A 72,089-nucleotide genomic window follows, 5' to 3' on the forward strand; every position below is an offset into this window, starting at 1 on the left:
GTCATGTGTGGTATGCAAAGGAAGATTGGTATGGTGTTGTTGGGTTTATTACAGGTTATACTTGGATAGAGTTCATTGCAAAGGAGTATTTTCAGCACCAAACACTTGTTCCAGCCAGGTGTTGGAAAAGAAGAAAGAAGGAAATATATTGGCATCAGATACTTGTTCCAGCTATGTGTTGGAGGAAGAGAAAAAAAAAAAAAAGTCAACAGTGCCTACTTCATTTTGTGACTTCATACTCACAAAATTTTTCCTACCATGGGAGTCGGATGCAGGAGCATCATGCATCAGCAAAAAAAAAAGAAAAAAAAATGTGGAAGATTTGCATGTTGGTTTTCTTGTCCCTATTGAGGTGGAAGCTTGTGGTGAAGATGAAGATGGTTCTATATCTCTCTTTTGACATCAAAGTGTGGGACACACTTTTCTATCTACCAAGGGAGTCTGATGCAGGAGCATCTTACATGGGAAAATTAAATTATTAGAAAAAAAAAAAAAAAAAAGAGAAAGAAAGAAAAAAAAAAAAAAAATTGTTGAGGAGAGAGAAAGTGACGAAAATTAGAGGAGAAATAATAAAAAATAAAAAGGAGAAAAGAAAGGAAAAGGAGATTTCTATTTTCGAGGCGCATGGGTGGCATAAATAAAAAATAATAAAAATAGTTGTCATTCCATTAATCGAGCTGTGTAGGTGGCATCTTAGAAGTTTGTGGAAAGTTCCTTAAATCATGCATTTAATATTTGTTGGGTGCTTAATTGTATTTGGGTGGGAATTTAATATTTATTTAAAGGTAGTTGTATTTACCTTTTATCCCACATTGCTTGTGTTTGTAATGTCTTGGGTTAGAAGTGCTTATTTAAGCAAGGCTTATAATCGTTTTTAATCAAGTTCTTGAATTGTAAGGTCTTCTAATGGATTTCAAGTATTAATGGATGCTTTTATGAAGCAATTTTGTCATCTCTCTTGTCTCCATATTATTGCATTTTTTTTGTGAGTTGGTACGGGTGGTGTGGCCCGTCATCAAAATCCATTAAAATATTCTCCAAATGAAAGGACTCCAAATTCTTACAATATAAGAGAGATTCCTCCCTAAGAACTTCCAACTAGAAGAGCTTCACTACAAGAGCTTACACTTGAAGAGCTTCTATTTCTCCAACTCACAAAAAAAATGCAATAATATGGAGACAAGAGAGATGACAAAATTGCTTCATAAAAGCATCCATTAATACTTGAAATCCATTAGAAGAGCTTACAATTCAAGAACTTGATTACAAACGATTATAAGCCTTGCATAAATAAGCACTTCTAACCCAAGACATTACAAACACAAGCAATGTGGGATAAAAGGTAAATACAACTACCTTTAAATAAATATTAAATTCCCACCCAAATACAATTAAGCACCCAACAAATATTAAATGCATGATTTAAGGAACTTTCCACAAACTTCTAAGATGCCACCTACACACCTCGATTAATGGAATGACAACTATTTTTATTATTTTTTATTTATGCCACCCATGCGCCTCGAAAATAGAAATCTCCTTTTCCTTTCTTTTCTCCTTTTTATTTTTTATTATTTCTCCTCTAATTTTCGTCACTTTCTCTCTCCTCAACAATTTTTTTTTTTTCTTTCTTTCTCTTTTTTTTTTTTTTTTTTTTCTAATAATTTAATTTTCCCATGTAAGATGCTCCTGCATCAGAAGTCCACCTAAACTTGGTCTTCATCCCACCCTTAATAGTGTATAGTAATGGTGCACAGATACCACTAAAGTTCCTGATGAATTTCCTATAAAATTGAGCTAACACATGGAATTTCCTTACCTCTATTGCTATGGTAGGTGGTGGTTAGTTTAGGATGGCTACAACTATGTCTTGGTCCATCTTTAAAGATCCCATGGATAACACAAATCCTAGGTATACAAGCTCTTCCTTCATGAATTTACATTTCTCCAAATTGATTGCCAACTTCTCTTCATGCAACTTCCTTAGCACCATCTCCACATGCTCAAGGTGTTCTTCTCTTTTCTTACTAAAGATGAGTATATCATCAATATATACTACAAAAAATATCCCTATATAATCTTTCAACACTTAATTCATGAGTCTCATGAATGTGCTAGGAGCATTTGAGAGCACAAATGGCATCACTAGCCACTCGTGCAATCTATATGTGGTCTTAAAAGTTGTCTTACAATTATCACCTTCATGTATCCTTATTTGATAGTAACCACTTTTGAGATCCAAATTTGTGAAATATTGAGCTCCTCCAAGACAATCCATCAAGTCTCCAATTCTAGGAATGGGAAACCTATATCTTATAGTGATCCTATTTATGCCCCTTGACTCTATAGAAAGCCTCTATATTCCTCTTTTCTTAGATGCTGAAACTACTAGCACTATAAAAGGGGTTATGCTCTTCTTTATTAGATCTAATCTAGTAGCTCTTGCACTTGCCTAGCTGCCTCTCTATTCAGCTCTAAGTTAAGCTTATAAACTAGTTTATTTGGCAATGAAGCACTAGGTACAAAGCTAATTTGATGACTTATCACTCTCCTAGGAGGTAAAGTAATAGGTATCCCATTACTGATAATATCCTTATAATTCACAAGCATCTCTTGGATTTTAGTGTGTAAGGGCTCCTCATTAGATTTCTCTTCTTTCTTAAGCTTAAAAAGGATAGCATAACCTTCACTATCTTCATGCTTAAGGGAATTGATGAACTCATTCCCACTACTCAACAATACATCAAGAGTCTTGGACTATGATTTGTCTTCCTCCAATAAGGACTAAATTTTGAAAGTTCTCACATATTTCTTGAAGGAAATAGAATTTTCCTTCCCATCATAGACAAAACCTCTTTCATATTTTCAAGGTCCTCCAAATAGAATATGAAATGCATCCATAGAAAATATATCACAAATTAATTTTTCTTTATAGCCTACATCTGAAAACTCAACCCAAGTTTTCTCACTCACCAACACACTCTGTCCTTTGTTTAACCATGTCACCTTTTATGGGTTAACATGAGGTAGCTTTATAAACTTGAGCTTGTCCATTGCTTCCTCTAATATGATGTTATCTATGGAGCCTGAATCCACAATAACTTTACACACCTTGCCCAAAATCTTGCACCTAATTTTGAACAAGGCCCTTTTGTTGTTGTGTTGATCTTTGGTTGGTTGTCTAATAAATAATCTCTTGACCATCAAGTTCTCTCCCCTCTCTGACTCAATATGATCTACCTTAGATACCTTAGAACTCATTGTGTCCTCATGTACATATGCAATTCTCTTATTACTATTGGAAGAAGTAGGCTTGTCAGGATATCTATAGGTATGGTGACCCAACTAACCACAAGTATACCACTTCATACTTACAAAGTATGAGGTACTCCTATCTGTACCTCTCACTCTATTGGATCCTCCTTGAGTACCTCTTCCTCTTGTATAACCTCCCTTGAAGTAGTTTCACTATCCTATGATGGGCCTTCAAAAGGACATTGTTCTAAGTTATTTTTATCTTACTTTCAAATAGTTATCTTGCAAACAGTTATAATTTTTTGATTTCAAGCACATGAACTTATGGTTTTTTATGTATATTTATACATAATTGTGAAGACATGAAGTAGGGATATGGATAGTTTAAAGATTTTATATTTTTTAAATTCATGGACATAAATGGTATAATGGTATTACATGTTGACAAATGTTTCCCCATCTATGCTATGTTTTGGGTAGTTTTCCTCTTGTATCCATAGAATTTGCAAGAGTGGTAATTAGAAATTTATACCTTTTCTCTAAAATTGATAGTGAAAATAAATGTGTATGGAGGTCATGTGCACATTGTTTATTTTGTAGATATTTTCTACAAGTATTCAAGAATCAACATTTCAACACAAAAGAAGTCAAAGCAAACTGTGGGTGCTAGACCTCTATAAGAGGAGAAAATCATTTCTTTCTTTCTATTATCGTGGTGCACAAATGTAGCATCCCCAAATTTCTATATTCCTAATGATTTATTCATGGTTAATGTTGTTTCTATTTCAAGCTTTATGAGTCTATAATTGATCCTCATTAATGGAGTGATGTTAGATTTAGGAAGTAGTAGTTTCCATTAAAATAATGACTATTGTATCTTTGAGCAAAGTCAAGAGAAGAATAAGAGTGAGTTGATTTTTATAGTAGCAAAGGGTGATACTATTTTTCAATCAAGTGTAATCTTTCATTATGAATGAACATAGTTCATAGCTCAAGTTTATATTTCTTATCTTCATTGTGTTTTTTGTTCACTCATCCAAGGAGACCCACTTGGTGAGTGAACTATTCCGTTAGAATATATTTTATTTCCTTGTTTGTTTCCTTGAAATGTAGAATTATGTTGCTCCTATAGCCATTGATAACAAAATCAATGAACTGTTCATGTAGCCTAGGTGCATAGATATACTTTCCATTTGTAGCATTATCTTAAGCTTTAAGTTAAGTTGTCATTTCAATTTCTAGCATGGGTTTCCTTCAACATTGCTTTTGATTTATTTGTAATGACTTAAAGAAGAATTAGAGAATATACTTAGTCACCATTTCAAGTTTATGCTTCTAGATTGATAAATCAAATGAAGTCAGTGTACTATTTTAGGTAAAACACGTGGTGTTGTCTAACAATAGAATCATTGTAAAAGGATGTTGAATAGTTTATTACTAAGATATTAAATTGACTAGAAATTTTTGGTACTATTTTTGGGGATGGTGTCAATCTAGTTTGACCCTAAAGTTGTTATGTTAGTTTAAATTCTACATTATTTTGCATGCATAGAAGAAGAGACCTCCTTGGGAAATTTCTTCCTCATAATAAGCAGAAATCTATTTCAAATCCTAAGCTTGAAAAACCTCATAGTGAGAACAAAGAAGAAGAACCTTTTGAAAATCCATTTCCTACAACTCAAGAACAAATACCCTCATCCTATAAAGAATCCTTGTATCTAAACGATATTTTTGATGAACCTAAATACCAAGATAATCCACTTGCCCTTATTATCTATCAATCATCACCACCACATCCTCCTCCAAGAATGGTTCAATCACAACCTACATTTCCTTTTCTTATCCCTTCTCAGCAAGGTAATCAAAAATTTAAGAACATACCTTCTGATGGCACTCAAAATTGCATTTCCATTTTGAGTGCCTATTCCAAATTCTGAGTTGCTTTGAGCCCCTATGAATGCATTTTCCTTGCTTATGGACCTAGCTGAGGAATTAATGCATAGAAGGTGTTTTATGTTTCTAAAACCCTTCATTCAGCATGTCTATAAGTTCTATAATGGTAAATTGGCATTCTGAACCATTCAGTGAAGTCCTAGTTTGAGTGGTTTTCAATCTTGCAATTCTGCCCAAGTGTCAAATAGTGATCAGAGGACATGTTTTCCTTTGAATATCTTTTACCCAGTTATGATATATGACCCGCCACTTTGAGGATGTTTAATATGTATATCAAGGAACCTACTTTTAAAGTTTCAAGTCATTTTGAATCTATTTGTCTAAGTATTGAACCCCTCAAAGTTGGTCAGTTACCTTTGCTGCAAATCTGCATTTTGTTCATAATTTTGGGTAGCCCTGTTTGACAAGTTGTAACTTTTTCCCATTGACCCAAATAAGAAAATTACTTTTGCATCATATTTTAGAGGTTATAAAATTTCTATGCTCCAGTTTTGAGCTTATGATGAATCTATTTGATCAGTTTTCAAATGTGATTTCATTTGCAATTTATCAAGTTTTACTGGTAATCAAAAGTGCAGATTGTTCAAGTGCCATGTTCGTGATGTCATATCTTTTGATCCGTGATTTCCTGGATTGAATGGTTTGTTCCATTGTATTCTACTCTGAAAATATTTCAAGTGTGCTAGTTTATAAACTTGACGAATCTATCTGCACACTTTACTAGGACCATTCCATTCACAAAAATTGTTGTTTTACTGATGTTCATTATCCTGCAATTTTGAGAAGCCTACTTCAGACCTTCACCAAATGCATCTAGTGATTCATCATGAGCCCAAATTATATAAGTACACTCTCCTCATGATAATGTACCAATGTCCCAATTTTCAAAACTTCAAGTGCCCATTTGTCCAGTTTTTAGAGCTCAAACCAAACACAATTTCTAGCTTTTTAACATGTTTATCTGTAGGTGATTTTAATTTGGCATGTTCGGAGGTCAATATCTTTTGACTTTGATGTTGTCATGTGACAAGATTTTGTAGGCATGTTGAACATGTCAGAGAGATGATATATCTAGAGTTTTGAGGTTTGATCAGGGGTTTATATCAGTTTTTAAAGCTAGGCAACAGGCCTCCTGGCAAAAATTTCATAGTGGTGCAAAAATGATTTAAAATGAGTTTCAGTAATCAATTAGTGATCAAATTTGATTCTATTCAGTTCGAGGTGATTATTGGATCACTTTTCCAGATTAGTTGTTTGGAAATGAAATTTTTTTTTAGCTGGACCCACTTTGGGGTCTAACTGACTTCGTCAAGCGGATGAAAATGTGTGCAAGTTGAAAATGAAGCAGAACACCCCATCACAAAAAATAAAAGGGGCATGTTAATGAAGTTACCCACATGCACAAAGAGTACAAGAAAATGAGATAAAATTAGAGAATGAATTAATGGGGCCAACTAGTTTGGGACACAAATGATATTAGAATAAATTCATAAACATAAAGAAAGTAGGTTGCATTCTAGTATCTCTTGTGGTGTTTCCAGTAAAGACTCTTAAAACTACTTTGGAGAATAAATAATATATGCCCATTTTCTACTTTCTATGGATTCTTGGCTTGAGAAGCATCATTACAATAATTTGTGTGTGATGTTTTATTCTTGCAAAGATAAATGATAAAGGCTTTTCCTTTATTACCAATCCCCCATGGCAGCATGATTTCCAAGTGCATGAAAAAAAAAAGCCTGTAGGCAAAGAAAAGAGCACATCCTTTAGCCTAAAGTTGTAGTCAAAGGGAAGCAAGGTCCAAGGTAGAAGCAATCTACTTGAGGACTAGCAAAATAGAGATGCAAATTTGAACAAGAAAAGATGCAGGGGAGAGTTTTATACAAAGGGGAGTTGTCATGGCAAGGGAAGACACAGCTGAACACCCCATCAAAAGGATAGATTATAGCATAAAGGGAGAGTGCATCCAAATTTTTAAAGGGGGCAGCTTCATTGTAAATGCCCACTATTTGAGAGTGTGCAGATCCATAGCAGGTGAGTAGCCCACATTTAATCTAGAGCCCATGATCATTGCTTTGAAGAGGAACACCATAAATAATAAACAAATAGCATCCCACATCTGGAAAATGCAAGTCAAAGCTGACCATGCATCTACATTGACCAATAAGAAGAGCATCCCACCTTTGATAAGTCGCAAGTTAAAATTATAGGCAGCCCATGCCAAATGAAGAGGAGAAGAAACAAGGCACAACATGAATTAAGACATCCACATCCTGCAAAATATCCCATGCCAAAAGGGGAGAAGTAAGTTTGGAGCTCCATAATAGGAAAGGTAGCTTTGAACAGCCATGCACAAGAAGTTACAAACAAAGAAGCATCACACTGTGGCAACAAAATAGAGCAGTCGGTAGAGATGTAGTCCATGCCAAAAGAAGAATAAGTACCCACATTTAAAAGGAACTAGACATGGGAATCTGCAAGAGATGAAATACAGATGGCCATGGTAGGGGTCTTCATTTCCAAGTTTTGGACCATGTTTTTGTAGTAGTTTTGGAGGCTTACATTAATGACAGAAGAAATGGAGACAACATCAAATGCTCATTCTATGCTAAGCAGGCACGAAGGGTAAGGATCTCATATAAAATGCTAAATGAAGCAAGGCATATCTTCTGTGCAAGGTGAAAGTATGGTCTAACATGGATATCCCACATTGATTGGGATTTTAGTTTTATCATATTTTAAATACATTGGCAGCCGAATTGAAGGTGTCTTCAAGACGCTCACCCTTTATGAAGTCATCCATGTGTGGACAAGCCCACCCTCGGGTCAACGTAGTTAGACTTTACCGTGTGATCATGGGGACTAGCATTGACATTGTGCGATGGTTCGACAATATCGTAGAATTGTAAGAGGGAAAAAAAGGCCCTCGATGCTATGATTGACGTAGGGTTAGGGTATAAATTTTGAAGCCCTCCAATGCCATGATGGTGTCATATGATCAAGATGGTTGGGACATTGTGAGGCTCAAGTACATGGTGCACAATGTTACGCTAGGATGGAGGAGATCATAGAGCAATTTTCCAAGTTTTTCAATGCTACAATCAATCATAAGGTCGCAAGGTGAATTTGAGGGTCCCACGATGTTGTGAAAATAGAGATTTTCATATGTCTAAAGATGCTACAAGATCAATGAATAAATGATGGACATGTGGAATTGGAGCTATAAGGAGAAGTAAAATAATTTAAAATTCCAAAATCTAAAATGACTTGAATCGCTCAATTTTTTAACTTGAAACATTTGATTTATTTTTAAGTTTTATATAGTTGAATATATATGAACTTTTAAATTTTTCAATTTAATTGTTTTGTTTAGCCATGGAGGTTTGATTTTCAGAATGCTCTCAGAGAGGCTATTTTTTTCCAAAGTATGAAGTGTAATATACCATTGGAACTGGGAGAGAGTGAACTCTTCATTTTTACAATCAAATTTTGAGCAGGTATTAACAATAAGCAGCTACAGGAGGTTTTTTTTTATTTTAAAGGCTTCATAGTGAAAAGTGGAAATTTAATGTTGCAAATGAAATTACAGTAAGATATAACCATGATTTCATCATTTTTGACTTCATTAGCAATTTTTAGGTTGATCTGATGGTTTTAATGTAGTAGGTTGCAAATGTTGAATTTCACAGCAAAGCAGAGGTGACAAGCAAAATCAGATTTTTGGAGCCTTAGTACAGTTTGATGATTCTGATATTTTCTCCATGAGATATTTGCATATTTTAAGCGGAATTATATAAGATATTTTGGCATCATTTATGGTTTTCAAAGTGCAAGTAGATGAGGAAGTTCAGTTTTAGCAACTCCATTTTTGAAGACATTTTCAGTGGGACACATGTCAAATTTAGATTACAGACCCAGAAAGATTTTCTTTCCTATATATCTTCCTCTTCTTCTTATTGTAAAGGTTCTAATTTTTATGACCTGTGAGACCACAAGGTTGGCTCTAGTCTTAAGTTGTGATATCATGTTTCCCGGTGTTCCTCTAATATGAACATCATTATTGTATTTATTTTGAAGCACTTTCATATTACATAGTCATTCTTTGTGTATTTTCTAAATTTTGATATACAAATGATGTATTATTTTCAATGAAATTAATGCAAAGAGTTTAATCTTCTTAGTTTCATTCTGATTCCCATCTCCTTCTTCTATTATCTGTGATCTTTTGTGTTTGAGCACGAAGAGCTTGGACTTAGTTGCAACCCTTTAAGGTTGTATGTCAGGATAAATTTGCTGTTAAAACAAAGAATCCAAGTAAATGCTTGTTTACATTGATAGGGTTACAGGTTACACAAGAAGGATTTCATCATAAGTACAAGATTTGTTATGAAGATTGATATTTGTTTGCAAGTCAAATAGATATATCATATGCCTAAATATATGAGTATATTTCAAGTATCCATCTGCATGTTAAGGTTTAACTGATGCCCAATGGATAAGGGACTGGTTAGCTTGAAGGATGAATGTTCTTTGTTGTTGCATACTCAGGTTATGTTGAGAAATCAAGCTTAAATGAATATCAATTTCCCTTTTATGTATTAAAGAACTAGAAGTGTAGGTCATGGCTTATTTTCTATTGCTTTCCTTAGTTGTAATTAGCTACTACAATCAAGAAGTTTGTCAGCAAATTATAGAAGAATATTGACCATTTCTACTATAGAGGGTAGTCTTGCAGAGAAAAGTAACAAATTATAAGACAAATCCCTTAGGTTTTCCTGTCTTGGCTTAGCAGAGCCTAAAGTGAAGTGAGTCCTGATATGACTCTATTAATTGGTCCAAAACTGAGATTTAGCCTTACTGAACAAAGGATTTAGCTCATCCTTAGGCTTGTCCTTGATCTTTGTTTCTTGGTATTAGGTTTAAATCTACCTGGTATGTTCTTTACCAGAAAGAACTCCAACACCTTCTGCTACACTTCCCAAGTTCTATGGCCTAATTACTAAAGACCCTGAAATGTTAAACTTTGAGTTTGACATCCTTTGTAGAAGTTATGACTATACAACTTATGCCCATAATATGACATTGTTTCCATCCACCCTAAAGGAAGTTGCTTTGAGATGGTTCATGGGGGTGGGTGTCAATTTTGTAGCAGATTGATTTGTAATGATAAACTTGTTTCTTACAAAGTATAAAGAATACTAGAGGGATTGAGATTTAAAAGGGGATGACATTTTCAAAATGTCCTAGAAGGAGGATGAAACCTTGGAAGATTATGTCTCATGATTCATGTTCAACCTGTAGTGTAACACACAACACCAGTTGAACGAGGAATCAAAGAAACATTTTTTTGTGAGAGGTGTAAATGATGGAAGTATTTAGGATCTAGATCTTATGGAAGGATGAAATATCACTCAGAAAAAAGTGGATTGATATGAAGAGTATATGTCAAAATTATTCCAAGGCCACTATGAAGAAAATTAGGGGACTTAGAGACCTACCACATAAGTTTAATGAAAATTCAAGAGTATCAAAGATAAAGCTATTCAATTTGTCATCAGATCTCAAACAAGACATAATTAATGATGTAGACACTTAGCTAGATACCATGTAGGTGAGAAGGAAGAAAGATGAAGCCAATGCAATGTTACCTGAATACTATCCACATTATAGGGAGAAGAAAAGGAACTATAGATACAAGTCTATTGCAAGCTTGGATTCACAACCAATGCCTACTAAATTTAAAGCCATTGATGACAATGAAGAAGTGCTCTATGTTTCTAAAAAAAGTTTATGGGCTTAAAGACAAGGTATGCCACAAGATCCTCAAAATTATAATAGTAACAATCAATGGAAAAATTCTCAAAATACTAGTTTCAGTAGATATAATAATTGGCAACAACCTCAACAAGGTTGGAAACAACCCCAACAAGGTTGGCACCAACCTTAGCAAGGTTGGAAACAACCTTAGTAGGGTTTGTAAAAACCTCAATAGGATTGATAGAAACCTCAACAAGATTGATAGTAACTTCAGTATAATTGGCAACAACCTTAGTGAGGTTGGCAACAACCCTAGCAAGGTTGGGAGCAACCCCAAAAATTGAATACCCAACCTAGTCCACAAGCCTTAATGCCACCACCTCAGTAGAAGTCTCTAATGCCTCCTCCTATAGTCACTAATACTTCTCCTAAGAAAACTTGGATATTAGTTAAACCTAATCCTAATCCCAACAATACCAATTAACCAACACAAACAAAAAAGTTATGCTACATCTTTGAATGATATCCACCTATGGTTAGGAACTATTCTTTCTTCACAATAAAACCTATAATAACTAAAGTTGAAGATTCCCTAGTTGAACAAGTGGATGATTGAGTTTAATAGAACTCTCCTATAACCAAATAGCCTCTGTTTCCTCATAGGTTGATAGAATAAGGCCAACCTATAGAGAACCAGGTAGTAATTGATTTACTTAATCAACTGAAGCAGATGACAGTAAAGATACCATTACTTGATGCTATCAAGGAAGTTCTTGCCTATACTAAAGACATCAAGGAAGCATGTATCAAATAACAAGGAAGGAAAAAGAAGGATCCAAAAACTATTCATGTCTTGTTACAATTTTCTGATTTAATCTTGGAGAAATTAACTCTACCTAAATACTCTAACCCTAGGAGCCATGTGGTTACTATCACCATTCATGGGATACGAGTTGAAAATACTTTAGTTGACCAAGGAGTATCTATAAATGTCATGAAAAAGGAGGTATTATCTCAATTTCATATCATTGGTCTTAGAGAAATGCCAACCATACTTCATCTTGCTAATAGTTCTACTATCAAGCCAAATGGGATGATAGAAGATGTCATAGTCACCTTAAACTCTTCGGAGTATCCAATAGAATTTTTTGTACTTTCTTGAAATGATAACATGAGTTTTAGGGTGACCATGGTTAGCTAATGTAGATGTCTATATAGCTTTCCAGTATGGGAAGATGATAATATGTGATGGTATCTATACTAAGAACCTAAATTTATAATCCCCTACTCAGCCACTATTGCTAGATGACCAAGTAATTTGGCCAAATGTTGGTGATGATGATATCAAGGTCAATTCCATCCATCATCTAATGATGATAGGTTGAGAGTCATTTTTAGCCTTTCTAGAAGAAGATAAGATAATTTCATCCATTATCATGAATGAGTATGGAGTAGAGTCTCAAGTGTGTCCTCAAGTTGACTGCATCTTAAAAATCATATTACCATCTTTGAACACACCTCAATATTCTGAAACCCCACAATTTATTCACACATTATTACCTCATGATGTAGATTCTTCTCCATTTGCTTAGTTATTCATGGAAGATAAGGTTATTAAGATGGAAGTTGGTCTAGGAAGAGAGTTAAATGTAAACAATTCCTTATCATCTTCCCATCAAAACATTATGTTGCAATTACTATAGGAAAATCAAAAGGAATTTTCTTGGGATTACATGGACATGAAAGATTTAGATCCTATGCTCTGTGCTCACAAGATCTACATCAGTCTTGACTTCAAACCTATTTTACGACCTCAAATGAGATTCAACCCCTATTTTAAGGGATATAGTTAAACATGAGCTCTAGAAACTATTAAGTTTTGGTTTTATCTACCCCATCTCTTATAGCCATGTGTTTTACCCTTGGTTATAGTACCAAAGAAGGGAGGAAAAAGGAGAGTTTGTGTAGATTATAGGGATCTTGATTTAGCCACTAAGAAAGACCACTTCCTCTTGCCATATATAGATCAAGTTCTTGATAATCTAGCTAGTAATAAATACTTTTTTCTTTCTAGATGGTTTTGATGGTTACAATTAGATACAAATAGCTCTAGAGAATTAAGAAAAAAAAAACCTTCACTTGACCATAGGGAACATTTGCCTACTTAGTTTTACCTTTTGGATTGTGCAATTCCCCAACCTCATTCTGATGAGCTATTTCTAACATATCTGCTGACTATATGGAGATCTACATGGGTGATTTGACTGTTTATGAGACTACTATTGATGAATCAAAAGAAAATTTAGAAATGGACTCAATATATGTCAAGACTCTAACCTTTCCCTAAACAATGAAAAATATTTTATGATGATGGAAGAAGGAGTAGTACTAGATCATTTAATTTATTCACAAGGCACTCAAGTAGATCCAACCAAGATTGAGGTCATTAATACCTTACCCATACTAGAAAAGAAGAAGAATATAAAAAGTTTCCTTGGCCATGTTGGGTACTACATAAGATTCATCAAGAATTTTAGTCAACTTGCAACACGCCTTTATAACTTGTTAAAAATAGATTCTAAATTTTCTTAGGACTCTGAGTGTACTACATCTTTCCTATAGCTTGAAGAAGTTCTTACCACAACACCAATTTTGAGAGGGCTCAGTTGGGAATTTCCTTTTAAATTTCATATAGATGCCTCAAACTATTTTATAGGTGTTGTGCTAGGCCAAAAGGTAGGCTCAATTCAACATGCTATTTATTTCATTTGTAAAATTTTGCAAGGTGTAGAGTTTAACTACATAGTCACTAAAAAGGATTTACTTGCAGTTATCTATCCACTAAATAAATTTAGGCACTATATTACTAGATATGAATATTTATTCATATTGATCATTTTCTATCAAGTATCTAATGAATAAGCCTACAATATTAGAAATATTGGCTCACTAGTTGATACTTATGTACGAATTTGACCTGACAATGCCAATGTGGTAACTGACTTTCTCTCATAGTTCTATGTCCCTGATGATCCTATAGCCATAGATGCTAGTTTTCCAAATGAATATCTCTTTCTATTGTCAGCACAAAATCCATAGTATATAGATATTGTGAATTACCTAACCACATGAAAGATGCTAGTTCACTTCTCTTCTAAAGAAAGGATATTATAGTTGAAAAGAGCTTTAACTATGCTTGGATTTTTGGATTTATCTTTTATACTGATCCTAATCAAGTAATGTGTTGGTGCATAAGGTAAGATGAAACATATTGACAACTAGGTACTATTGGCCAAATTTATACAAGGATGTAGCTAGATACACAAAGAAATGTGATAAGTATCAATACATGGGGAGACCCACTAAATCAAATGAAATACCCCTACAACCTCAAATAGTCATTGCACCCTTTGATAAATGTGGGATTGACTTTGTAGGTCCTATTGAACCCTCTTCACAAGGTAAATCCTATATTTTAGTTTGCATTGATTATGTATCTAAGTGGCTAGAGGCCAAACCCATGAAACATTCAAGGGATAAAAAAAATTTCAAGTTCTTGTATGGATCCATCTTTACATAGTTTGGAGTCCCTAGGGAGTTGACATCTGATCAAGGAGCTCAATTTATATCTAATCTAATTGTTGCTCTTATGGAGGAATATATGATTTGGCATGGTAAATCATCACCTTACCATCTACAAGCTAATGGCCAAGTAGAAGTTATCAACAAGGAGAGTGAAGCCATTCTCACCAAAATAGTAGCACTCCATATGAAAGATTGGGCCACAGACATTCATGAAGCTCTTTGGGCTTATAGAACCACCTAGAAATCTATAAAATGTTTCACTAATTTTGAGCTTGTATATGGTAGGTCAGTTGCATTGCCTATAATGTTTGAATATAAGAAATGAAGGAGTAATCTAGAGCTTGGTATGGAGCTTACTATAGAACAACAAGACCAAATTCTAAGTTTAAATGACCTTAATGAATGGTGAACATCTGCATTAAATAACATAGAATTAATCCAACATCAATGGACATGCTGGCATGATAAATTTATTAAGGATAAAATTTTTGTTGTCATATATTGAGCACTTCTTTATGATTCCAAGTATCAACAAAATCTAGGAAAGTTTTAAATTCATTGGTTAGGACCATATGAAATTATTATTATATTTCCAAATGGAGTGGTCTAGTTATTTACTATTGATCCTATTCAATTCAAGTTACTTGTCAATGGGCATCGCCTCAAGCTCTACACCAAAATAGTTAGTCACAAGGGGTTCCTACTGTAGTTCTAGCATAGTGAATACATATTCATTCTTGCAACTAAAGAGTGTGGGACTTCTACCCTAACTTCTATTAATTCTTGATTCCATTCAAGATTTTCATAATAAGCATTATCCTCTTAAAAAATAATTCTCTACCGTTCACTCCACCTCATCCTCTCTCTTCACTCTCTTTCCATCACATCCCATCACTCCATCAATTCAGGCGATCTTTCTCAGAACATTTTTCCTGTAATACTCACGAGGTTCATGCCACATAACCTTGTACACATTTTATTTTAATCATTATTTATTAGGAATTCATGTTTTTTAAAGCATCTACTCTTGTGTATCCTATCTTGGTGGGACCCATGCCCTTATTTAGTAGGAGAGTGAATAATCTTTTTTCAAATTATCAAATCACATGTAAACTTTAAAAGATTTTTCCTTATGATATGACTATCATCACATGTTTGATGACCTATCCTTCCATGATTGGATCATTAAGGAAATTAAGGACATTAAAGTTGAAGCTTAACTTTTAATGATATATTAGCAACATGTTCATAGTGGTAGGACTGTACGTAAGAAAAATATTATGAGAATTGGTGCAAGAAAAGATATCATGAGATTTCATGCATTATAAATCTTTAATTCCAAGAGGCACATAGTAATTGTATGTTGTTTTTTCAATCTCTAACATCAGGTGTCATAACACTATGAATTTTGTTAATTCACTATTTTTGAGTTCTAAGAACACCATGATTTTGTTGTTCGTAACAATGGGTGGAGGTCTTCAAATATGAGTTGATTGATTGATGTAGGAGTGTCCAAGGGTAGTTTGCTATCTTGCATGATTAAGGGATTCTAGTGGAGTTTAGTGGACCTATTTGTGTCTTGGGTAATTAATTTTGATTTATTTAATAACTATTACAAGCCTTTAAAGTCATTTGGTATTTAATATCTATTGGGGGCTAACATGTGGCTCTTCAAGTAGTTGATGTAGAGGATATTTAATTTGTAGCTTATTGGGCCAACTTGTGGCTTAGTTGGGTATAAGTAGAGGTTGTCATAAAGTCTTTAGTCACTATTCATCCATCTTGGAGAAGAGGAGGTGGTAGACAAGAAAATTTTGAGAAATGCTAGTAGCTAAGGCTTGGGAAACAAGGAGATTGCTTGGTGGCCTTGTGAGTACCAGTTGGATCTTCCTTGGAGTTTCCTACAAGAGTGTAGATCTGAACAAGCTAGTGTTTGGATTGGATCTTCAAGGATCATGTATAAGTATTACTTTCTTTATATTTGGCCATAACTGGGAAGCCCTTATAGTCAAACACATTGCATGCAATTAGTTATATTTATGAATAAATTATTGTGACTTGGTTTTAAATATTGCATTGTTGTTTATCTTTTTGTGTGTGGTTATTTGCTAGGGGTTAGGACATCTTCTTTGGGGATTCTCCTACCTTGCACTACATCAAATGGTATTAGATCCAAGGTTGATTTTGAGTGTGTAGATTGAGCATGAAAGTTGAGGCAGTTTGCACCAGGGTCTTGTGAAGTGGATTTATTTAGGGTTTGCAAAAAATCTTAGAAGATACCTTTGAGAAGATTGGACCCTAGGGTGATTGATGATCTTAGTGATGCTATGGAAGAAAGGATCTTAGAGAAGATTAAAGAAAATTATATCTAAAATAGATGAGGTTAAAGCCAGTTTTAGATCTAATATGTCATTAACGAAGAGTGATATGATCACTAAGATCATAACTACTATAGGTGGTGTACCTTGGCATATGGGTATTGAAGATGGTTATGAGGAAGTAGCTGAAGAATTTGAAATTTCTAGATCAAGAGTTGAAGCTAGAACTGATCATATGGAGAGTCCTATGGGAAATAGGGTTGGTCATTTTGCCAAACCTAGATCTTAGTTGAAATTGAAGCATAAGATGGAGGTTTCTAATTTATTTAATACTTTAAATTCTAAAGACCTGATTGGTTGGATTGGTGAATTGGAAGACTACTTTGAGCTTGAGGATATTGAGAATCCACTTAGAGTAAGATTAGCACAAACTAAGTTGAAGATACATGCTACTCTTTGGTGGAAGGAATTGCAAAGAGATGGAGAAGAAGAAGGTGAAATGAAGATCTCTAGATGGAGATTGATGGTAGCTAAATTGAAGGCTAAGTTCATCCCTATTGATTATCATCTTGAGTTGTTTAAGAAGTTGCATAATCTAAAGTAGGACATTATTATGGAAGATTACATAAAGGACATCTATAAGTTGACTATTCGGTCTAGGCATAGAGAATTGTCAAAGGAAAAGGTATCTCAATATATTAGTGGTGAGAGATTTAATATTCAAGATGAGCATGGTATAATGAATACTTATTTGGTTGAGGATTCTTATTAGTATGCTTTGAGAGAAGAAGAAAAGTCAAAGAGGAAGAATCAAGGTAGTTCTCGAGAGAAGGAGAATCAAGACTACTCAGTAGAGACTAAACTGAGTGCAAACAATGAACCAAAACCTATTGATCAGAAGAGAAGGATAGGTAGAGGTGAGTATAAGGATACTTATTTTAGATGTCATGAAGAAGGACATAGATCTTATGAGTGTCCACAAAAAGTTGGTGACATTTAATAACTATTATTATGAATGAAGTTTAAGACCATGAACCTAATCAAGGGGAGAGTTTATTGGCTTAGTGAGTATAGATTGGTCAAAGGACTTTGGAATTTTGTTAGAGGAGTAATTTTTTCAATACTTGTTGCAAGTCTAGTGTTAAAGTTTGTAATGTGATTCTGGATGGTGGCAGTGTTGATAACCTTAATTTGAGGAGATGATTTAGAAACTTGGTTTTAATAGAGTGAGACATAATTATCCTTATAGGATTGGTTGATTATGAGGTGATAATGTGATTCAAAGGGCTTATGGGATTCAATAAAACTCTCTATAGCACCAAAAAGATCATCCAATGATCTAAATATAGTTTTCAATCTATTGGACCTCCTAGGCCTAACCCCAAGTCTTGCCTCCTAGGTATAGCCTTACTTCCCTTGAAATTACATAACCCTTGATATTGGATCACCACCCTAAATTCCATGAATTTTCACTCCTAGAATTCCTCTTCATTTTATTTAATGATCTATGCTTTCTGTACAACTTTCTTGAGTCTTGCTGAAATTTCAAACAAGCTCTTTTATGCCTCTGGATAGACTTGTACACAGATAGATGTGACTTTTGAAAAAGGAATAAAATCCTCAATATTGAAATTAATAATGAGAAACATTAGGTTTTAACCAACATATTAAATTTTTAGAAAGATCCAAGAGTTGGTTAAAAAGATACTGGCTCTACACTAAGCTACATTTTAAGAATTTCTAGGCTTCCATGACAAATTTTAAGTTTATGCTTCAAATGTTTCACTAGTTAGCATATAATTATAAACCCCATACACCATTGGAAAGAGGACTCAAATAAATTTCCATAACATATACCTAATGGTGTCTTTCTTTACACCAAAACTCTAAACCAAACAGATTTTCCCTCTTCGTAGGCTCATCCAAACACAGGGATCAGCCTAGGGCATCACCATAACTTTTTTTTGAAAGCTCTGTAGAAAAAAAATAAAGAATATAGTATGATCTAGAAACTCCATTACCACTTCCCACAAGATATGAGGCATTTTCAATCATGGAAAGTGGCAATAGAGTCCTCTATTTGCATGGAAATGCTGAAAATCAAGATTCTAGACTAGTTGACAGTATTTTGCTTATAACTTTTCAACTAGATTGATTAAAATCATGAGACCAAGTGAAAATGAAAGGAAATTCAAAGAAATAATTAAATATAACAAAAAAAAATTGAAAAACCTCTATACACTATCTGTACAGTGCATCAAAACTCATAAACAAAAACTTAGAAAACAAGTTGTGACAACATTTTTTGTACTTTCAATGATGGATTTCTTCATTAATGCTAACCAACCCATAAAAAAAGCATTTCTTGACTTATATAAGTCTTAGCACATGTTTCTATGGTAACCAAATCCTCTTATCCTTTCAAAATGCTAAATATCCTTTCCAAATACTAAGTTGTTGACAACCTAGGGAATGTGGATCAGCACACTAGCATGTTTGTCACATTTTTAATACTAATGACTCTCAACATAAACTGGATAAAACCATTAATGAACTTAAGGTGGATTATATCAACCCCTTACACACACCAAAATAAAGTCCTAAGATCTTTTTTTACATACTATCTCAATTAGGCCTATAACAAACAAAATGGACCATGACAAGTCCTTTATTACAAACACATAAACTTATGAGATTAACTAACTCATCTCAACACAACCAATCATAATTAAAAATTAACACTCAATTAAAACTCACTAATTAGACTTAACTATTCATTTATCCTCCAAGGTGTCTTCATAGTGAGGGTGCTCTACACCAACATGCGTTGGAAGTGAGGGAGTAGTGCATTATTGATTTCCAGATTGGGCAGTATAAGGATCAAGTATTGTGTGATATTGTAAATATCAATAGTTGTCATGTGTTAGAAGACCTTGGTAGTATGATTGGAAGGTTGTGCATGATTGTGTCAAGAATGTGTTTACAATTGAGAAAGATGGCAGGAAGCATTCCCTAATTTCTTTTTAGAATGAAGAGGTTGGTAGAAGGAACCTGAGTATTGGTAGTTGAGTTAAGTTGGTAGATTCTAAAAGGGTTAGCAATTAGTGTGGGAAATAAAACCTATGGAACATCAAGGATGGAGTTGAAGAAGTAGAAGAAGAGCAAGGGAAAGAGTGTACAAATTGAAGGCTTGTAGGACATGTATGTGAAGAACCATTTTGGGATTTATGTGTTGAATCCTAGAAAATGTCCTTCAATCTATTGAGAACATGTTGTTGATACCTGAGGAGTTTGATGCAATAGCATCCTAGGGTAGTTGGCTATCCTGCATGATTAAGGGATTTTAGTGGAGTTTAGTGGACCTATTTGAGTTTTAGGTAATTAATTTTCATTTATTTAATAAGTATTTTAAGCCTTTAAAGGCATTTGGTATTTAATTTATGTTGGAGGCCAACCTTTGGCTCTTCAAGACGTGGATCTTTCTTGGAGGTTTCTACCAGAGTGTTGATTTGGACTAGAAAGGGTTTAGATTGGATCATGAGGGATGTTTCAGAATAATTACTTTCTTTGTATATGGCCATAACTAAGAGGGCCTTACAGCTTGGCACATTACATGTAATTAGTTATATCTATTAATAAATTATTGTGTCTTGGCCTCAAATATTGCACTATTTTTATCTTTTGTTGTGTGAATATTTTCTGGGATCTAGGAAATATCCTTTGGGTATCTCCTACCTTGAACTACATCATTGATCATAGATTTTTGTTGGGTGATGTGGCCAATTGTGAGTTGATCAGGAGAAGAGGATGATTAGACTACTACCTCAGTTTTAAGGGGTTCAATGAGGAGGTTTCTCTTCTATTTATGTGCACCTTAAAGGATGGATTTGAAATGGTCAAGGGACTAAAAATTTAATTTAGCAAAGATGTGTTGGATAAATTTACTACATTACCCTAGGAAGGAGAAAATTGGGGAAAGGATTTTGATTTATATGGCTAGGGCATAGTTCAGTTTGCATCCCAACCCACTGCTAGATATAGAGAAGAAGCAAGGTACCTCCAAATGAGCTTTAATGAGCTTTCCCCTTCAATTTTATTTAGCTCACTAAATTTATCATTTAGTACTTCACTTGTGAAGGTCGTTACAAGTATCTACATGCTCTATATTTCAAACTTTTGGCTCATCTATAGCATGACTATAGATAGGTAAGTCCTAATTTCCTATTAATATAGTCAAGAAAGGATCAATTTGCCTCCCATCATTGTTTGATGAAATTAATTGTGGAAAGGGAAGTAAAGAAATGATCATTTGGGACATAGGAAGAGGTTTTGCAATTAAATAAGGTAGAACCAAGATTGGTTGACCCTAGAGGCTATGGTATTAGATGAAGGGAAAGAACATCCACTAGTTTTTGAAAAGTTATTCCAAGGATAAAAAATGATCCTGATGCCTCTCCCTCTAGTTCTAGACCAACTAGGAAGAGGATTTACAAAGATGATGCCTTCATTTCTAGCAAAAAGAAAAACAAGAATAAAGAAACTACTAGTTCCCCCAAGCTCTCATTGTGTGTGAAGACTAGGTCTATCATTAAGGAAGGCAAGATTAAAGTTGTTGAAATGGAAGAGGAAAAATTAGAGCAATAGCTTGATAGTGAAATTATTATCAATGAAGCCCTACACTCACATGGGGATGAAGCTTCAGAAAAACCTCTTGAAGTAGCTACGGTAGAAGTGATTGGAAGAAAGAGGAAATGAAAGAATCCTCTATGCCTATCTACACCCCCTATGAGGTGAAGTGTGGGGATTTATGAAGGTAATAGGGTTACTAAAGAGTCTATTCCAATAGTTAACCTAGAGTCTTCTAAGTTTGTCAAGGAGTCCTCTTTGGAAGGAAAATTTCAGCAAAATATGACTAGTAACACTAAGCCCAATAACCAAAATCTACAACCACAAGTTGATCTTAATGTTAACTATATACTTGTTGATAGTGATAAGGATTCTAAAGAGCCTTAAGCATTTGAGAAGTTTGAAGAAAATCCTATTATGTAGGATAATTGTGTAGATTCAAAAGATCTTCCTTTTGAGGACTACCAAGAATTTAGGTAAGAAATTGTTGGAGAAGTGATGAAAAAGCTCAATCAGGATAGACTAGAAACATTGGCTAAAGTAGAAAGTGGGTCTAGTAAGGAAGAGAATGTGGTGATGACACTTGTTATATAGAATTGTGAATGCTCCACACAACAAAGTGCCACAAAATCTCCTCACTCGAGATCTAGATTGATAGACATTCTTAACCAAGAATCATTGCCACCATCGAATTTCTCTACACTCCTATCTATAGGGATCAACTTATTCCAATAATTATTATGGGAAAGAGCACAATGGAAGTTGGAAAAAGAATAATTGAAACATATTATTAATGAACAAAGCTATCAATTGAACAAAAGCTCATATCAAAATGAAGTTTTAAAGAGGAAGATTGAACAAGTTAGGGGATTGATTCTCAAACTTATAGAATGAAAATCACCATCACCAGTGTATGCATTATTTCTCAAAGAACAGCTTGTCAATTTCAAATTGACATGAATTGTAGAAGGGATTAATCCCTCCATTTCAACTCAGCATGAAATTTTTGATACATTCTAGCTTGTTCCAATGCCTTTGAAGAATTTATTGAGTGAATTATATCTGCATACTTGGCAATACCTAATGATACAGAGTGGAACTAACTACTTGATGGAGGATATGTGCAATTGAGAGTAGTAATGTCTTGGGTATGGAATGAGATAAGCAAGGAACACCAAGCTATTCCATATTGGCTTCCATTAATATTTCAACCACCCATTATCATGCAACCATTACTAGTAGTGAATGAGAATGCAGAGGATCATGATTTTTCTATAGAAGTTTGGCAATGGAGAAGGCTTGGGGAAAATTATGGATACTTTGATTATGTTAAGAATGAACCAGAGGAGAGGACAACAAGTGATTTGACAATTCGTGCTAGAATTAGAAATTTCATGGTTTTTGGGGACTAGAAATGGCTCAATTGGGGGGAATGATGGGCCTTCAAAAGGCCATCATTCTAAGTTATTTTTATCTTACATTCAAACAATTATCTTGCAAATAGTTATAACTTTATGATTTCAAGCATACAAACTTATGATTTTTTATGTATATTTTATACATATGTGTGAGGACATGAAGTAGGGATATGTATAGTTTAAAGATGATATATTTGCTTGAATTCATGGACAAAAATGGTATAATGAAGTAGTATTACATGTTGATAAATGTTTCCCCATCTATCCTATGTTTTGGGTAGTTTCCTACTATATTCGTAGGATTTGCAAGAGTGGAAATTAGAACTTTACACATTTTCTCTAATATTGATGATGAAAATAAAAATATGTGTATAGAGGTTGTGTATGTATTCATGGTTTTGCAGATGTTTTTAGTGGGTATCCAAGAATCAACATTTCAATGCTAAATAATTTAAAGCCAACTATGGGTGCTAGACCTCCATAAGTGGGGTGAATCATTTATTTATTGATGTTGCTGCAACAAATGAATGTAGCTTCCACAACTTGGTATATTCATGGATGATTTATTCATGGTTAATGTTGTTTCTGTTTCAAATTTTATGAGTTTGTAAATTAATAGAGTGATCTTAGATTTAGGAAGTGGTTATAGTTTCCTATAAAATAACAACTATTATATCTTTGAGGATAGTTGGGAGAAGATTAAGAGTGAGTTGATTTTCATAGTAGTAAAGGGTGATACTTTTTTTCAATCAAGTATAATATTTCACCATGAATGAATAGAATGCATAGTTCAAATTTATATTTATTATCTTGATTGTATTTTCTATTCACTCATCCAAGGGGTCCCACTTGGTGAGTGAACTATTCCATTAAAATAGATTTTATTTCCTTTTTTGTTTCCTTGCAATGTAGAATTGTGTTGCTCCTACAACCATTAATAACAAAATCATTGAACTATTCTTATAGCATAGGTGCATAAACAATTTTACCATTTGTAACATTATCTTAATCTTTAAGTTAATTTGTTCTTTCAATTTATAGCATAGCTTTCCTTCAACATTTCTTTTTCTTTAGTTGTCGTGACTTAAAGAATAATTAGAGCATATACTTTTCATTCACCATTTAAAGTTTATGCTCCTAGATTGATAAATCAAATGAAGTTAGTGTACTATTTTAGGTAAAACACATGATTTTTTCTAACCATGGAATCTTTGTGAAAGGATGTTTGATCATTTATTATAAGGTATTAAACTGACCAGTCACCCTACTTAGCAAGTTTAGACTCACCTTGATTTCTTTGATCATTACCTCTACCTTGGTATCGATCTCTATGCCCTCTTTAGTCTCTTCCTCCACCTCTACCTCTAAAATTAGAGTCTTCCTTCTTCCTATTCTTTTATTCCACCTTAAGAGCCAATTGATGGCACTTTTGAATAGTGGTAGGGGTCCATAGGCTTAATTATTCTTGGATGTTCCACTTTAGTCCACCCAAATATCTTGTCACTTTAACAAGTTCCTCTTCTTAAATCCTAGATCTTATCCATAGATTTTGAAATTATTTTCAAATAGAGGCTACATCTAAGTCTTTCATCTTTAGACCTTTCCTCTTTCTAACATAGTTGGCTTAATAGTTGTTTACAAATCCTCTAACAAGGTGGCAATTTGTTTGAATTGTTCTCAAGATCTCTAACCAGGCCACTCCTAATAGGGTGATTAAATCTTTTAATAGGATCACACCTAACAATATATTTTATAAACTTTAATAAGGTTGGCTCCTAACAGGGCTCACTTCATAAGATTGAAAATCAGTAACTAGTTGCTATTGGTGGTTTTTCCCAAATTGGGTTTCCACATTAAATCCTGGTGTCAAATGTGTTCATGCTATTTTATTTTATGTTTTTGAAAATAAGTTAAAGTAATTGTAATCATAGATAAAATCTAAAGTTTATATATTAAGCATTTATCAAGCTCATTTAGTTATTACCGAGCTCAAGTAGCATTCAATTTTCAAGTTGCATTTTTGTACTGACATCTAAGGGATCTAGGATTTATTTTAGTATTAATTGATTTAGCCCTCCCATTTTAGTTACTCCTCTTATATTTTCAAAAATTGGTATTAGAGATTTTAATTCTTATAGATAAGGTTTCAAGGACTTAAGGTAAAGATCATGATGTCTTACAAAAGAGAGATTCCCAAGTTGAACTGATACAATTTTGTAGCATGGCAAGGACTTATGAGATTACATTTGGCTACCATCAATGAGTCAAGTTGTAAGTATTTTGATGTTGAATATAAGACTCTCACTAGAAAATTATTAGTTGAAGATGTTTCTGAAAAGAAGAATCATGATATCACAATGATTGATATTGCATCTACTCTCAGTTATACTCAATTGATGAGGTAAAAGATTGCAAAACTACTTTTGCAATGTGGAACAAACTGAAAGATATCTATGGAGGAGATGGAAATGTAAGAAGAGCCAAAGAAAAAAGCCTTAGAGGAAAATTTGATCAAATGAAAATGAGAGAAGATGAAAACATTGAAAAATATGTGGAAAGAATCAAGGCCAGTGTAAGTGCAATCAAAGCATCTGGAGGAGACATCAAGGAGGAAACTATTGTAAGTAAAGTACTCAAAACCCTTCTAAAATGTCCCTTCCTCTGATTTTATATGAAATTTCAAGCCTCTAATCAGATCTTTAAGATGAAACAACCAATCTTTCAAAGATCCACCAATTTCTCAATAAACCCCAAATCGGGTATGCTGGAAATAGTGCCAAAAACTTCACAGATTCACATATTATTAGTAAATCTGAAAGTGGAAATTTTTATAGAAATTTCAGCAGTATAACAGCCTAGAAAATGAAATTTTCAGATCTTTACAACATTTACACAACAGCTTCCAAACGGAGGATAAAAACAATGCTTATCGGGCTCTCGAAAACAACATAGAATAGCCCGGAAACACCACAAAAACACTAATAATCTATCACAGAAGTATAATCATGAAAAAATACATATATTCAGCTCTATTTTAAGATCTAAAAGTCTGAAATGCAGCATCAACCCAAACTAATATGAAATACTCAACCGAAAACACCAAACTCTTACAAAAAACACACCCGAAAAACCACAAATCTGCACTGTTCAGCACAAACGAAAACTTTGCATGAGCATGCACATGGAATGGCTTCAAACTCCCATGCTTAGCCTTCCTAGAAACCTAAAAAATCTCATTCTTGGGTCTCCTTCTCCACAAGTTTGGCAGCCTCTGAAGAATAACAAAGAAATGAGCAAAAATCAAGTTTTGGAATGAGCCCAAAATGCCTCCAAACCCCTTAAAAGAGGGCATAACCCTAACTCACGTCCAAGAGGTGTTAATAAAACATATTTTAATATTTATTAGTCCATTAGCTTCCAAATATTATCCCCTTTTTTCAAAACTTCACCTTTTTGGGCCTTCCTGCCTTAGAAAAGATTATTATTTTTAATTATTTGAAAAGGGACATGACAAGTCCTCCCCTCCCAAATATTGCTTGTCCTCAAGCAATGGCTGAAAAATAGACCAATAAATCCACTTGGATCCCAAATTTAGTCATGAACTATACTATTGTCAATCAAAAGAGACTCCTGAAATATCCTCTGCAATATAACCAAGAGGAATCCATAATCAAACTGACAATTACTACTCAACCAAACTCCAAAGTCACAACTTCCATAGTCAGAAACCCACGAGACACAAACTCTTAGAACATAAAAACTCAAGTAAAGTGGAAAAATCAAATTGCCAACATAGTAAATACCATCAACACATCCTATTGGCCTATACAAAATGTACAATCCAACTCTGCAACAATGGTGAACACTCCCGAATGAAACTATACCAAGTATGGAGAATCCACACACTGTACAACTCCTGCAGTCAATAGAACTCTGCAGATCACCGACCACTGTCTCATAACCATAACTCCCATGCACCCCTGATGGTGAAAAGCTATCACAAGATAAATAGCAAGAAATGGAACCAAAACCAAGTTTGTCTACCATCAACTCCTCAGCACAAGGATCAAATGCTAACTAATGTACATACCTTGCAATATAATGTTGATAAAAAAAACCAACCTCAGTCAACAGCTCACCATGAACAAGTGATACAACCCACTATGACTGATCACCAGCTAAGTCAGGAGATGTCATAGCCAAAGGAGTAGAATCAATAACAACACCTACTGAAGCATCACTCCAAAACTCCTACTCTAAGTCATGTATTATCAAGCTGTCAACTGCAGGACCTATCACCATGTCGTGCCCATCACAACTCTCATCCCGAGGCATCAAACTATCCCATAACTAATGATAAGCATAGGAATCAAAGTACATCTATGTATCATCATCTCATCAACATGGTCATCAAAGGTGAATTGATGAGCATACTTCACAAAGTAATGTCAATAGAATGCGCCAATCTCAGTCAGTGGTTCAGACTGCAATCCAGATGTAACTAACTACAATTGATCACAAACCAAGTTGGAACTGACTACTACCTCTGAAGACATGATGAAGGGAGTAGTATTACTAGCAAGAACCATGCCAACTATCGGCTCACCAACATCACACATGGTCTTTGATACATCATCTCTAGTCTTCATGCCATTAGTACTAGAGATCACAACCATGTCAGGCATACCACAATAATCTGTTGCAGCACCCAACTCAACTGAACCTGACTCTAGTGGGAATGAATTTGATGTGCCAATGTTAGTATCAAGGATGGATCATCCCCATCTCCAATGTCTCTGAAAATCTTGACCATGGACATCCTCAGATCACTAGACACTACAGCTTGTGATTGTATAGAATTTGGTAAAGATTGTAGCCACTCCAACTCCATGGTCACCTTAGTCAAATGAAATTGACTCCTTGAAAGCTAACTGTGTACTCTTAAGAATCTCAGAAGTCACCTCGAGTTGCTGAGTAAGCTCACTCGCCTCATCTTCCTTGGCCAATAATGCATCATATGCTATACTCCCCCACTCTGTAAGATAATCTCTATCAGCTACCAACTGCATATAATTCTGTCTCAAAATCCGAATAGCCTCCCATAAAGAGTGGATCTCTGTCAAGGAAAGATAACTGCCTTCTTGCTCATCACTAGTAGGAGAACCCCATCCATAAACTGATAACAACTGACGAGAAGCATTGAAATGCTGGCAAGTGATAGCAATGTCTCAGTCACTAACTCTCAACTAATTAGACACATGATGGCACTGGCTTGACTATCTCCTACAAACCTCCTCTGATGCACTGTCTAAAGGAGTATCCTCAAAGTTACTAGTCTCTAGAGTATTACCATCCATATCTTGTGAATCAACTCTAAAGCTCATATCAACAAATGGAGTATCAAAAATTGTAGCATTGCTGTCCAAATCCTCTGTACCCAAGGAAACTAAGTCTTCAAAATTGCCCACTGCATCCTCCTAGATGTCATCAATGCCAATATGATCTTGGGACTCATCTGTACACACTACCAAATATGAAAGATCATCAACATATTCCAGCAAGTATGGTCAACTAGATATATGAACAAAGCCCAACACCAGTGTATAAAAACTAATACCAACATCAGATAAGCTCTTGGCACAAGAAAAGACAACACCGTGCAATCTGCTAATCAAATCCATCATAGCACCCAAACAATCACTACTACCAAAAGTGTTAAAGATTTCCAGTCAACTGAATCCCAAATGCCAATATAACAATCTTGAGTCCATATACATAAACTATAATCAGCTGGTAACTCAAGAAAACTCCTCACCTGAGTAATATGACCAATACCAACTAATTCCACATACCTGTCTGACATTGTCCTTATATCCCGGATGTGAATGCAAGATGAACTTGCAACATTACCAATGACCACATATGATCTACCATTCGCAGAAAGCTGAGTATCAGGAGTGCAAGATGAAACTAAACTCAATTCCATGCCATGCTTATCCCCATGTCTCTCCCAGTCTTGTAATGCCAATGGAGTATTCACCAAAGAAGCTCGAGTGTCCTCAAGCTCATGAGAAAGCCTGTCAACTTCCTCCTCCTTCCTCCTCAAGGCATCTAAATAGTCTCCAACAAGGCTAAGAAGATGGTCACAATCTGATAGAAGATGTAAATAACTCAACTTCATCATTCCCATTCCTTCCCTAATCGCTTGTAAATCAACACAAGAAGACTTTGATTGAACTCCCTTATGTCTACCCTGTAACTGAATCATTCAAATGTGATCCTCTATCATATCCCACATCCTATCATGATGAGATAATGAAGTCACGATACTATCTTTTTTCACCTTCAGCTGGCTGGACAAATCATGTGAAGTACTACTTGCCTCAACCTCATGTGACGAAGCATCTAACTGTGCCTGGTACTCTTTCTCAGCAAAGTCATGAATACTTAATGTCTACTCATCTCTACCAGGTATCTCACCATCATGCACAAAAACATCCTCATAATCATCATCTAGACCCACTACATCCTATGGTAGAGTAGAATCTGAGATCTCTACCTGGCTATAAGCTAGTTTCTCAAACTCCTCATGCAGGTTCTTGGTAATTGTGTCATCTGCCCTGTGAGAAAATCTGCAAAATAGAAATCTAGTCAACTTATCCACCTTAGCTAGGTCATTCATCATACGGTGGTGCTTAACTAGCTGTTCAGACATGTCATGGCTTATTTTCCTAAGTTTATCTCGAATGTCTAAATAACCATCCTTTCTACTGTTCTGACTCTGGATATCAATTGTCCAAGATCATGTCCTCTGAGACTTTGTACTATACCTATCCATTCTGGATAAAGTAAAGTGTAACCCCAATAGGTTATAACTTCTTCAAACACCAAGGACTAACATGCAATTGATTAGAAGTAGCATGCAACCATAGATTTTGACATGCAGCTGATTAGAAGCAACATGCAACCACCAAATTCACCAAGAACTAACATGCAAATGATTAGAAGTAGCATGCAACCATAGATTTTGACATGTAGCTGATTAGAAGAAACATGCAACCACCAAATTCACCAAGAACTAACATGTAAATGATTAGAAGTAGCATGCAACCATAAAATTTGACATGCAAGATTTGGGTAGTTGTCAAAACTGACATGCAAACTTCTAAAAACCCTCAAGCTGGCAAGATCATAGCTTTGATACCACTGAAATGTCCCTTCCTCTAATTTTATATAAAATTTCAATCCTCTAATCAGATCTTTAAGATCAAACGACCAATCTTTCAAAGATCCACCAATTTCTCAATAAACCCCAAATCGGGTATGCCAAAAATAGTGCCAAAAACTTCACAGCTTCACATATTATTAGTAAATCTGAAAGTGGAAATTTTTATAAAAATTTCAGCAGTATAACAGCCTAAAAAATGACATTTTCAGATCTGTATAACATTTACACAATAGCTTCCAAACGGAGGATAAAAACAATGCTCATCGGGCTCCGGAAAACAACATAGAATAGCTTGGAAACACCACAAAAACACTAATAATCTATCATAGAAGTATAATCATGACCAAATACATATATTTAGCTCTATTTTAACATCTAAAATTCTGAAATACAGCAGCAACCCAAACTGATATGAAATACTCAACCGAAAACATCAAACTCTTGCAAAAAACATACCCGAAAAACCACAAATCTACACTGTTCAGCATAAAGGCAAACCCTGCATGAGCATGCACATGGAACAGCTTCAAACTCCCATCTTTAGTCTTCCTAGAAATCTACAAAATCCTATTCTTGGGTCTCCTCCATAGATTTGGTAGCCTTTGAAGAATAACAAAGAAATGAGCAAAAATCAAGTTCTGGAATGAGCCCAAAATGCCTCCAAACCCCTTAAAAGAGGGAATAACCCTAACTCATGTCCAAGAGGGGTTAATAAAACATATTTTAATATTTATTAGTCCATTAGCTTCCAAATATTATCCCCTTTTTCTGAAACTTCACCTTTTTGGGCTTGCCTGCCTTAGAAAAGATTGTTTTTTAATTATTTGAAAAGGGACATGACACCTTCTTCCCATTTATGTAATTAGAGTATCTTCTATTCAAGAAATTAGATGTGATCCAAATAATAAGATAGGTTTGGATATTCTATTTGGAAGATTAATAGCTTTTGAGTTAGACAATTATGATAACTATGTTCTTGCTTCAAAGAATATTTAATCTGCATTTAAAGCTAAGATTTCACTCAAAGCGAAAGGTAAAAAGTCAAAATCCAATCAATTAGGAAGTGAAGGAGATGGATCATCAGAAGAAAGTTTAGATAGTGATCTTGAAGTTGTTGAAGCCCTGTTTGCAAGAAAGTATTTCAAAGGAAGAGGAATGTACAAAGGTAAAGTTCCTCTGATCTGCTTTTCTTGTGAAGAAATTGGTCACATTGCTGCTAGGTGTCCAAACAAGAAAATTAAGGATGAGCAAAAAAATAATAAGCATAAAGGAAAGGAGGACTCCAAGAACTACAAGAGCTTCAAGGAAAAAGGCAAGAAATCTTATTTCATAGCTAAATATTCTTATAATAGTAAAGATGAAATGGTATATAGTGCTATGAAAGATGAATCTGATGATGAAGGAGATAAGATGACACTTATCTTTCATGTTAGAAAAAATGTTATATGGATTATTGATAGTGGTTTCTCACATCATATGACTAGTGATAGAACAAAATTTGAGCATATAGAATATTATGATGGAGGTAGTGTAAGATTTGGAAACAATGAACCTTGTAAAATAAAAGGAAAAGAATGTATCTTGTTGACTAAAGAACTTGTGTGTGATAATGCTTATTGGGTTGAAGGACTAAAGCACAATCTACTAAGTGTGGCACAACTAAATAACATTGGATTCAAGGTAGAATTAATGAATGGAGAGACAAAACTACTGGATGAGAAAGGAAATTTAGTTAGTTAATCTAGCAAGAAAACAAAAAGTAATCTATTTTATCTTGATCTCAGTGATTGTTCATGTTTTATTTCTCAAGTAGAGGAAAGCTGGTTATGAAAAAAAAGGCTATGTCATGTGAACTTTGATAATCTAATTAAGATAAGAAAACATAAAAGAGTAAGAGGTTTCCTATTTTGAAAAAGCTTGACATGAGTCTATGCAAGAATTTCCAAATTGGTAAGACGGGAAAGACATGCTTCAGAAGCAAAGACTATCTGTCAAAAGAAGTCTTAAAAATTGTTCATATAGAATTATGTGGTCCTATTGGAATAGAGACTTATAATGGAGAAAATTTTTTCATTATCTTTGTGGGTGACTACTCTAGAATGATGACAATAATGTACCTAAAAGAAAAATTAGAAGCCTTTCAAAAATTCAAGTGGGATCTGGAAAGAGTAGAACAAGAAACTAGAAAGAAGTTGAAATTCATAAGATCAAACCGAGGTGGTGAATTCAATTCCCATAAATTCAAAAAAATTTTCATTGAAAGAGGAATCAAAAGACAAGTATCTACCCCTGGTACATCACAACACAATGGTATAGCAGAAAGAAGGAACATATCTATCATGGACTATGCAAGAACCCTAATGATTGAAAAGAATGTTGCTCTCAAATACTAGAAGGAAGCTATTAGCACTATAGTTCACAGCTTGAAGAGAGTTTAGTTGAAGAAAGATTCAAACAAGACACCTTATTAGCTATTGTATGGCTACAAACCTAATGTAAGTTACTTGAAAGTATTTGGCAGAAAATGTTACATATTGAAAGAATCTATAAAAGAAAAATTTGATGTAAAAGGTGATGAAGGCATATTTCTATGATACTCCTACAGAAGTAAAGCATATAGATGTTTGAATTTTTTCACTCACAAAATTATAAAGAGTGCACATGTTAGAATTGATGAATTTGTAGAAAAGAGTGAAGAAGAAAGTAACAAAGAACCTAAAGATTATAGAAGATTTTTTTATTATGAACATGATACCCTTCCAAATCTTTTTGAGAGAAAAGAAGCTTCAACTCCCAAGTCCCTAGAAACTCCAATAGTTACTAAGTTGTAGGCAATGTAAAATAATCCATAAGGACCCGAGTCATAATCAGAAGCTATCGAGCTAGTTCAAAATGAACCTAATGGACTCAAGTCATAGATAGAAGGACCCAAGCTTGAAACTAAAATTCAAGAAGTAGATGGTGGAACTCATTCAAAGACCAAGGAACCTATGTTAGCAAGATATGTTAGAAGACATCATGCACCTAATCAGATCATTGGAGACAAATTAGATGGAACAATGATAATAAGCATTAAAAGGTACATGTTTACTTATTGAATTTGAACCTAGAAGTGTTAAAGATGTTCTAAAAAATGAATGTTAGATTGAAGCAATGAATGAAGAGATATAACAAATAGAAAAGAACAAAAATTGGACTCTTGTTCCTAGACCCAAGGATAAAAATGTAATTGGTAAAAAGTGGGTTTTTAGAACTAAACTAAATGAAGATAAGAGACAAATCAAGATTGATATATAAAGGTTATTCTCAAGAACAAGGTATTGACTATGGTGATACTTTTGCTCCTATAGAAAGACTTGAAGGTGTTATAACTTTATTAGAATATGAAACACATAGAGGATTTAAAGAATATCAAATGGATGTCAAATCTACAATCTTGAATTGAATTCTTGATGAGGAATTCTACATTGAACAACCAAAAGGTTTTGTAGATTCTAGCAAAGGAGACATGGTTTGCAAACTACACAAATCATTATATGGTCTCGAGTAAGCTCCTAGAGCTTGGTATGAAAGACTCCATAATTACTTGGTATAGATTGTTTTTCAAGGGACTAATGATAACAATAGTCTATACATAAAGGAAGGACCAGACAAGAAGATTGTGTTAGCATAAATATTTGTTGATACTCTATTTATAGGAAATTATGATTTATGCAAAGCATTCTCAAAAGAAATGAGTAAAGAATTTGAGATGTCCATGTTTGGAGAAATAAAATTCTTTATTAGATTGCAAATAAAGTAGAACAAGAATGGTATCTACATCACTCAATCTAAGTATATCAAGAAGCTACTTAAGAAAATTAGAATGGAAGATTCAAGACCAGTTGGAACACCATGTCTACTAGACATAAGCTTTCCAAAAATAATGATTCCAAAGAAGTAGATAAGACCAATTATAGATCAATGATTGAAAAATTATAGTATGTAGTTCAAACAAGGCCTGATATTGCTCTAGTAGTTGGAATAGTGGCAAGATTCTCAACAAATCCAAAGGAAAATCACATGATGGAAATCAAAAGAATAATGAGGTATCTAAAAGGCACTAAAGACTATGGTTTATGGCACAAACTTGGAGGCAATCTAGACTTTAAGGTATTTACTGATGTTGATTGAGCAAGAAGTCTTGATGATAGAAAAAACACTCGTGGTGGTGCATTCTTTCTTGGTAAAAGACTAGTTTCTTGGACAAGAAAAAAGAAAAATTGTACATCTCAATCCAAAACAAAGCTAGAATATGTAGTAGTAGTAGTCAATTGTTCTAACATTATTTGGTTCAAACAACTATTGGAAGAAATGAAGGTAGAAATCAAAGATCCAGTTGTCATATATTTTGATAACACCAGTACAATCAACATATCAAAGAATCTAGTAATGCATTCCAAAACAAAGCATATTGGTATACAGTATCACTTCTTAAGAGAGTTGGTGCAAGATGAAGAAGTTAGATTGGAATACGTGAATACAAAGGAACAAATTGTAGACATATTCACCAAGCCATTACCTAAGGATGCATTTCTGTATCTAAGAGGTAAGCTAGGGGTCATTCCCCTATCTAAAATTCACTAAATAAAATTTGGTGAATGCATCAGCCAAAATATATTGAAGATCTATTAGTTAGTGAAAGAATTGGCAAGGGTATATTGCAAATGAATTAGTAATTAAGGCACATTGGTATTTATAGAGTTATTGTCTTTGGCATGTGTTGTCAAAGAGGGAGAAGTTTACTCTCATATCTCTGAGAAATTTTTGGAACTAAAATTAAGTTAGAAACTAGAGAGGGAGAAGTCTTCTAAAGAAGAAGTATGATAAAAAAGGGAGGATGTGCTGAATGAACTAAGTAATAGCCATTGTAGATAGAATTTGGTGAAAGGAAGAGCTCATATTGATAGCAGTTCTCAAATCTAAAATCTAAAATTTCATTGTGCTATGACATGTTGTGTTGACATCAATGCCAAAGAGGGAGATTGTTGGATACAATTGATTAATTGTGTGTTTTCTTTGATGTTACACAAATATCATAATCATTATCACTCAGTATATGCCAAGATCACTCAGGTAGTGAAGATAGTTCTCAATGTCTACCGAGAATTCCTGTGTTTGCTTAGTTCAGAAGGTAGTGTCTACTAAGTTCACTCAGGTAATGAAGGAAAATTGAATGGAATTAGTGCTAATTTTGCTCACTTGGTTGCCAAAATATTTTCATGAATTTGAAGTGTTAACCAAGCTTGTGTTGGTTAACAAAGAAAATCATTTCAAAGTTAGTTTCTACTGCATAGGGTTAGATAATGAAGGATTTTCTTATTTTGTTGTATTAACCTTAATTGACTTATCTATTGATTCTAGCTAACTAAGGTGATAAATATTGATTATTGTAAGTTGTATTTAAGTTGACTTGACAAAGTGGAAGGTATAAGTATAAGGTCAAGTTGTGATTTCAAAGTGTGTGCAAAAATGCAAGAGAATGTGCAAATTATGATGATGTGATTGAAGATCTATTGATGAGTAGAGGAAGTGAATCTAAAAGATAAGTAGAATATCCTTGTGGTGAAAGAAAGCCATATTCAATCAAGAAGGATTAATTACAAGTCAAAATAGAGATCTAAAATTAGCAAATTAGTTATAGTCAAATCAAGTCATCTCATTGTTACTCTCTAACCATTGTAGCAATGATCTAAATCTCCTAATAGAGTTGGCTTAATATCTATTTACAAATCCTCTAACAAGGTGGCAATTCTTTTGAATTATTCTCAAGACCTCTAACTAGGCCACTCCTAATAGGGTGATTAAATCCTTTAACAGGGTCACAACATATAGTGTGTTTGGTAACCTTTAAAAGGGTTGGCTCTTAATAAGGCTCACTTCAGAAAAGTGAAAATCAATAACTAGTTGCTATTGGTGGTTTTTCCCAAATTGACTTTCCACATTAAATCATGGTGTCAAATGTGTTCATGCTATTTTATTTTATGTTTTTGCAACTAAGTTAAATTAATGGTAATCATAGATAACATCTAAAGTTTATATGTTAAGCATTTACCAATCTCATTCAATTATTACTGAGTTACAACATTTTGTATGTGTTTATCGAGCTCTAGAAGTATTTAGTTTTTAGTTTTCATTTTTATACTAACATCTAAGGGATCTAGGATTTATTTTATTAGTAAATGATTCGCCCCTCCCCTCTCAATTACTCCTCTTATATTTCCAACACTTGACATCTGATTAAGGATCTCAATTTATATATAATCTAATTGTTGCTCTTATGGAGGAATATATGATTCAACATGGTAAATAATCACCTTACCATCTACAAGCTAATGTTTAATTAGAAGTTACCAATAAGGAGTTGGAAGCCACTCTCACCAAAATAGTAGCACTCCATATGAAATATTGGGCAACACACTTTTGTGAAGATCTTTGGGCTTATAGAACCACCTAGAAATCTATAAAAGGTTTAACTCCTTTTGAGCTCATCTATGGTAGGTCAGTTGTAATACCTATAAAGTTTGAATATAAGACATTAAGGACTACTCCGGTGCTTGGTATGGAACTTACTATTGTACAACAAGACCAAATTCTAAGTTTAAATGACCTTGATGAATGGTTCACATCTATATTGAATAACATAGAATTCATCCAACATCAATGAAGATAGTGGCATGATAACTTTATTAAGGATAAAATGTTTATTGTGGGAGATTGGGCACTTTTTTATGATTCCAAGTATCAACACAATCTAGGAAAGTTTCAAACTCATTGGTTAGGACTGTATGAAATTATTATTGTATTTCCAAATGGAGTGGTCTAGTTGTTTACTATAGATCCTATTCAATTCAAGTTACATGTCAATGGGAAATGCCTCAAGCCCTACACCAAATCAATTAGTCACAGGGAGTTCCCATAGTAGTTCTAGCACAATGAAGACACACTCATTCATGTAGCTAAAGAGACTGGGTCTTCTACCGCAACTTCTATTACTTTTTATTCCATTCAAGATTTTCATAATAAAAAATTTCTTAAAAATTAATTCTCTAACATCCACTCCACCGCACCCTCTATCTTCACTATCTTTCCATCCCATCCCATCACTCCATCAATTCAGGTGATCTTTTTCAAAATAGTTTTCCTATAATACTCACCAAGTTTGTGCCACATAACCTTCTACATATTTTTTTTTACTCATTCTTTATTAGGAATTTGTGTTTTCTAAAGTTTCTACTCTTTCATACCCTAGCTCGGTGTGACCCATGCCCTTATTTAGTTGGGGAGTGAATATGATTTTTTCAAATTATCAAATCACATGTAAACTCTAAAATATTTTTTCTTATGATTTGAATGTCATCACATGTTTGATGACCTATCCTTCCATGACTAGATCATTAAACAAAATTAAGAACATTAAAAGTTGAAGCTTAACTTTTAATGATATATTAGCAACATGTTCAAGGTGGTAGACATCTACACAAGAAAAATATTACAAGAATTGATGCAAGAAAATATATCATGAGATTTCATGCATTAAAAAACTTTAATTCCAAGAGGCATGTAGTAACTCTATGTTGTTTTTTCCATCTCTAACATCAAGTGTCATAGCACTACAAATTTTATTAATTCACCATTGTTGAGTTCCAAGAACACCACAATTTTTTTGTTTGTATCAATGGGTGGAGGTATTCAAATATGAGTTAATTGATTGATGTAGGAACATCCCAAGTTAGCTAGCTATCTTGCATGATCAATGGATTTTAGTGGAGTTTAGTGGACCTATTCGGGTCTTGGGTAATTAATTTTGTTGTATTTAATAAGTATTACAAGCTTTTAAAGGCACTGGGTATTTAATATCTATTGGAGGTTAACTTGTGGATCTTCAAGTAGTTAATGTAAGGTATATTTCATTTGTAGCTTATTGGGCCAGCTTGTGGCTTAGTTGGGTATAAATAGAGGTTCTGGTAAAGTATTTAGTTATTATTCATCCATCTTGGAGAAGAGGAGGTGGTAGAGGAGCAAATTTTGAGAAAAGCTAGTAGTTGAGCCTTGGGAAACATAGAGATTGCTTGATGGGCTTGTGAGTACCATTTGGATCTTCCTTGGAGGTTTCTACAAGAGTGTAGGTTTGGACAAGCTAATGTTTGGATTGGATCTTGAGTGATCTTGTAGAACTATTACTTGCTTTGTATTTGGCCATAACTAGGAAGGCCTTATAGCCTGACACATTGCATGCAATTAGTTATATCTATGAATAAATTATTGTGACTTGGCATTAAATATTACATTGTTTTTTATGTTTCATTGTATAGTTATTTGCTAGGGGCTAGGGCATCTCCTTTGGGGATTCTCCTACCTTACACTACATCAAGTGGTATGAGAGCAAAGGTTGTTTTTGAGTGCAAAAGTTGAGGTAGTTTGCACCAAGGTATTGTGAAGTGGATTTATTAGGGTTTGCAAAAAATATTACAAGATTCTTTGAGAAGATTGGACCCTAGGGTGATTGATGATCTTAGTGATGTTGTGGAAGAAAGGATCTTAGAGAAGGTTAAAGAAAATTTTATATCTAAAATAGATGAGGTTAAAGCTAGTTTTAGATCTGATATGTCACTGATGAAGAGTGATATGATCACTATGATCACAAGTGCTATAGGTGGTGTACCTTAGTATATGGGTATTTAAGGTGGTTATGATGAAGCTATTGAAGACTTTTAAGTTTCTAGATCAAGAGTTGAAGCTATAACTAATCTTATGGAGAGACCTATTGGAAATAGGGTTGGTCATTTTGCCAGACCTAGATCTTAGTTGAAATTGAGGCATAAGATGGAGGTTTCTAATTTTTTTGATACTTTAAATCCTAAAGACCTAATTGGTTGGATTGTTGAATTGGAAGACTCATTTTAGCTTGAGGATATTAAGGATCCACTTAGAGTAAGGTTGGCACAAAATAAGTTGAAGAGACATGCTACTCTTTGGTTGAAGGAATTGCAAAGAGATGGAGAAGAAGGTGAAATGAAGATCTCTAGATGGAGATTGATAGTAACTAAATTGAAGGCTATGTTCATCCCTATTGATTATGATCCTGAGTTGTTTAACAAGTTTCATAATCTAAAGTAGAGGGACATTACTATGAAAGATCACATAGAGGACTTCTACAAGCTGACTATTCAGTCTAGGCATAGAGAATTGTCAAAGGAAAAGGCAACTCGGTATATTAAGGGTGAGAAATTTAATATTCAGGATGAGGATGGTATGCTAAATATTTCTTTAGTTGAGAATTCTTATTAGTATTCTTTGAGAGAAGAAGAAAACCCAAAGAGGAAGAATCAAGGTAGTTCTCGAGGGAAGGAGAAGTAGGACTGCTTAGTAGAGGCCAAACTGAGTGCAAAAGATGCACCAAAACCTATTGATCAAAAGAGAAGGATAGGTAGAGGTGAGTTTAAGGGTACTTGTTTTGGATGTCATGAAGAAGGGCATAGATCTTATGAGTTTCCACAAAAGGTTGGTGACAAAATAACTATTCTTGAGAATGAAGTTGAAGACCATGAACCTAATCAAGGGGAGAGTTTATTGGCTTAGTGAGAATTGGTTGGTTAGAGGGCACTAGAATCTTGTTAAAGGAGTAATTTTTTTAGCACTCTTTGCAAGTTTGGTGGTAAAGTTTACAATGTGGTTGTGGATGGTGGTAGTGTTGATAATGTTATTTTGAGTAGATGATTTAGAAACTTGGTTTGAATAGAGTGAGACATACTTATCCTCATATGATTGGTTGGTTATGAGGTGAGCATGCTTTGGAAGTGAGGGAGTAGTACATTGTTGATTTCTAAATTGGGCAATATAAGTGTCAAGTATTGTGTGATATTGTGGATATGAATAGTTGTCATGTGTTGGTAAACCTTGTTAGTATGATTGGAAGGTTGTGCAAGATTGTGTCAAGAATGTGTTTACAATTGAGAGGCATTCCCTAATTCCTTTGCAAAATGAAGAAGATGGTGGAAGGAACCTGAGTATTGGCAATCAAGTTAAGCTAGAAAATTCTAAAAGGGTTAGCAATTAGTGTGGACAAAAAAACCTATGGAACACCAAGGATGGAGGTGAAGAAGTAGAAGAAGAGCAAGTGAAAGAGTGTACAAGTTGAAGACTTGGAGGAAATGTATGTGAAGAATTATTTTGGTATTTATGTGTTGAATCCCAAAAGATGTCCTTCCATCTATTGAGAACATCTTTTTGACACCTAGGAAGTCTGATGCAAGAGCATCCTATGGTAGTTGGCTATCTTGCATGAATCTCATGTTTTTTTTTGGTGGTTAATATTCACTAATTGGCTAATTTTAGAAAATTTTGGCTAACAATTTAGTTCTTTAAAATATTTAAAATTGCCACATTTATATTAAATTTAGTTATAAAAATATTTAAATAGTTAAAGATTCACCAATTAATAATAGAAATTATTTTTATTTTTCAAAATCATGTAAGATTCACCAATATGTTATATCTCTTTTTCGAGGGGGGTTTCTTAAAGTTTATCTTGTGCATGATTAAGGGATTTTAGTTGAGTTTATTAGACCTATTTGGGTCTTGGGTAATTAATTTTGATGTATTTAATATGTATTGTAAGCCTTTAAAGGAATTTCATATTTAGTTTCCATCGGAGGCCAACTTTTGGCTCTTCAAGTAGTTAATGTAAGGGATATTTAATTTGTAGCCTTTTAGGCTGAATTATGGCTTAGTTGGGTATAAGTAGGGGATGCAGTGAAGTATTTAGTCATTATTCATTTATCTTGGAGAAGAGGAGATGGTAGAGGATCAAATTTTGAGAAAGGTTAGTAGTTGAGGCTTGGGAAACAAGGAGATTGCTTGGTGGTATTATAAGCACTAGTTAGATCTTTCTTGGAGGTTTCTAAAAGAGTGCAGATCTAGATTGGCTAGGGTTTAGATTGGATCTTGAGCGATGTTGCAGAACTAGTACTTTCTTTGTATTTAGCCATAACTAAGAAGGCCTTATAGCTTGGCACATTACATGTAATTAGTTATATCTATGAATAAATTATTGTGACTTGGCCTCAAATGGTGCATTTTCTTTTATCTTCCATGTGTGGTTATTTTCTAGGGGCTAGGACATCTCCTTTGGGGATCTCCTACCTTGTACTACATCATTGATCATAGAGTTTTGTTGGGTGACGTAGCTAGTTGTGAGTTGTTCAGGAGAAAAGAATGATTAGACTACTACCTTAATTTTAAGGGGTTCAATCAGGAGGTTTCTCTTCAGTTTCTAAGCACCTTAAAGGATGTATTTGCAATGCTAAAGGGACTAAAATTTTAATTTAGTAAACATGTGGTGGATGAAGTTACTAGGTTACCCATAGAAGGAGAAAATTGGGTTAAGGATTTTGATTTATATATGGCTAGGGCATAGTTTAGTTTGCATCCCAACCCATTGCTAGATATAGACAAGAAGCAAGGTACTTCCAAATTATCTTTCCCATTGGATTTTATTTAGCTCACTACATTTATCATTTAGTACTTCACTTGTGAAGGTTGCTACAAGTACCTGCATGCTCTATATTTCAAAATTTTAGCTCATTTGCAAAATGACTATAGATGGGTAAATCCTCCCAATTTCCTATTAATATAGTCAAGAAAGGATTAGTCTATCTCCAATCATTGTTTGATAAATAAATTGTGGAAAGGGAATTAATGAAATAATCATTTGGGAGATGGGAAGAGTTTTTGCAATTAAATGAGGTAGAACCTAGATTGGTCAACCCTAGAGACCAGGGTATTGGATGAAAGGAAAGAACATCCACTAGTTTTTGCAAAGTTATTCCTAGGATAGAAAATGTTTTTGATGTCTATTATATTATATGTCGAATGATCTTCAGGTGCCAAGTGGAGTTTAGGTGCCAAGCATCAAAAATTCTTAGCTGGTGTCAAGTGATCTCTAGGTGCCGAGCATTAGGAAAAATATAGTTGATTTCGAGTAACATAGTATGTGTCGAGCACCCATATTTCAATAGTTCCAAGTTGCTGCATTATTTTAAATGACAAAGAATTACCAAATCTGAGCTAACTTAGTGGTTACCTTGAATTTTTTGAACCATTTGGAGGAAAGGATGATGAGCTAGTGGCACAAAATTCTATGTAAACTATTTTTGGGCAAATTTGGAAAGGATTATTGAAGAAATTTCTAGAGGAAAAAACATATGTGTTAGATACAATGAATCCTACCTAATCCATACAAATTAAAATTAAACAATGGAAGAATCGAGCAAGATAGGAGTTCTAGACTTCTATATAAGGAGTTATAGACTAAGAAAGAAATGTTGCTGATGTTGCTACTCCTAAAGAGCCAAATTGTGAAGTGGTTAGAAGGGTGTCAAGGAGAAGACATCTAGGAGAAGGAAGAGCACAAAGGTTTTGCTTCTACAAGTGGTTAAGAAGAGATGATTGCACTAGTACATTGAGTATGGATACTCAAGAAGACTAAGCTTGAAAGGAGGGCAAGCTATCAGAGTTGTAGAGATTCAAAGCCAGGGAATAGTATGAGATGAGAAATGATCTAAGATCTGCAAGTAAAGATGTATGTTGTAATCAAGTCAAAATCTCTAATTGTTTACTCTCTAGCAATTGTATGAGTTAGGATAGAAGGAAAATCCTATGGACTTAGGTTGACCTAATAGCCATTTTTAAATCCTTTAATAGGGTGGCATTTCAAAGTGAATGTTCTTAAGTCCTCTAACAAGGCCCACTTCTAACAAGGTGGTTAAATTCTCTAACAAGGTCACATTTAACAGTGTGTTGTAAGCCTTTAATAGGGCTGGCCTTTCACAGGGCATCACTTCAGAAGAGTGACAATTGAGTAGCATGTTATTGGTGGTTTTTCCCAAATTGGGTTTCCACATAAATCATTGTGTTATGTGTTGATTTCTTATGTGTTATGCTTGCATGTTGATTTATAGTAACTTGGTGATTAGAAAAGTTAATGATTGGATGAATGAATGGTTGAATGTGCTCGCTACACTTAGTGAGAAATTTTGAATAGGACATTTGTACCTTAAATAACTAATTCACCCCGCCCCCCTCTTTGTTATTCTAAAGAATTTCTAACATAAACAACACATGAATGTTGGAAATTGTTGGAATATTCAAATGGGAAGAGTACTTCTCAGAGGGTGTGGTGAATTAGAAGTACCACACTTTAATCTTTTCAAATCCTTTAAAAAAAAAAACTGAAAGTAAATTGCATGCATGTAAACATATTTAATGAATATAAAATAAACACATGCATCAACACACATAACACTAGATTTAGTAACCCAAAAACCCTCCAATAATAAGAAGGTAAAATTGGGGTGGGGATGATACCCATAAAATCACTACAACAATAATTGTTTGAACACTTCTGATGGTCTTCCCTATGAAAGGCCTGCCCTATTAAAGGCTTTACACTATGTCAATAGTGACCTGGTTAAAGGATTTACAAACACTTTACATGAAGTGTCACCCTATTAAAGGATTTAGTCACCTCTTTAAAGGATCTACAAGATAGTTGTTAAGCTAACCTATCATCATAGGGTTTTCACTATCTAATACAATTGCTAGAGAGTATTAGAAATCCTTGACCTGATTGCTTACAATCTTCAATTGCTAATTTTAGGCACTTGATCTACTCAATATAATGTGATCTTTTCTTTATGTGATATTTTTTTGTATCCCTTGTATTTTTCTGATCAACTAGATGTGTAATTACTGCTCAGTTCACTAAGTTTGTGATGCCCTTGTTGTTTGCCCTATTCTACAATTTTTCTTATCTACTTAGCAACTTCCTTGACTTCTTTTTAGCAACATAAAATCATAGGTTCTAAGCCTTCTTATAAATACTTCATAGACTTAGGGTCAGGTATGGATCTGTGATCCGTATTGAATCTTCAATTCCTACTCATTCCATGCATTTTTTTCATTGGTTACATGCCTTCTCCATTTTTATGATTGGTTCTATGTTGATTGCATAGGAAATATAAAAGATTCATTCTCATCATTATTATCCTTCAAAATCCTTTTATTTTTGCTCAAAAAGTGGTTTACATCTATGTTTGTGAAGGCACAAACTCATATGCTAATTATGTGTTACTTAGTACATACTAAACTACTGGTGCTCGACACATGTTTGATCTTGGTTTGCTCAGCACCTATTGCACTTTGTCTTGCTCAGAACATGTATGATTTTGGCTCACTCGACATATGAAATGTTCTAACTTTCTTAGCATCAACTATGACTTGGCACCTATATATCACTCAGCACCTGTATAATGCTTGACACCTGTTGGAATTCTAGCTCAGCACATACTATAGCTTAGCATACATAGTGTACTTGGCTTCTATGTAGAAAGTGGTTAAGTGTGTTGACACTCAAATGTCAACCATTCTAAGACCAATAATCTCACCCTTTGAAATAAGTATCAAAAACACTTAACTAAACATTATTGATCAGACCTTATGAGTACCCTATCCATTCTATTCTACATATGCACAAAATTTAAAAATTTGTTCAAAATACCTTATAACTCCCTTGAGCTAATTGTGTCATTTTATTCTTGTAACCCAAAATTTTGTGTTGAATGTACCTGATATTACTTGCCTTTGCCTTGTTTCTATAGTCTATATCTGTGTGTTGATTTTTGTCTTTTATTCATATCTCTTCCAAAACATTATTTCTCCTCCATACTATTGATACATTAAGTCTTATCTCCTTTTTTTTTGGCTATCTACAATCTTTCCTTTTTTATTCTCCAAAAGAATGAATGAAAGAATGTAATTAAAGTTTAGTTTCCTCACCCTTAGTCATATCTTCCTTATTGTTATTTCTCCCCCTATCTCCTTTACTATTCCTCCCCCTTTTTTGACACTTATGTCAAAGGGTTCTAAGGAGTAATACCATATTTAGCCAAAAATGTGTTATTTACCTCCATTATCATTTTCAGAGGTACATCCCAATTCTCCAAACCAATGTCTAGTGACTTATGCTGGATGGAAGTCTCTGCAACAAGGTGTACAAGTCATTCTAATGTAGAAAGATTAGGATCTTTCTTTAAGATAGTTTTAACATAGACTTGTTATTTGTGGAGGACCTCCAAATGTGAGCTTATGGAGGATTGAATCTACATTAATTTGGCCTTTATATTGGCCTCTTCACTTGTAAGTGCAACTAACTCTCTTTGAGTCTGAAGTGATTGGGAAAAATGCTTCTCACTTTGAGATGGATCCCTTGGCAATTACATGCTAGAAATCTTCAAATTTCTCTCCAAGCTCATTATCCTCTAGCCTATCTCTTGTGTGAAGTTGGAAAAGTCACACAGCTTTTTGTATAGTGAGAAAATGTTCTCAAGTATAGTTTTGCCCTTATCAATTTTCTTGGCCAACTCTACCTATTCAAGTGCTATACCACTAGATATTTTCTCATTCACCTTTCATTGAAACTTCCTTTCAGACCATTCCATAAGTCTAACATTTGTATCCTGATCTTCACTAGTCACCTGGTCTATATCAAACAATTATTTAATTATGGTCTTTGACTCATCTGGTGATTGTAAGCCAAAGGCATCCATAAAGATGTCCTTAATCTCATGTAGTGCTTTCTTGTGTTTATACTCTTTTCTGAGTATTTCTTGCCTCTTTCTCCTATTTAATGCATCTTGCATCTTAGTAATCTACTCCATTGTGATAGTCTTTGAGTCATAAGTAGGTATTACAATGTCTACATCTAACTTAGGGTCTCGATAGTGAAGTAGCCTAGTCACTTTTGTAGAACTTGAGCCTAGTGTGGAGATTTGCAAAGGTATGGCTTTAGTGCTCGGCTTCTTAAGGTTTTTTGTAGGAGTGTTAATTTTTGGTAGTTCTACCAATGTTTGTAAAGTGGCCTACTCCTTTTCCTTTGATGTATCCTCCTTCTCATCAAGCTTCCCTTTTTATACACTTGGCTTCTGTGTGGTGTCACCTACTACTATAAGTGGTGGAAGCATTAGAATTTTAGTGCTAGTAGCTATATAGATGAAAGGTAGTTCTTTTTGTCTCACCTTGTCTCTTTTTGGTTCTACTACTACCTTTTGTAGCTCATCTACACTCACCAATATAGGGTTTGTACATAATTGTTCTTGTAGAGTGGATTGGTGAAGGATCTTGGAGAGATCCTCTATAGTTAGGGGATTGATGTTCTAAGTAGAATTGTTAGAACATCCTTGATAGTTATTGTATATGTAGGTGTGATGGTTACATGAGGAGGGCTAGGGGGTGGCATTTGTGTGTCTTTCACACTTTGTTCGTCTAGTTGCTATTGTTCATCTATTGCCATATCTTCTTCCTTTTGAGTTTCCTCCTCCTCACCTTTTTCTTTATCTTCCTCATCTTCCTTTTCTTTTTATTGTTTCTTTTCTTGTCCTTTTCTTGTTTCTGTATCCTCTTTCTCTTTCTTTTCTTCTTCTCCTTTCTCTTCCTTCTCTTCCACTTTCTTTTCCTCTATCTTTTCCTTGGCACTGGCGTCTTCCTTATTTGCTTCCTCATCATTGTCATCAGTTATCTTGTAGTTTGACTTCCACAATTGTGTGGACTTATTCACTACATCATCAATCTTATTTTGTAGGATGCTAAAGGCTCTATCTTTAGTTGCAAAATTTCAACAATGTTTCTTATTAGCCTTTGTTATTTGACCTCTTATCAGGTTAGGCATCACTTGTGCTAAGGTAGATTCTCTAATCTCCTTTTCCATTTTTAGACAATAATGTCATTTTTTTTCAATTATCTCATATAGCTCTCTAGGCATGGTATTGTATAGCTTTAGAGGTGTATTCTTAAATTCATCCATCATGGCATATATTGATTCCTCTATTTTATTTTTCTCTTCTCTACTTAACTTGTTGAAATAAAGACTTCTCAAATCATTTAAATCTGCATTCTTAATATTTTGACAAATCTTATCTATGACAAATTTGGGAGGATGGCTTACCAATCTAAATTGGCTAATATCCTCTAACTCTATTCTTTCTTCATCATTAGTGTTTGGCTGTGCCGCATACTTTCTTCTTTTCTTTGGCACTTCATCAGGCTATTCAATGGCCTTCTTCTTCTTCTCTTTTGTTTCCTCCTTGTCCTTTTGTGTGGATGCACTTGTGCTAGCTCTTGTTACTGGTGCTAGCTTTTCTTGTGCAAGCTTGGTCACCTTCTTGGGTTTGGACTGAGCTAGAGGCTGATTTTTAGCCTTTCTCTTCTTTTTCTCAGGTTGTGTAGGTGCTTCCTTGGCTTCTTCTTCCTTGCCACCTTCCTCTTTATCTTCTCCTTAGCCTTTTGTCAACTCCATTAGACCTTGCCCTTGCTCTTCTTCTTCTTCTTCTCCAACATCTACTTCTTCTTAAATATCTATACCAAATTTCTTATTTATCTTCTTCACTAATTTATCTTTCCTCTTAATTATAGAGGCTATCTTCAATTCTTTTTCAACTTTGGATTTGACAACATCATATGTGCCAAAATGAGGAGCCTCCTTATCAATCTCTTCTACAATCAATCTTATGATTGCTATTGAGGCTTCATCTACATCAAGTTCATATCCCAATGGCCTTAGCCATCTTACCCTTGGAGTTGCTACCTAGATATAGGTGTAGTCTATGTCAACCAAAAATCATATGTCATTGATATGTTTCTCCACTAGGGAAACTAGTATTCTTAGCCTTTACTTCATGGATTTCTTAAAATCCTCAAAATAGCTTGTCATTCAGGCCTCAAAATTAACACCCATCTAATTAATGAACTTATTGATTTGTGTGATTGCAATTTCTTTTGGGTTCCAATTCACCTTTCCAATAGAAGGAAACTTTTTCATGACATAAAAGAATATACACATAAGAACTAAACCAAACTTGCATTGAGCACCCTTTGACCTCCTTATTGCTTTTAGGTTCTCATTTATTTGTTGCAACATCAGTTCTGCTAGATCATATGTATGATCTTTCTTTACAAGCATGTATGCTACATCAATAGCTACACATGGCACACTATTCAATCTACTGGATTGGTAGAATTTGTGAGATATCACTCTCACTACAAAATCTAGAAGAGGATCTATTATAGTATCAATAGTCATACCCCTCTTATTCCACTTAGCTCCTATAGCCCTTTCAATGATCTCTTTTGAATCACTTTATAGGGTCTTAGGAAAATCTAGGGTTGAGAAATCTGTAACCCTATGTACTATTCTCTTGGTAATCTTAATTGGTCTTGTTTCCAATCACAAACATCCATTTTTAATTCTACTTAAAACAATCCTTATCCATTCTATTTTAAAACTTGTAGGGTAAACTAGGGCATTTGTTAAACCCTTCTTCTCAACTATCTAAAACTCATCCTTCAAAATTTTGTTTTCACATAGTTAGTCATAGGCTTGAAATATTTCAAGGTCTCCTACTACTCTTATCTTGTAGTAATAACACTTTCTTACATCTTGCACCATGACAACCTTTGGTGGAATAATGGACAACATGATAGTAGGATCATTTTTATAGGCAACTTCAGGGATTGGCCTAAACTCGAGTTGTTTGACCTCATTACTAACTAGCTAAACCTCATGAATTTCCTTTCCTTTAGGGTGTCTTGAACTAGAAGCCATTATACTAAACTAGGGTTTTAATATATCTAAAACTTCAATACTGTGTAGCTTGGCACTTGATAAATACCTTAGATTGTCAAAATGTATGATGAATCACTATTGAAATTGATGTAATAGGCTTCAAGGTTGATCTTTGATCACTTATGCACTCTTCTCATCTTTTCTCTATGTTTGAATTGAATAAAAATGATCAAAATTTGACCTTATACCTTTCAAAACCTAGCATTAAATGCTTAGTGCATACAACTATAAACTTGGCACTTGAAGGTTTCAACATGACTTGGCTCCCATTGTATTTCATTCACTTGGCTTCTATTGACATTTATCAACTTGGCATCAAATATCAACTCGGTTGCTATTAGCAACTCAGTATCCATTGGAGCTTTACTCAACATTCTAGGATAGTTCAATAGTATTTGCAAAAATTTCATATTTTGACTTGGCATCTTTTCTCATGCTGATTTCTTGTTTGTAGTACCTCTTTGTCTTGGGATTGATGTATGATATAACTTTGTATCTTAGTCCCATACACCTATTCTTTCTTAGTTGGATGAGATGTGATCACTTGACCTCTTGGGTGTAGTGATCCCTCCATTTGATGTGTTGTACTCACCTTTCTTCTTCCAAGTCTTGTTCATTTGCCCTCTAATTTTTTCAACATCTTCCTTCTCTTTTCCTTTGTTAAATTTTGACTTGGGTGCCTTTGACTTTTTTGGGCAATACCTACCGATATGACTAGTCTTCAAGCAACTAAAACATTTGGTTTGACTTAACCATCTGTTGTAATTCCCTCTAAAGTGTGTTCTTATGCAATTTTCAGGAACATGCCCATAATCTTGATAGTAGTGATAGCTATAACTAGTATTATAGTCCCAATTGTAGTGATGACCATGGTTATTTCCTTTTGTAAGTTGATTAAGTGTCCACATAGGCTTTGATCTGCATTCAAATTTTTTATGTCCATACTTCTTATAGTTATAGTAGTGACCCTCAAATCTTGGTGTCCTCATGGTCTTGGTTTTGCCTTCATGTGCTTGATGTCCTTGCTTTTTGCACTTGTGACAAAAGTTTGCATTTTTAGGCTTATCATGCTGATGACCATTCTTGCTCCCACATACAGTAGAGGTATGTCCCTTTTTACTATAGAAATAACAAGTGGGTTTAGTTTTCTTACCTTTGTTACTCCTTCCTTCTACAGTCTTGGATGATTCTCCTTATTTAGTGCTAGTGTAACCAAGTCCTCAAGTATCATTACTAGCCCTTGGTGATTTCAGTAGTTGCTAAAAATACTTGATAGCCTCACTAGGTTTGTTGAAGCTTTCTACTATCTCCTTCTCTCTTTTCAATTTATTTTGAAATTGATCATTTTGTATCTTCAATGTAGTGATCTCAATATCCCTCATATTCAGTTCATGATGAGTATTTTTCATCTGGCTTAAGGTGTCAAGTTGCATGTTTGAGATTCTTTCAAACTCAATTGTCTTCTCCTCTAGTCTATTGGTAAGATTTCTCTTGTCATCTTCTACTATTTCCTTGTCTTCAATGGTTTTTTTCTTTTGTTGAGTCACTTCACAAAGAATTATGGCTTGTGACTCTTGTTCAAGCTTGAGTATTTTGATTTCTTCATCTTGTGCTTTGTTTTTCTCCATCAATTCAACTATTATTGCATCAAATTCCTTGGAATCTCCATTGGAAAACACTTTTGTGGTATCAATCTCCTTGTATTGTATGTCATTTTCAGCTATGGCTATATCCTTCCTTCATTTTAAGGACTTTCTCAATTCCTCCCTAGCTTCCTCCAATTTGTGTAGAGTGAGATGCACATTAATCACCTGATTGTCTATGATCTTCCCAAGTTTGAAGACTTCCATATTTAGATCTTTTCTCTAAGCTATTAGACTTCTCCTTGTGAGAACCTTTTCTCTGATACCAATTGTTAGAAATTGTTGGAATATTCAAATGGGAAGAGTACTTCTAAGAGGGGGGTGAATCAGAAGTACCACACTTTAACCTTTTTAGATATTTTAAAACAAATAACCAAAAGTAAATTGCATGCATGTAAACATATTAAATGAACATAAAATAAACACATGCATCAACACACATAACACTAGACTTGGTAACCCAAAAACCCTCCATAAATAAGAAGGTAAAACTGGGGTGGGGATGATACCCACAAAATCACTACAATAATAATTGTTTGACCACTTCTGATGGTCTACCCTATTAAAGGCTTTACACTATGTCAATAGTTACTTAGTTAAAGAAATTACAAACACTTTACATGAAGTGTCACCCTATTAAAAGATTTAGTCACCTCTTCAAAGGATCTACAAGATAGCTATTAAGCTAATTCATCATCACAGGGTTTTCACTATCTAATACAATTGCTAGAGAGTATTAGAAATTCTTGACCTCATTTTTTACAATCTTCAATTGCTAATTTTAGGCACTTGATCTACTCAATCTGATGTGATCCTTGCTTGATCTAATATCTATTCATATCCCTTGTACTATTCTGATAAACTAGATGTGTAATTTCTGCTCAATTCACTAAGTCTGTGATGCGCCTACTATTTTCCCTATTCTATAATTTTGCATATCTACTTAGCAACTTCCTTGACTTCTCTTCAATAACATACAATTGTGGGGTCTAATCCTTCTTATAAAGACTTAGTATACTTAGGGTTAGGTATGGATCTATGATCCATATTGAATCTTGAATTCCTACTCATTCCTTGCATTTTTCTCATTGGTTGCATGCATTCTACATTTTTCTAATTAGTTGCATGCTGATTGAATAGGAAATATAAAAGATTCATTCTTATCCTTATTATCCTTTTAAATCCTTCTATGTTGGCTCAAAAAATGGTTTACATCTGAGTTTGTGAAGATACAAACTCATATGTTGATTTTGTGTTACTCGACACATACTAAACTACTGGTGCTCGACACATGTCTGATCTTAGTTTGCTTGGCACCTATTGCACTCTATCTCACTCCACACATGTATGACTCTTGCTCACTCAGCATTTGAAACGTTCTAACTTGATTGGCATCAATTATGACTTGGCACCTATATATCACTCGACACCTATATAATGCTTAGCACTTGAAGTCACTTGGCACCTATTGAAATTCTGGCCCGACACATACTATAGCTCAACATACATAGTGTACTCACCTTCTATGTAGAAAGTGGTTAAGTGTGTTGACACTCAAATTTCAAAACCATTCTGAGACCAACAATGAAATATAGTCAACTAAGTAATCATCATTGATATATCTCTAGTCCAAGTTATGAAATAATATCCTTGAAATTAACACATCAATGAAATTGGCATAAGAGTTTGGTAAATATAATGGAAAAGAAAACTATAGGTGGGTACTAAATCATCAAGCTTTTCTTTGCCTCTATCACTAGTTTCGCCTTCTTTGTCTTTATTCTTGGCATTTTTAGAATCTTCTTCTATTTTCATCTTGATTTCTTCTAGGGATTCTATTTTTCTCCTTTTTCTAACCCATTTCTTTGGCCAACTCTTCATTAGTCACCATTGTGGTTTCACCTATTGATTCTTCTATAGTTTGAAACATATATCTACAACCCTAAATCTTTTGGGGCTCTAATACCACTTTGATGTAAATACAAGTCTTGCTCTCCAACCTACCTTCTTCTAGGTTATTCACTACACCACTTATCTAGCCTATTAGGTTCTTCAACTAACCCTAAATCAAGAGGATTCTATTCCATATCCTCTACCTCTTCAACTTGTCTACACTAATGATGAAATCCACTCAACCCTTAACATGCTTCATGGATGCTTTCTTGCTTCACCCATGTCATGTGTTTAAATATGACCAAAACCTTTCATCAATGGAGAGGAAGGTTTTTTCTAGGATATTGGATCCCTCCCAATTCTCAACAACCTAAAATGCAAAGAAATCCCCATCAATTTTAAGAAATTTCTCCAGACTAGGCCTAATAGGGCTATGAGGAATTAGGCCTCCAAACTTACCTTTTGGCACACAACTTGGAAAAAGGTTTAACATGGTGAAAAAAAATACATATCCTAATACCCTTTTGGAAGACCTTTGAGATTCACTTGGTCTCACTTCCCCAACTTGTTTGTATAGTGGGCTGCTAATTTTAAGCTTAAAATTAAGGGTTTTCTAATATGCTAACAGAATTTACAAGGGTTTGTTCAAATCCTTAATAAAACATGTCATCATTAATTCTCCTTGGGCATAATAAATCTCCACCCTCATATCCTTCTCTCCATCCACTTGGATTGAAGCAAAAAATACACTCAATCCCCTCAAATGTTGTTCCAACCACTATGATCCCTAACCATGCTTAGCTAGCTTGCCTAGGTAATCATTATAAAAAGGGAAAAATTTCTCTCGAGGGCCAATGCATTTGAAAACTTATATTAAAAGGATTCATATCACACATTCTAAGATACTATATAAATGCTACATTGGAAAGGTGAGTTATGACTCCATCTTCCAAAACTACCTGGTTCAGGCTAGCGATAGTACAAAAACCAAAATATTTACAAAAGTACAATAAACATAAACAAAAACCTATCTAATCACACATAGAATTAGGTATTGAAATTTACCAACTTAGAAACAAGCTACAATACAAAGTTCAATCCATTAAGTACTCTAATGAAGCAAAAGACTTTGACTGTGGTAAAACAACTCAAAAATCATGCTTGTTCATTAACTAAAATTTCATCAAAGTGCCATCCAACCCTTTTAATAGGTCAAGGGAGGCCTTATATAGCTCCAACACACCTGTTCAAACCAATTTTTGGTGGTTATTCTACCTATTTCTCAAAAATACACTTTTCGTAATAAAAGTTGTAATGACAACTTTTGTAGTTTTGCAAAGTTATCATGCAACTTGAGAACTTTTGCCTAGTTAGACAAGACTTGGCCAAAACCCTATGAAACTCTACCAAGTGCTTGCATATGTCACTTATGACATGAAACCATCATTCCACACTTTATTTTTCAAATTTAGCCCTCTAAATGCATAATTTCCACCTTTAACAATGATGACATCAAATTATAGATCACCTAGTAACTTTGGATAAACAAGGAGCATTGATGACCTAATTAGACCTACTAATGGCTAAATCACACTCTAAGACTCATTATTTCCTTTATTATTGTAGGACCAAAAAAAGGGGTTAAAATGCATAACATACTATGAGAAAATCACAAAACTCAATAATCATACATTAGCACCCACTAGTCTACCATGAAAGCCAAACTAATTAGGAAAGCAATAGAAACCCCCTTTTTTGTTTGTAGCTCCCATGTTCTTCTTTCTTCTCCAAATGATTGTAGCTCCAATTTTCCTATAGTGCACACAAGATTGAAGCAAAAGCCTATGATAGGGATAAAGCCATGAGAATACTTGAAGTGTGATTTTATTGTGAGAGCAAGAATGCAAAATGAAAATTAGTAGAGACTCAAAAACTCAAAGATTCAAGGACTCAAGACTTAAGCATTTTAGTGATTCAAGGCCTCAAGATGAGAGAAAGAGTGTTCATTTTATAATCAACACTCAAAGTGAGGGCATTGGATTTGTCACCCATAGATGTATGATGTGGCAAGAGACTCCTATGACGCATATGATAGAATATGCCAATTGTGAGATTCTATGACACATGCAAGTCAAATTTGGAAGAGAATCTATGATGTGTCATAAGATTCCTCAACCCACTTAAAGCCAAGAATCTATGATGAATAAGCCAAACAGGGACATGCATAAGAGGTAATAATATTTGATTATGACAAATCTCAGCAAAGTGTCAAAGGAGGATCCATGAGGTGTCACATCCAAGTGTCATGATGATGCAATATTTTATGGAATATTTGAATTAAAAATCCTCTTATTCCACAAAATAAGAATTAGTAGAAAATGGATTTAATGATGAAAAATGGAACTTAGGAAATTAAGAATTTCCATGGTTTGCAGATAATGAATCAATTAATTAATATAATTAATTAATTGAGGATGATAATTGGGAAGAATAATTAGAAGGAATAATATAATTAAATTATGGATTATTTAATCCTATAGAGAAAATTAGCAGATGATTGGCCAAATTGATTAAATGAATGCGACTGTATCCTTTGATGAAAATGTAATGATGATGGATATGGAATAAGATGATGACTAGTAGATCAAAGCCATGATCAGATTGATTGATTGAAGTTGATAACATGCCAAGGACACATGACATGAATTGGTTGATCTGTAACATTTAACCGACATTGTAAATGCTACAAGATTGAAATTGATTGATAAAGTTTCATCATAATAACACTGATGAACATTTTCAATGTTATTAAAATGGTTGATGACATTGTGATTTGACATTGAAAGCCTCAAAAATGTCAAAGATTGAATGACATGAATGATAGCTTGACCTAGCACTGAGAGCCATGACAGTACTAAGGTTAGATTGATAAGACTAATAGGTTAAAAGGTTTCCAAGGCATTGAAAGCTACAACAATACCTAGGATTCTGATAAATGATGATTGATTTGAGATGTTTGATATGTTTTGGGTTGATTAGGAACAATTTTGAGTAATTTTGGGTTGATTTGGGGTGATTTTGAGCTGATTTGGGGTGATTTCAAGTTGATTTGATATGATTTCGAGTTGATATGAAATTGATGTGAAAGGGGATACAAATGACAAAATATGGTCAATCTGGCCAAAAGATCAAAGTTAGTAGAATGATAAAATGGGATAAATTAGTATGAAGAAGTGATGAAGTCATAGATGCTAACCATTTTTGAGCATCTACATTTTGCCCCTCTTTGATACAATGTGATTTAGAGTGTTGTATCAAAGAATAACTGATGAGAAAGCCACAACATGCCCTAGTAGGGATGATATATATGGGTGCCCCCTCAATAAATTGAATACGATAAGCATATGATAATTCAATTTTTCAAAAACAAGAAGACAAAGCCATAGCAGTTGACGGATCACAAATAACAGCCAATATGTGAAAGTTATGAGGTCTAGAGTGCAAAACAGGGTCAATCCATAGCTCAAGAATAATTGCATGGGTTACCAATCAAGAAAGACAAAAAATGATGAAAATGATAGTTCATGTTGTTTTTAATGAAGATATGAATCCAACACAACTGACAGATTGCAATTCTGAGTTAAAATGCAAAAGTTATGGACTCCGGAGTGCAACATAGGGGCTCTGGGAGCAGTTCTAGGTATCTTAGGTCCCCAACTGCGCCCAAAACTCAACCAAGTGCATAATTGATGCACTTGGTAAGCCCAAGTGCACCATGAAAGTACCAAGTGCATCAATGACACACTTGGGAAGCCCAAGTTCTGTCAGAAAGTGTAACATGTGCCCGAGAAGGCCCTGGGGGCCAAAATCAACATGATAGGGGGCAACTAGGAGCCCAAGAGTAATTGCAAGGATTAACATTCCATAAAATGAAAAAGTAATGAAAATTATAGTTCATTTTGTTCACAAGAAAGATATGAGTCCAACGCAACTAACAGTTCATAAATCAGAGTTGAAATGCAAAAGTTATGGCCTCCGGAGTGCAACCTAGGGGTTCCGGGAGCAGTTCTGGACTTCCTAGGTCCCCAACTGTGCCCAAAACTCAACCAAGTGTGTCAATGATGAACTTGGTAAGACCAAGTGCACCATGATAGTACCAAGTGTGTCAATGATGCACTTGGGAAGCCTGACTAGATCTTGAAAGTGCAGATTGTGCCCTAAAAGGCTCTGGGGCCCAAAATTAGCCCAATTGGACTCAGAATGACTCAAAATTGTGCGTGCATGCCCAAAATGATGGAAAGATGTCATAACATGAGGGAAATCATCAAAAATGGTCATATTTGGTCAAAGATGATGATACAAATGTCAGATTGAGGTTGAACCAGGTGGCAAGCCACAAAAAGTTGATTGACAGTGTAGGATGATGCAAGAATGCAAGATGAAGATGATTTGGTGAATCAGAAGATATGATCATGGTGATGGAGAATGAGATGAAAAAAAAAGATGAGATGAGGAGGTGTTAGTATGATGGAAAGACTTTTGGTTTTAAAAAGTGCACTATATGTCAAATGGAGCTTTATTTTGATATGGCAAATGGAATGCAATGCATCATGGCATAAAGGGCCAGAGCGCAAATGCAAGCCTTTTGCGTAAACAAGCATGACGCAAATAGAGAATGACCTTGTCCTTCCTAAGGCATATGTACATGCCCCAGATGTTCAAAGGTACATTGTAATAGATAGAAATAGAAAAAGATGACCATGAACCATCCCGGCCAGTCTCATAGATTAATTTTATATCATCGAGTGGCATAGGAACATGATCAAAGAAAAACAAAGCAAAAAATAAATCACCGACTAAACAACATGAGCCAACAACTATTCTTGTCCATTATTATTTTCTTTTTAGTGTTTTAGGTGTTGAGATGGTGTTTGACATGTTGATAATGTGATAGCTTTGTTCATGGATTCATTTGATAGGTTCATAGTGACATGTTGGATTGATTGTTGGTTCACGTTGCTTAGATATTATGATTGGCATTGAAGTGTAGTGCTTTGATTTTCAGTCTGCAAAGTGCAAGTGTGAATGCAAAAGGGATGGTTATCCATAGTGAATATGTACAAAGTTTATTGCAAATTTTTGACGAGTTTTTATGATTTTTAGGGTTTTTGAGGATATTTGATGTTTTTACGTGACTAGTTTCTTCAAGTCATTTTACGATTTTTAGTGTTTGTTTCAAGACATTTTATGATTTTTAGTACTTTTTTCAGGACATTTTATGATTTTTTAGGGATTTTTTCAAGATTGTATAAGCATAAACAAGTGTTAGCTCCAATACATTATGTGATAGATCTAATGGATAAAAAGAACTTAGGGGTATGCCCCAAGTTCAAATTCAAACTCATGCACCATGTACGTAATATGCCCTTAGACAAGACACAAACTATGTACGAAGGCCAATGACAGATTGTGTGTGCAGACTAGTGATGCTTAGGCAAGGTAACAAAGGATATTAACCAGTTCATGAGCCATGATAAGGAACCAAGGATGTCTTGCAATATGAAGGGTATGATCAAGGAATGATAGAGGGGGAAAAGACCATATGGAATCCTAATAGATGGAGGAGCAATAACTGATTACACATGGCACTTGTTTACTAGGTTTTCACCATGGTACTTGCCCAAAGTGCTTGTTTGCCAAGTTTTCACTTTTGGATAGAATTTTTCTCTTGACTCAAATTTTCATGCCAAGATGCTTGTTTGCCAAGTTTTCATCAAGGCATCCATTTTTTCATGACTTTTTTTCACTTTTTTCTTTGCTTTTTTCGTAACTTTTTGGTATTTTTTTGGTATTTTTTCAGGACTTTTAGATGAAATCAAGAATTTCACTGACAAATATTGAGAAGATAGCTGTTGTTGGTGCTACTAGCTAATGAGCTTTGGATCCATAACTGATCATAATTACATAGGATTTGTTCCGAGTCTATAGCTAAAATCAAACCACTAGAAAGGCCTCGAGAGATACCATCATGTACCGTATGTAAGACAATGTTTATCTCTTGCAAATCAAGGCATTTGAGGATAATTGGGTCAATAGAAATGTCATGTGGGATGTCATTGATGATGACATATGCAAAGGATTGTTGGATAAAGGACTAATTTTGGTTATAGGACAAATTAGGTAGCTGGATTGGGGGATAAATGAAGGGATATAAGGGAGGGTTGGGAGGGTTGATACCAATGACCTTCCGCATGAACACTGATTGAGAGAGCTCCAAAAGACTTTATGGCATATTGAACACTGGAACACTGATATTCATGGCATCATATTTTTCATTTTTTACCAATGGGAGCTTCTTAGCTTTTGATTTTTTATAGTCTAATGGTGCCTTTCGGTTTTCACCAAGAGACCTATGCTTGTTATTTCTTTTTCTTTTTTCTTTGTAACTAGAAGGTGGAGTGGACTCACTGAAATATGCCAATGTGTTCTCTTTAGAAGAAATTGCTTCTTTATGATCTTCAATCATAATTCCTTCAAAGTCTATTATGAGAGTGTCATCATCATCGAATTGATCAAAAATTGGTGGTCCACATTGGTCCCAATCCAAAGGTTCAGGATAACTTGAGGAGATGTTATCATCAGTGTTGAATGGGCTTTGGTTGAAGGTAGATATATGGGTAACTGATTCAATTGGGTCATTGGGGTTATGCTCAGAGGCTAGGGGATTGTTGGTTTCAAGTGGGATATCCTCAGATGCCTTTTCATCATTTGAAACATCCATAGTCTTACATGCAGGTACCGTGGTACTAGGAGGACCTATTCGTAATGGTTTAAATCCAAGCCCCAAACTAGGAGGTTGTCCTTCTATAGTGATAGGTTCAATGATTCCTTGTTTCTGAGATCCAAGACCACTATAGCCATCATAACCTTGTTTTTGCATGATGGTAAACCCAAGTCCATACTTTCTAAGAGATATCAAAGTGGGTTCTCGTTCTGCTTTTTCTTTCTCAATACATATGGATGTATTCTCATTGATAGAAGTATCATTCTTTGTACTAATGGGAGAAAGTGGTGACTCCCTAATCTGAGAGACTTGAGACATAAAGTACTCTCCACACCCATTTTCTTCAATCTTCATCTTTTCCTTGGCTTTACTGAGCAGTATATCAGCATCCACATACTTAGAGGGAGTTGTGGGTTGTGCTTCATTGTTTGTTGGGATTTGAAATGCAGTAGCATCTCTTATATTAGCACAAAAATAGAAAGGATCTCGATCACCAGGGATGGTAACCTCTATGTTGTGATAGGAAAACTTCAAACATTGATGATATGTAGAAGGGACTGCTTTCATAGCATGAAGCCAAGGGCATCCTAGTATCATGTTGCAATTCATTTCTATATCTAGGACATGGAACAATGTATCTTCAATAGCTGGACCAACTCTTATAGGTAATGTGATGATGCCCTTGGAGAAGCGTTCACCATCATCATAAGCTTTTATTGTGATTCTTTGAGAGGGATCTACATCATCTTCAGAATAACCCAAATTGTTGACAACCTTAAGAGTACAGATGTTCAGTCCTGCTCCTCCATCTATTAAGACACATCTGACTTTGGCATTATGGATGAAGACTTTGAGATAAAGGGGATCATTATGGATAGGTTTGTCCTTAGGAATATCTCAAGGTGAAAAAGTGATATGTTGTGATGCGGATAGGTTCCCAACCATGGCTTGGAACTGGGCAACATCCATGTTATTAGGGACTATTGACTCTTTAAGGGCTTGCTCCAAGATCTTTTGGTGTTGGGGGGATGCATGCAATAGGTCCAAAATGGATATTTGTGTAAGGATTTTGCCAAGTTGTTCAACAAGGCTATAATCAGCTAAAGTAGGAGCAATAGGTCTAGATGGGGGTACAGGTCTAGTAGAAGTAGTAGGTCTAGCTGGGGCTCTAGGTAGGGTAATCTTGCTACAGCGTGTAGTGACAACACAACATGGGTCTTCAGCCTTTAATGTGAATGTGGATATGTGGAAGTCAGACTCATTAAAACAATTGATGGTGTAGTCATAGACGGTGCATGTGTAATTCACATTACCTTGTGAGTTTGATTTTGAACTTGAGGGTTTCTTTTTGTCATGATTACCCAAAGGATCTTTGAAAATAGTATGATCAAAGTTGGATGCTAATAGTAATGGATCAACTATGATTACACCATCATCAATAAGGTCTTGTATTGCATGTTTCAATTGGAAGCACGACGAAGTCTTGTGTCCTTTGGTGCAATGGTAATCACAATACTTTTTGTCATCCCACCAATATGCTTTAGTTAGTGGTTCATCTTTGATTGGGGGTAGCTGTAGGAAGTTATTACTCAGTAACTATTGTAATGCAGTCTCAAGTGGTATTCCCAATGGTGTGAATTTCCTGTCTTTGGTTCTATGATGTCTTTGAGGTTTATCTTGAGTGGGAGTCCCAATTTTCTATTGTGGAGCTGATGTTTGATTAGAGGTTTATGAATTTGTATGGTTTACACCTTTCAAAGTCAATTGAGGTTGTGTTGTGCTAATCGTGCAAGCATCCATAATGCCATCATTAGTCACATTCTTGTTTTTGGAGAAAAATTTTGCCTTGTCATTAGACGAGTTAGTGTTTGTGTTTTCTTTGTTTATCTTGAGGATTCCCTTACAGATAAGAGCATCTTCAATACTAGCCCCTTTTTTCATTAGTTTAGAAATGGTGCTTGGACTCTTGATTTTGAGTTCATACATTAAGTCTGGGACTAAGTTTTCAATGCACAAGTGTACTTGTTGTTCTTCAGGGATCTCTAATGAGCATTGACTAACTAAGCTTCTCCAACGTAGTAAGAATGTGATGAATGATTCTCCTGTCTTTTGTTTAGTTGAGCACAAATTAGAAAGTGTCACCTCATTTGTGATGTTAAAGGAAAAGTGGGAGATAAACTTTTCTGCTAGCTCTGACCAAGATTTGATATTACCAGGAAGTTTGGAGTACCATTCAAGTGCAGGCCCACTTAGAGAATGAGGCAAAAATCTCATAAGCTAAGTGGGCTCATCACTGAGTTCGGTACATGAAGCAAAAAATTCTCAGATGTGATCAATAGGGTTTCCTTTTCCTTGGTATTTTTCAAACCTTGGAGCTTCAAAGTGTTTTGGGAATGGAGGCATATACAGACTTTTATCGAATGGGTTAGGACGTAGGTCCCTTTTTGTATATACAGCCTATTTCTTTTGGACTCCCAATGCCTCGACTTGTTTGGAAAGTTGTTTGAATTGTTGTAATAGTTCTTCATTGGGGTTTTATGTGATGGTCTTTCCTTCAAGTCTTTTGTGTCTGTGAGTAGACCATTTTCTATGGCGAGTGTATATGAGCAATGTTAGTATGCTAATAGAAACCAAATTTAAATAAAGCTTCTACAAACTAAACAAAATTCATAAACTTCAAGATAGACTAAGATGAACTCTCAATTGAGAATATGAGCCATTAATGGGCTCTCTCAATGAGAAGCTCTCTTGTTGAGTGGCTTTATCTAAATGGATATAATGTATGCCTAATATGCTTCCAAAGGCTTCAATGGATGATTGTGGATTTTTGGTGTGGATAGATGGCTTTAGTATGGATTTGGCTCTCAAAATAGCATTATAACTTTACTTCATGGATTGTGTTATTTTGCAAAGGGGAAGGATCCAATTTATAGGCAAGAGGCTTGAGGGATTGAGGGCTAAGATGCAAGGATGAGAAAAAGCTCATGGAGGGCTCAGATTGCATGAGAAGAGAGCACATGGATTGTGCTTCCTTATAGCCAATCAAGGAGTGACACATGTCACATGGTGAGAGGATGGAGGAAAGGGGAAGGATGAGTCAACAAAGGAGGCTCAAGGGATAAAATCTTCATAAAGACCCTCATAATGACTTGTAAGAGCAATAAAAGGGCTTGTAAGAGTCATTTATGACCTAGTGGACTTCATAAAGCTTTATGGTTGAGATATTTTGAGGGTGATGAGAGCAATTTCGACTTGGACTTGATTAGGAAGGTTTTAAGCTTGTTTAGGCTTGTGCAAATGATTAGAGGATGGATTAGGATGGTTTAGGATTAGCTTAGGGATAGGCAAGTGGATGGCATTTAATGAGGGTGGGTGAAGGAGGAGATATTTGTTAACTTTGGCTTGGGTTAGTAAGTTTTAACCCATGTTTAGAGAATGTGACAAGGTTAGGAGGGGATTAGGATTAGGTTTAAAGAGATCTTCTAGAAGAGTCTAGACTTTGGATGAGGACAAAGACTTTCTAGAATAGTCTAGAATTTCCTAGGATGAGGATGAAGACTTTCTAGAAGAGTCTAGAACTTCTTAGGATGAGGATAAATTAGATTTTTAGGAAATAAATAAAGTTTTATTTATTTCAAGGGTTTGGGTTGAGGAGATATTTATTAAAACTTTTTTAATAAACATGAGGATTAATATTTAATCTTAATTAAATATTTTGAGTTGGGATTAGGGGTAGGAAATGATGGGATTAGCCTTTAATCGAAATTAAAGAAGGATTAGAAGATTTTGGAAGAGGTTATTGGTCATAAAGAAATTGGCCAAGTTTTGGGCAAAAAATTTTTTAAAATTTATTTTAGGATTTTTGGTCAATTTATTAATTAAATAATTAATAAATAAGAAAATAATGTTTAAATAAGATTTAAACATTTTTGGGAGGGATTCCTTAATTAAATATTTTTAATTAAGATAAAGGGATTTAATGGCATAAAAATTAATTAATTAATTAATTAAATAATTAATTAATAAATGATGATGTCATCAGGGAGTTTTTCAAAAAATAAAAATACTTTATTTTTTAAAGGATTTTTAGGTGTCTACATTTTTCCCCTCTTTGATGTGATGCCTCAAGTGGCATGGCATCAAAGATAAGAAAATAAGATGCCCAAGGCTAGAGCAAAAGAGGAGAGAATGGACTGTGAGATGCCCCCTCAAGAAGGCAGCGGGGAGAGAAAGCGAGGCTCGGTGGCTTCTTGAAAAATACAAGAATCTGGGATGAGCAAGGAGACTTAGATTGGATTAAGAGAAGAGGTTTAGTTAGCTCAAACTCTTACTATGGGTGAATGATAAAGGGAGAATCAGAGGCACAAGAAGAAGCAAGCTTAAGATCTCAGGGATTGCAGAGGATGAAGGAGCGGAGCGCTATAAAAAAGAATCCAGGATAGGGAGATGGATGAGGGGATTATAAAGCTGATACAATAGGATTTCAAAGAGTTAGATTGGTGGAAGATGGGTTTCGGAGATCCCTAGGACTAGGATTGTGGATCTCGAAAGATGAGGCTTGGTGGGTTGATTTGGATTGGTGGATCCCTAAGACTAGGATTGTGGATCCCTAAAGCTAAGAGTGATGAGTGATTCAAAGAGATATTGATGCATCAGCTGGGGTAGGAGAGACGGATGCTGGATATGGATGGGGGATAATGGAGATGAAGGAAAACCATTGAAGCTTTTTGAGCGGGGGGATACTTCAAAGAGAAGTACCACCATGTAGTTGAGCACTAGATTTGCTATAGGACTATTGGTTAATTGCCAAGGTTACCAAGAACATCAAGGCCTTTTCACCAACCGTCCAAAGGACTAACAAACTAACTCAAAACAAAGACACAAGGATTGCCCCAGCATCACACATGAATCCTAGAGGAAGTAGCATGGAAACGACACTGGAGAACCCACAAGCAGAAAAGAACAACAAACGAAAGACCTGATCAAGACCTTATGCTCTAATTGCCCCATTCACAGCATACCATGATATGGAAGATCATGGCAACCTTGAGGAGGGAACAAGGAGATTGCTTGGAAAAGATACTTCAAGACCCAAAAGTGAAGATCCCAAATCAAAAAAAAGTGAAAATCCAAAAGAGAGCTGTTTGCCAACAAGATGAGTAGGACAAGGTACTAACGGACCAAGATCAGACATGAGGAAAGCTATATCCTGCAAGGACCTATCGAAGAGCACCGAAGCTGGTGGATTTGAATGAGTGATGCGTCTGGCAAGCTGAACTAAGAAAGATAACACTTTGGTGATAGGAAATCTAGCTAAAGGATACGTTGGAATAGCTAACCAAGGGTTGTGCGATGTGTGCAAGATGCTAATCAAGGAGGAATGAACACAAAAGTTGGATAGATATAACGGTACTAAGCTAAAGAGGATGTACAAGCTAACAGACCAAGATATTTACAAGCGGGCTAATCAAGATATGGTACAAGCTAACGAACCAAGATAGTTACAAGCAGGCAAAAGCTCAGGATGATAGGATAGCGGGATGGTTCGATGTTGTGCAAGATGCAAAAGCTAAGGGTGGGGTGATAGTGAAAGATATGGATTTGGCAGGATGCATCCAATGATGATGAGAGATTTTGTGACCAAGGATAGCTAGAGGAGCAGGATGAGATGGCTGGATAGGATGGTAGATAGCTAGGATTATGATGGATATAAAGAGATGACATTGGGTTTGCATGAGGATAGCCTAGATCTAGATACCAATGACAAGGGAGGATGGACAAGACAAGATCTCCAAGGAATATAGTGCCCCCAATCAGAAGATAACATGCGGAAGGAGGTCTTATGATGGATGTGATAGGATTGAAGCTAGGATGGAAAAAGCTAAAGGGGCTAGGGAGATGGATGATAGCTGAGATGATTGGCTGAAGCTACATAAGATTAGTGGATGGTGTGACATGGAAGCTGGAGGATGGAGGATAGGTGGATAGATTGGAAGATGGAGGTGGATGTCAAGAGATGACCAAAAGCATGAGGGTGATAGGCTAAGCTGGGGATGGCAGGATTACGCATGACGCTTGTTTGCCAAGTTTTCATCATGGTACTTGTCCAAGGTGCTTGAATTGCCAAGTTTTCACTAGTGGACACTTTATTTTTCTTTTCTTTTTTTGAATTTTTGACTGTGGACTTAGCTGGAATGATTTTGGCTTTCTTCACCTATTTTGGCTTTTTTGGGATTTTTCACTGGCTGTTGGAATGTTCAATTTTGTTGCTAGTTGTTGGTACACCGGATGTGTGATTTATGCAATAGATCAAATTAGATGGGATTGATGGTAGGAGATGGAGGGATGAAAATGCTGGAAAGGAGCATGAGATGGGGATGCTTGCAAGAGCAACATTGGCACATGTTGGGACGGGTGTGAAAAGAGCATATAGGGGATAGATGGTAGATGCGAGCGTGATGGAGGATTTGTGGAAGTGTGCTTGGGGATATAGGCACCCAAGATGGAGTTAGGAGATGGGGGACATGAGTCACTAGATGGGGGATTAGCAATGGTGGATGCCATTATGCATTGGGTTTCAACTTTTTTCTTAGGGATCCACATGGTTTTGGATTTTCTTTTCATAGGCTTTTGCATTGTTTTGCATTCTTTGATTGGATTTTTCCTTTTTGGAGTATGTATTTTAGAATAGACATATGATTTCCTAGTATGTGGATTTTTAGCTTTATGCATTTTGAAGTTGGCATTCACATTGTTGTGGTAAGCTTTGGGAAGATGGTTAGGAGAAGCTTTCTGAGATGGAGAGGATATGAAAGAGCATGTACGGGGATGATGATGGATGATGTTCCCTGATATGTGCCTTTTTTGATCTTGCATAGAAATGGATGGAATAGGATTTTTATGATGGCTGGTAGGAGGATGGAGGATGGTAGATTTTGGGACATAGGGACCCAAAATGGATTTAGCGGATGAAGGGGGGATATGGTAGGTTGTTTTGGGTTGCAAAGATGGTGGAGGGGGGATGACATAAGATTTCTTGAAGGAGTGATGGGAGGCTGGCATGGTGGGCTTGGAGATAGGCTTGGTTTGGGGGTGTGGTGTACCAACACCTTTAGATGGTGAGCCTTTGGATACATATCCAAGACCATGAAATCCTAGATTTTTTTGTGCAATAATAGGCTCTCTGATTCCTTGCTCTTGTGGTCCTAAACCTTGACCTTGATAATGCCATCGATCGAGCATTTGAACAAGCTGAGGAAACTTTTTGCTTGCAGAAAATGGTAGAAGTGATTTATTAGGTGTATTGCAATGGGGAGATATTGTTCTTAATTCTTCTGTTGAGAGAGGGCCACCATGGATGAATGCAAGTGAACCAAGAGGGTAGATTATAGATGGTGGAATAGCTTGGATAGGTGGTAAGATGGAAGCATGGAGCGGGGGAGATGGAAGGATAGGATCTTGATGTAATTGGTGGGATGACAAGATATCTTGTAGTGGAGGAGATATGGCTCGAGGTTTTGGAGATGGAGGAGATGGTGACTGCACTATGGATGGAAGACATTGTACGATGATATCTTCATTTATGCTTTGGGGGATGTCAACATGCTTTTGGGCAAGATCTTGATAGGATTGGTTTGGAGTGGATGGTGCGATAGGAGGTGAAGCGATGGATTCTTCAAAGGCAGCGGATGGATAGATGGGAGATTCAGTAGTGGAGATGGGTGAGTAGAAGATGGATGCATAAGGGTCATTACGAGAGATTTGGGAAATGCTTGGAGGTGATGTGGATAGGATTTGGAAGGATTTGACAGGTGGTGGGATTTTGATGCTTGCGGGAAGTGGAAGGATTTTAAGCAATTTGATGGATGGTATGGGGATGATAGCTATGGGAGATGGAGGTGATATTATAGATGGGGAAGCTTCATCACTGACTACTTCACATGGTTGGATTAGATGACATGGCTTATCGACTGTTGGAGGCAACTTTTCTTGTATTTCCTCTAGGAGATTCCTTGGAGACTCGTGTGTCGAAGGTGGAGGTGGATTGACAGGAATAGCTAGTGTGATGGGGGTGGAAGATTGGAAGCTTGGTTGATGGGGTGATGGAGGGGAAGCTAGAATATCAGATGGCATGACTAGATAGTTTGGAATAACTCTTGGATTTTGGGGGATGCTTGGGGGAATGTTTCTAAGGCTTTCAATATACCCGTCATAGTCAACAAGATTTTCATCATCATTGGAATAGGAGGTGGCGGGAGCAAGGACAATGTGACCAAACACATCATGATAGGATTGGTACTTCATGCTTTGATGATGAGTTTGATGGGGATGGGGTCTTGCGTATGGATGAACACGGAAGCTCATGGTTGGATTTGGGTTAAGCATAGATTTTGGATTGGCTGATGAAAGATTTCCTAGGGAGAGTCAAAGTTGCATGATAGACCTAAGGAGGATTGGCTGGAGATTTTTGGCTGTCTTGTGGGTGGAAGACTTCAAGGGTATGCTGTCAAAAAGTGAGAGTTTTGCTTTCCTATGTGCTGGATTTGGTGGTGGCTGTGTCAACTTGAGGATAGACTAATGATCCTATGGGAATGACACGAGATTGACCACTTGTGGATCCCAACCTTTAGCTCAAGGTGATGAGGGATGCAAGTGAAAAAGCTAGATTACCCTAGACAATGCTCTATCAGAGGGATAACCTTGGTGAGATTGGTTGATTGGTAGGATTGATTGGATAGCAAACTCTGACAGAGTAACAAAAACACTTTAAAGGCTTGGGTGATTTTGGATTGGGTTGCTAGCTGGCTGGGGGGATGATTTGGATGGACTTTGGATTTGGGATTGTTCTAAGGAAAAGAACTAGATAGATTCGGTTGCAGCGGGGGAGCTTGGATGATTTTCTGATAAGGCAGTGACTACGCTAAGTATGCCTTGAGCTGGGAGATTTCTGCTTTTCTAGGATTTTGACCAAAGTTGGCAAACATTCATTCAAAAGCTATGAACAAACAAGCAAAAAAATTTTGGAGCAAGCACGTCAAACACACCAGCATCCTAGGAAACTTTCTACAAGGATGAAATTTGGTTTAGCTAGGGAGTCCTTAATATACGCAAGGTACGTGAGGCCCAAATCCGTAGATGAAACCAAAAAGATGTCACACAGCCAAGAGGAGCGGTAACCCACTTCTCCTCTTTCACTTCTCAAGGGTATAAAGTTCATTGAGGCTTAGCCCGAGTGACAAAATTTTGATCCCAAGAGAGGTTTCTTTGGATTCACCTCCCGATCTTTATACTCCGCCGAAATGCTAGAGTTGAGGTCATCCCAAGGGGTGATGAAATCCCCAAGCAGGCCTCCTAAAAAGCTAAGACAAGATTTTGGATCCTAATCTTATGCACCCAAGATGGCCTCGAAAGATGAAAAGGGGAGAGAAGACTTGGATGGCCTTGGGCTAAAAAACACACTTGTTCTTTTACCAACTGACTTTTATGTGTGCTAATCTAGAGTTTGCAAGAACTCATGTTTAAGAAACAATGTTTAATTCCAACTTGAAGCACCAACAAAAGTAAATCGATTGAAGAATGCAAACAATAAGAAGAGTTAGGGTCAACAAAAACAAACTCGCACGCCCGGAGGCCCTCCACATCAAGTATCGATTAATTTCCTTTAAAGCATTCAAGAGTTGGTGTGATTTTGTTTTAAGCCCAAAGAAAAGATGTGTGAGACTCAATTTTGTCAAGCATGCGCCCAGAGGCTCTCCACGTCAGTTGTTGTTCAATTTTAGTGCCCAAACTTGAAGTGTGATCAATTTAATCTAGAGTTTTGATCATTTAAGAATTTTGATAAAGTTAAAGCAAACATTCAAAGACCAAGTGAGTGAGTTAGATTGTGGAACATTTAACACCTTTTTCAAGTAGACCCATCCCCATAAATGGCGATGAGATTGCAGCCAATGGTTAATATTTGATGGGTGATTAGAAAAGAGGTGAGTCCAAGGAACTACTCAAATTGATTTTTGCAAATTTGTATTTTAACTTAGCAAAATTTCTTAAATGTCCAAAAATCAAACTTTACCTAGATTGCATGTGGAAAAGAGATTTGTTTTGTTCAATTTTTAGAAGCTCCAAATGAAGTGTTTGATATTTCAATGTTTAATTGATCCTTAGAATTCAAGATTGGATTTGTTGTTTTAATCATGCATTCAAGGAAAATTTGATTTTAATCCATGGCATTTAAGAGTTATTTTAGCAACATGCATTCAAAGACAAGTGGTTAATCATTCAAGTGTTTTCTTTTGAGCATTCAAGATTGAGATTTTGTGTGTTGTTTTAAGAACTTTGAAGTGCTTTGTTTTAACCTTAGATCATTCAATATTGTTTTGGACTCAAAAGTGAAAATGACTCTTTGGACTTTGGTTTTCATTCAAAAATTTGTGTTCTAGTTTGCATATTTTAAGCCCAAAAATGATATTCCTAGATTGTTTTGATGCATGAAAAACCTAAGAAACATTCAAGATTTTGCAATAAGAAATTTTTTTGGAACAAATAAAAAAGCTTTTAGGACAATTTTTGGCAACCATTTAGGACTCTTAGTTTTCATGAGATTTTTTAAAAGAACTTTAGTGTGCACTTAGTGTTGATTTTGAACCTTTTGAAATGGAAACTTGAAGTTCTTTTTAAATTCCCAAAAATGAAGTGTTCCTAATTTTGCATGAATGCATCTAAAACCTTGATGTTGCAAGGATGCAAATGATTACATTGGTTTAGTTTCACTTGTTAAAAGATTTTTTCTTTTTTGCAAATTTTTAATTTTTCAGTGGATTTAAGTATGATTTGGGGGTTCATTTTAAGCACTAAAAAAAAGTGTGTATGATTTTGCTTCCTTAAAAAAAAAATGGCCAAGATCTCCCACAAGAAGAAGAAGAAGAAGTAGATGGAATAAGAAGAATATAGACAATAAGAGGAAGAATAATTTCAAGTTCTTTGTCCACCTATAAGCTTGAAAAATCTGCAAACGCTATGAGATAGATTATGAGTTCCTTTGTCTTCTTCATGCTCATGTGGACCTACAAAACCAATTTATACAATCCCACCAATCACAAAAACAAGTAAAATTAGCAAAAATCAGCAAATGACATACAAAACTTGCCTAAAAAAGCTAATGAAGATGACCCATGCGGGGTCCCACCGGGCGTGCCAAAATGTGTATGAGCAATGTTAGTATGCTAATAGAAACCAAATTTAAATAAAGCTTCTACAAACTAAACAAAATTCATAAACTTCAAGATAGACTAAGATGAACTCTCAATTGAGAATATGAGCCATTAATGGGCTCTCTCAATGAGAAGCTCTCTTGTTGAGTGGCTTTATCTGAATGGATATGATGTATGCTCAATATGCTTCCAAAGGCTTCAATGGATGATTGTGGATTTTTGGTGTGGATAGATGGCTTTAGTATGGATTTGGCTCTAAAAATAGCATTATAACTTTACTTCATGGATTGTGTTATTTTTCAAAGGGGAAGGATCCAATTTATAGGCAAGAGGCTTGAGGGATTGAGGGCTAAGATGCAAGGATGAGAAAAAGCTCATGGAGGGCTCAGATTGCATGAGAAGAGAGCACATGGATTGTGCTTCCTTATAGCCAATCAAGGAGTGACACATGTCACATGGTGAGAGGATGCAGGAAAGGGGAAGGATGAGTCAACAAAGGAGGCTCAAGGGATAAAATCTTCATAAAGACCCTCATAATGACTTGTAAGAGCAATAAAAGGGCTTGTAAGAGTCATTTATGACCTAGTGGACTTCATAAAGCTTTATGGTTGAGATATTTTGAGGGTGATGAGAGCAATTTCGACTTGGACTTGATTAGGAAGGTTTTAAGCTTGTTTAGGCTTGTGCAAATGATTAGAGGATGGATTAGGATGGTTTAGGATTAGCTTAGGGATAGGCAAGTGGATGGCATTTAATGAGGGTGGGTGAAGGAGGAGATATTTGTTAACTTTGGCTTGGATTAGTAAGTTTTAACCCATGTTTAGAGAATGTGACAAGGTTAGGAGGGGATTAGGATTAGGTTTAAAGAGATCTTCTAGAAGAGTCTAGACTTTGGATGAGGATAAAGACTTTCTAGAATAGTCTAGAATTTTCTAGGATGAGGATGAAGACTTTCTAGAAGAGTCTAGAACTTCTTAGGATGAGGATAAATTAGATTTTTAGGAAATAAATAAAGTTTTATTTATTTCAAGGGTTTGGGTTGAGGAGATATTTATTAAAACTTTTTTAATAAACATGAGGATTAATATTTAATCTTAATTAAATATTTTGAGTTGGGATTAGGGGTAGGAAATGATGGGATTAGCCTTTAATCAAAATTAAAGAAGGATTAGAAGATTTTGGAAGAGGTTATTGGTCATAAGAAAATTGGCCAAGTTTTGGGCAAAAAATAAATTTTTTTATTTATTTTAGGATTTTTGGTCAATTTATTAATTAAATAATTAATAAATAAGGAAATAATGTTTAAATAAGATTTAAACATTTTTGGGAGGGATTCCTTAATTAAATATTTTTAATTAAGATAAAGGGATTTAATGGCATAAAAATTAATTAATTAATTAATTAATTAATTAATTAATAAATGATGATGTCATCAGGGATTTTTTCAAAAAATAAAAATACTTTATTTTTTAAAGGATTTTTAGGTGTCTACAGCGAGAACTATGTCTACTTGGTTCTGACATTTCTGTGTCTGATGAGTTTGATGAAGTGTCACTAGGTGGTGGAGGTATGTTGGCACCTCGAAGATAGAAAGGTCCTTGTTGTTGGGGAACTTGTTGTGGTATTTGATGTGGCAATTGTTGTGGGATTGAGTGCGATTGTTGTACCATGTGTTATTGTTGTTCCATGTGTTGTGGTTGTTAT

Source organism: Cupressus sempervirens, chromosome 5 (genome assembly GCF_028749045.1).
Source record: "Cupressus sempervirens isolate cs-2001-9-10 chromosome 5, ASM2874904v1, whole genome shotgun sequence".
Taxonomy (NCBI): Eukaryota; Viridiplantae; Streptophyta; class Pinopsida; order Cupressales; family Cupressaceae; genus Cupressus; species Cupressus sempervirens.